This window comes from Lepeophtheirus salmonis, chromosome Z (genome assembly GCF_016086655.4).
Source record: "Lepeophtheirus salmonis chromosome Z, UVic_Lsal_1.4, whole genome shotgun sequence".
Classification (NCBI taxonomy): domain Eukaryota; kingdom Metazoa; phylum Arthropoda; class Copepoda; order Siphonostomatoida; family Caligidae; genus Lepeophtheirus; species Lepeophtheirus salmonis.
In genome coordinates this window covers 5,688,869-5,760,957 of record NC_092584.1, presented here as the reverse complement: position 1 = coordinate 5,760,957, position 72,089 = coordinate 5,688,869, and the positions used below count along the sequence as shown (strand labels likewise).

The 72,089-nt window shown below is 32.4% G+C and overlaps 1 protein-coding gene across 5 annotated transcripts; it reads left to right on the top strand.

The window, feature by feature from the left end:
• The first annotated feature begins 18,152 nt into the window (after positions 1-18,152).
• On the top strand, positions 18,153-66,958 carry LOC121130124 (uncharacterized). Of its 5 annotated transcripts, none has more exons than XM_040725847.2 (2): positions 18,153-18,585; positions 63,420-66,958. In XM_040725847.2, exon 2 carries the CDS (start codon positions 63,531-63,533, stop codon positions 65,811-65,813), a length of 2,283 nt encoding a protein of 760 aa, XP_040581781.1. In that variant the 5' UTR covers positions 18,153-18,585; positions 63,420-63,530; the 3' UTR covers positions 65,814-66,958. The 5 variants fall into 5 exon arrangements, with proteins under 5 accessions (XP_040581781.1, XP_040581784.1, XP_040581780.1 ...); XM_040725850.2 differs by lacking the exon at positions 18,153-18,585 and adding an exon at positions 63,068-63,275; XM_040725846.2 differs by lacking the exon at positions 18,153-18,585 and adding an exon at positions 63,088-63,298.
• The last annotated feature ends 5,131 nt before the right edge of the window (positions 66,959-72,089 follow it).

Sequence of the window (72,089 nt, the reverse complement as noted above, 5' to 3'; positions counted from 1 at the left end):
AACAGAAAGAAATAGATCGATCTGCCTGAAAGTCAGTGTGTGTGTTCTTCCAAAAGATTCTAAAACTAAACAGAACCTCGATATGCTCCAGTGGTGGACGGACTTTTCAAAAGGATGCTCGTATATATTATCTCTCTATTATCAATAGTAATAATTATATGACGCATGGGTTGAAAAGTCCTGGGCTTCACACATACATGATGTTATTGTTTTAAAAAAGGGAAATGTTTACACTTGTTTTTTTTGGGGGGGGGGAGATGAAATTAAGTGGTTAGATCATCGGAAACCCCCACTTTTTATTATTTAAAGGAATGCAAATTCCGTTTCCAACAGCAATTTAAATGTAATAAACAGTAGTTTTAAATACGTCAATATCCAAACTACAAATTTCATGCACTAACTATCTGGATGATAAAGAATTTAGGTTCTAGTAAAACACACACATGGGCTAAAAAGTCTCAAGTTTCATGCATACATGATGCTATTTTTTTAAATTATAAATTCACCTTATTTTCAGTGTGTACTAACTAGTGTTGGGTTTCGGTTTGGAAATCCTAGACCGGTCTGGGACCGTTATATTAGTTCGGTCCACCAAAAAGCTCAGTTATATCAAAATTCGGTCTAGATCGATCAAAAGGAAAAATGCAGACTAGTTTGGCCCCAAAAAAATCGGTCTAGATTTAATCTAGAACTTATCGTGTATTTTTGAGATTTTTTTGAAAAGAATAAACGACAGTTGATCCAGAAAAAAATGGTATCTGATAATATATGATACCAAAAAAATCGCTCCATAAATTGAGTCCGAATCAAAATTAATCAAAATCCTAAAATCTATTAAAAACATGATAGTACAGGTTATAAATCATATTTCCATAGTGTTTATAAATGTTAATTATTTTAATACAAATAATAGCATATTTTTCTTTAATTATTCTCCATTTTTAAATCACTATTCGATAAAAAAAAAAAAAATTACAATTATACCCATTTTTAGGGATTTTCAGTATTTTGAAGGATTATATTTTATTGGAAGGGCTTAATTTTTTTTTTTTTTGTAAAACAAATCATAAAATTAAAACTTTTTCAAAAATGCAAAAAAACTTCAAAAAATCAAAAATTAAATTTCACATAATAAAATGTTTGGAATTTTTTTTCAAAAATCTATAGTCGTTCACAGAAAATTAATTTTTTTCAGAAAAAATGTGCAAAATTAAATAAAATTTCAAATATTATTTAAGGCAAATTTCTTAATTTTTTTGGGGAGAGGGGACTACAGGCCCTTTACCCCCTATACACACCCCTGACATATCACTTTGAATTAATTGTGCTGGAAGGCTGTAGACCCTCCCCCAATTAAAGTATTTATCTTTTATTTCCACAAAATATAATATTTGAAATTTTTCCAAAAAAATTTATTTTCTGTGAATAGCTGTAGATTTACTAAATTTTTGTCAAAAAATTTGATATTTGAAATATTATATTTTTTTTGAATAGCTATAGATTTTGGAAATTTTTTTCCACAAAATTTAATATTTGTTTATAATTTTTGAATTCATTTTCCAAAATTTTTATTTTCTGTGTATAGCTGTGGATTTATGAATTTTTTTGTGAAAAAAAAACTTGATTTTTGAAATGTTATATTTTTCATTTAATAGCTATAGATTTTTGAATTTTTTGATCTATGCAAAAATTGTATTTAAGCCCAACACTAATTACTCTGTGCAATGCCGGCACTACTGCCGGTACTCTAATATGTTTATTTTATTGTTTTTTTGATTGGACACTAATCGTGGAACACTCTGTAGATATATGTATATGGTAAATCTATGGTTGTAGTTGGTTGTATATTAGACATGATTATCCCTCTTATTCCTTTGTTTACAATGGAAATCCAAATTTCAAAAAGTTTTTTTATGACACATCATGCCTGTTGAACTAAACCATTCAAAACAAAACATACAAAAAACACGAAGAAAAAAAATCATTTTATTAAGGTGTGTCAATGTTATGGTTAATAAATTGCCAAACGCAGACTACTGAGTGAGTTGATTCAGTCGAAATACATATATTTAACAAAATAATGATAGAAACAACAAACAAGGAGGGGGAAGGGGGAGGGGATATTGGCCTTTAAAGCCATGTAAAGAATGTTTTTCTTTCATGTACAATAATATCATAAGTATGTACTTAATATAAAAAAAGTAAGTCATCCTCCGTATTGACCAATGAGATTAATAATTGAACAAGTAACTAGTGTTGCGTCATTCCTTATTTATTCGGTCGAGTCCAGTCTTTGGAATTTTTCATAAAAATGTAGATGGTTTATTAAAAGAAATAAAGTATATGAAATATTTTTTAAGATTATTGCCAAAAAAGAGATTACTTTTTTTTCATTATGGTAGTATATAAAACGAACATATTATACTGTTAATTAGATATATAATTTATCGTATTATATAATGAAATCCTTAAAAAGAGAAAAACACCCCCATTGACGTCACGAAGGATTGATTTTACCTTCTATAATTGCCGACAAATGAGATTGTACTGGAAAGGACCTACCCAATACTAGTGTGTGTATGTGTTTGGCTATTTAAAACTGATTAAAAAAGAAGAAATAAATTTGAGTTACGTAATCAAGGACGGAACTTTATACGTCCTTAGGACTCAACTGGGCCCAGACTCAATTGGACTGCAGTCTTTTGTCTCAAATAAGAATTGACATTTGACACAGCTCTATAATTATGTTACAATAGAAATAGGAAATTGGCCGTTAAAGGCACACAAAGAAAGTTTTCCTTTCATGTACAATGAAATCATAATATTTGTACTTAATATTAGTGATGGGACAATTCCAAAATCAAATTTCCTGCTGCTGATTCCGATTCTTTCATATTTTAAATAATTGTTAAAAAAATACTATTTTCTATCAAAGGCGTCCACTGAACTGTACGGGACTGGTGGCTTAGTCCTCAATAAGAATCGGCACTACACTACTTACTAGTATTAAGACTTGATCATGCACCAGTCTCGCTTTATAAAGAGACATTTTTTTGGATTTACTCTCTTGAAAATTCGTATGACGACAGGATATCGTTTTAACAATTTGAAAACACATATGTGTCTACAACAATTTATATGTAAATCGGTCTAAACTGAACTTCTTTAAAGTACTAAATTGTTTTGGTATAACCAAAGTCATAATTGTCACAGATCGGTCCTAACAATTGTACTGATATGGTAGATAAGTAGTGATGAAAATCCTGTCTATAATATGGGCATGTTAAAAATAAATGAAATTGAAAATCAAACATGATAGCTATGAAAATTTGGGGAATGTTTAAAAAAGTGTGTAAAGGTACATCTCAACAGGCAACAAGAATAATTCTTAAAATTTAACGGTCTTTATTTTTTGTTTGATTTGAATAGTCGTTTGTTAATAATAAAAAAATCCATTTTAGAACAATGCTAGTTTTAGGCCACCATGACCTGGAAGGCCAAAAAATTGTTGCCAGAACGGCCTCTAGAGCCTTAAATAGCAAAGTAAAAAAAAATTAGCCAAATCCATTTTTTTTTTGGCCGGGATTCCTGGACATAGACAAGCATTTGCATTTAGTCGTTTTAGTATCTGAAGTAGTTTGTTTGGCTACAATTTGTTTTTTTTTTCTAAATAAAAAATAAGTACTATATTCTTATATATCAGTTGAGAAAAGAAAATTTAATGGAACTATTTACATTCAACAACATAAATTTAAAATTAAAACTTCTGACTCACTTTACAAATAGAGACTATCGTTAAAAAAATCAGGTCCAAATGCCTATAGAGGTCAAAAAAGACTCTTTGAAGATTGAAATTTTACAAACATAACTTTTTCATTAAAATATAAAAAAATAAATTTTAGTAGAAGAAGATGACCTTTTTGTGACCTTTGCCCTATAATATGACCTTCCTTGAAACTGTACTTTATAAACTTAAAATAGTATATAACTATTGTATTAAGCATAAGAAGGCTTTAAGGATCACGTCATTTGAAAGTTTATTTTATTACTTTGAAAATCATTTTAATAAATACGGATTCATGGGTGAAAAAGTAATTTTTGGGTGGATTGGCCAGAAATAAAAAATTATTTTTCTAGAGTGCTTAAAAGATGCTATTGAGTACAAATCAAGTATTGAGTCTCTGATACTAAGATCAAACCAAGTTCCAAGTGTTGGACTCAAGTCCATATCGAGTCTCGTGTACAAGATTTCACCTATGCTGTAGATCATTATCTAATTATTTCAATTTTAGAGTAAGAATTGCATGTATAAATAAAATGTGTTCATTTCCCATATGCTGTTTAAATAGACACGGCAAAAGTAAGAATTTATACCTATGTGGGCTAGAAAACCACAAATAAATCAAATAATAACAATGATTAGAACTTCGATAATATGTTTCTCAAACATACGAGTATATATTTACTAGTGTTGTGACTCGGTTCAAGATCGAATCTTTTTTTTTTTTTTGGGCCGGTCTTGAGAGATGCTTCCTAGAAAAAAATTGAACCGACATTTTCGTCCAGACCCTAATTTTATACCGTAGACACAAATTTAAACGTTCTCAAACATTGAACCGATTTTCTCCCCATTACTTTTTCATGAGTTGTACAATTATGATTTATGCAATATATACAAAGTCATACAACTTAATTGTAGGCAATTTAGAAACTCACCACTGACGTCATCAACAATTAATCCATGGAATCGTTCTAGACCAGAGTTGAATAATTTTTTTTTAGTGTTAGCAGAAAAGAACTTGTAGTAAAAAAGAATTTACCCAAAACAAGTGGAGGGGCGTCCGGAGGGTTATATTTTGAGGGGGAAGGGTCATGGTTTTTTGGACCTTTTAGGGAGAAAAAATCCAAAAATAAAAAGGTTTGGAAAAAATATTCAAAAAGCCAGTGACATTCACAGAAAATTAATTTTTTTTTGGAAAAAATTTGAAAAATTAAATTTTTGTGGAATTTTTTTTTCAAAAATCCACTGTTATTCAAAAAAAGTTTAATTTTTGGAACAAATAAATAAATTTTTGCCTCTAATTTTATCCTGAATCCCTTATTTATTCCTTATTTTTAGTGGGATATTGTTTATTTCATTTAACAAAAGCAAGTAGTACTCTCATTACTTCTGAAACTTTCTAAATTGCGCCATTTTGGATAATTTATCCCTGTTCTTGACCAAAGAAAAAATATAAAGAACTAGAACGTGGCAGAAAAATGAAAGGAGCCAGAAACAGAAAAGTAGATCAGTTCTTTACCGGAATTTCAGCTGCTTAACGCTCTATAAATGAAGGCTGTCAATTCATCCGAATTCCCCATATTGCTCTCCTAATTCTATATAGTATGTTCTTTGCTCTAGACCGAATTGTAATTGAGACCTATTATTATGTAAGACAAGATCCATAACATTTTCAAATAATTGACGGATTTTTTAAGTCACAATCGTTGGACCAGTTTTCTCCTTTATCTAGAATTATCAATTGTAAAAATATGGTTTATACAACACACTTAACTTCCTATGTCGTCATTGTAGGGCCATCTTCATCCTTTTGAACCTCATATTACGTCATCTACAATTTATGGATAGAATCGGTCTAGACTGAATTTTAACTGAGAGCAATCCTCACCGAATTTTACTTTCTATTTAAATTCGGTCCTTTTAATAAGTTCGTTTTGACCTTATTTAAAAGGCCAAATTAATTCAGTCCACTAAAAGTCAATAATGAATCGTAATACCCCAAAATCCATGACGGTATTTGAATTATTTGTTTACCAGAATTATGCACTTACAAGGATTTGTATGGGAGTTCTGGGGCGAGTGGTGGATGGGTGCGGGGCTTATTGGACTAGTTGATAACGTTTGATTTTCTAGATTGAATAAATAAATAAACTTTAATTTATTGGATCCCTTGGGGGAGGGGGCTGGTTCAGAGATAGAGATGCTCTGTCAACTAAAAATAGATGTACAGAGTATTTTTATTGGTGGAAGGAACAAATCTATCGGAAGGGGAAATGTCTTTATACCAGTTTATACCAAACATTTATTTGTGGAGTATAGGCCCTGTCTGTTGTGCCCCTATCCTCAAACCGGCATGTTTATTATATATTGAGTGGGAACGGTACTAATGAAAAAAAATGAAAATAACAAATTTTTTTTTACTTATCCACTAAAATTATGCTGTTTTGAGGGTTTTTGTTTGAGAGTTGGGAGTAGTTCAGAAGTTTGATGATATTGGTAGTACACTTGTGACGCAATTTTAAAACATACATGACGTCTTCAAACCTTCATGGATAGAATTGGTTTGGACAAAGGATGTCCAACCTTTTAATATTTTAATGGGCCGCAGAATCTCTTAATTTTTTTCATAAAAATGGCTTCATCAAACAAACCTATAAAATAGATATTTATTTCAAATTTAGGCCAAATAGAAAAAAAGGGCAAATCTAATTTTTCAAGGCCAAATTGGTGGATCTGCCCAGCTTGTTGATGAGTGCCCGGAGGATTATATTTTTGGAGCCTTGGAGGTTAAGATTTTTTTGAAATTAAAATTTTGCCTCTGCACCATAAAGTGAAAATGAGTAGAGGGCTATATTAAACATTAAGCAGGTCTCAATGCGGCCCTTAGGTCCACAGATTGGACATCCCTGGTATAAACCTTATTTTAAATGAGAGCAATTCAGACCCCGAATTTTTCTTAGAGGCCCATCTAGACATAATTTTTTGTGACTGGAGCAGACCGAACCTATTTAAAAGTCCACAAAAAATCATATCGGTCTTTGACCGGTCTTTTATTTTCGAACATAACCCCAGCACTAGTACAAACCTAGGTACATAATTTCTCAATTTTTAAACCATAAATATAAGAGGTAAGTATTATTATCAAGGAGGTGCTATGCATAGCTTGGCTTTTATTTCAATGACGAAGCAATATATTTAGAAACATTTTTTCATTATCAAACACATACTTTTACAAATTTTTGTTAACAGTTTTACTATCTTTTGTTTTCTTTTTTGATTACGCAGTAATCAAATGATCGTTTATGCATTGAGGAATCTTCGTGGGTGAGAAGTGTTCATTTACTAAAATTGAGCCAGAGCTTAATTCATGTGCAGTTCTTGAGAGGAATTTTTAAAGATCTTATTATCGATATCTTTGATCCATTACGGGTTTTTCAATGGGGGCAATAAAGACTGTTAAATGTATTGATCTTATTTAAAATACCGGGACAACCGTTATTATTTAACCATTTTAACAGACAAAGTATTGAAGTCCATGGAAGGAGGTCTTTATTGATAATTATTTATATAAATACAAAAATAAAAAATAAAAGGAAAGTTGGATTTGTCGAAAAAAATAATTTAATATTTTAGTTAAAAGTTAATTTCCTTTTAAAGATCTAAAAATCAAAAACACTCATGTGCTCACATACACTATTAGAATATAAAAAACAACTAAGAAATGTTTATAGAAACCTTTTCTGAAAGGTATAAGGCATGAAAAAGTGGAATGATAAGAACAAAAAAAAAAAACAATTATTCCAGAATAAGTATCATACACTCAGACATGCATTTTTCAAGTAATATTTTCTAAACTCTCCCATGATAAAATTTAATGTTTTGAAATGTCTGAGAGAAACTGATGGATAAAAGTTCACCAAATTTGTGGCAAAATCCCAATTTGTTCCGTGCAGATGTGGAATTCTGATGGAAAACATTGAATATCTTGCTATTCTATTTTATTATTAATTGAAACCCAAATGACATGTTTGGGCCAATGTATCCCCCTATCCTGCGGACGCTCCTGTGTCCAAATCCTTAAGATTTAGAATATTAAAAATGATGAACTACTCTTGTAAAAATGCTTTTGTCTTTGAGCGTGAGCTGCTTATTCTGAAACTGGGACTTTTCTAATCACAGATGTCATTTGATGTTAAAATTGCTAACGTGTAGAACACAACACTTGGTAACACATTCTCTGAGACAATCTAAGGTATTCACGTACATACTATACGCAAATTATAGGCACATCAAAATATCCTTTAAATACACACTTCAGCAAGTGTAACATTGTTTCAACAAATTCTACTACAAGCTGATATTATCATAAGACTTTTCTCACAATTGTAGCAGATTATTATCCATAATAATCTGAGAGTAGTTTTAAGTAATGTTATATGGGGTATTATGTATTCGGTTCAGTCTGGTTCTATTGGTCCTTGAAGTCGGTCTTGAAGACTCTCGGTACTTTGAACCCCTCCTTAAAATTTCTTCTAAAAATATATGTGGTTTATAAAGACAAATGAGATATAAGAGATGTTTATGACTATAAGTATTGCACATATCTTGCATAAAATAATTTGTAAATTTTTACATTAATCAATAAAATATACAATATATATATAAATAATTTATTTCATTTTATAAAATAATTAAAATGACTGTATTTTGTTCTATTATATAAGAGTATAATTAATCCATGACGTCATAAAATATTGATTATAACGGATTTTAGGACTGAAAAGTTGGACTGGACTGAACCCTGATCCACAGTTATAAATAAGAACCAACACAAGAAGACATGGAACTCTACTTGATCTCACAATCCAAGACTCGATACTTAACTTGAATTCGATAGCTAAGACTCAAAAGCTAATTTGTAATATAATGAATACCCTTAAAATTATTTAGCCTATAGGGGAGAATCTGGTGAATTCGAACGTTGATGACGACGGTCACTCGATTTATTTAAAAAATATCCAGGTTAAACTTGTTTTATCCGTTTCAATCTTGTCTATAGTACCGTCAATTATTTTGTGTGATAGGACCAGCAGGAATTAACAGCAGTCCTTGATCCTAAATCAGGTCGGATACAACCATATTTTTCAGACAATACATTCCAGCGATAAGGACTTGGACTCCAGACATACAACTCGACTTGATTTCGCAATCATTATACTCAAGACTTGACTTGGAGTAGACAGCTAAGCCTCAAATGTTAATGTATCAAAAGAGAGAAAGGGGATCATTCGAAGGATAGGTGACAACAAACACTCGATTTATTCAAAAAAATAATTTAATTAAACGAGTCTTTTAATTTTTCAACCTCTGAACTAAATTCCATAATAAATTGCAATTTAGACAGATAATTAAACCTGAAAATCGACAAATTAAAATATATAATATTGAGCGTAACAACAAACTTTGATTTCCGAGTTCGATTCGAAACTGTTATTGAGACTAAATGCGATTATATTGATTTTTTTTATACAACTTTAATTTGACATTGGTTTATATTAAAATCGGATGATAAGTTTAGATAAAAATATATTAGTTTGTTTTTTGAATTGTGCTGATTATTAAATAGAGGTTGTACCATGTTCAAGTTGAACAATCTATCCGACTTTGTTCGACATATATATTTTGCATAAATTGATTGTTAAAAACTTTGAATTATTTAATTTTAATAGTGAATTCAAACAATAATTTAATTGCGATAATTAATTGCTTGTTATCATTTCTACAAATTCCCCAAACAGAGGCCATGTTTTATGCCTCATGAGCCATAACATCTTTTGGTCCCTTAGAATACAACATTATGTAACACCCTTCGGTTTTACTATAATAATATCTTATATATACAAAAGGAAACATTTGAATCTTCCTCCTCCGTTTTTGTTGCCTAGCAACAGTTTTTGTTTTCTTCTAACTCTATCTACTATTAAAAATAAGAAGGGAAGGGAAGATTGTATTAGCCAGTTAATTCGTCTTGGATGAACACTTTTTTAAATAATTTTTTAGGTAGTAACATGAAGGAAGATTGTATTAGCCAGTTAATTCACCTTGGGTTGCTCCGATTCAAATAAACACTTATTGCTGCAATTCAAATGAATATTTATGAGCATTCTATTGAAGTATTGGATATAATGCAGGATATCCAATACTTTTTTAAGATTAATTTATTTTAAAGTTGTTATCTAGTTGGTGCATTTATTAAATGATTTTTACTTTAGGCAAGTAAGGAGAAGGTTAGTTTATTGACATGGAGTGGAACAGGGTTTCATTTACAAGGCTATTATAATAAACTTTTTATTTGTGATCTTAAAAAAAAACATCAGAAAAATTATTTATCATAAATTTGGTTTAGCTACATACTGAGAGGATTGTTACGTAGAAATCTGTATATTACTTACTTCTACTCATTATTCGGTATATTTGCAATTTGTTGGGCTGCTTTCAATGCATGCGTAAATCTGTGAGTATCGCCGTACACAAAACCAGTTTAGGCATGCTTTGAAAACAACCCAACCAATTGCAAAGATTCCAAATAATCAAACACGGGAGGATACCCAAAAAAATTATTATTGTGTTCTTGGGTTTTTTAATTATTGTTGTTCTGGAATAAATTAAGTACTTTTTCATTCGATTTATATAGAAAAACATAAGTTATGAATAACGTTATTTATTTGATTTTTTAAATTATTTGACCACCAGCATTTTCTGTCCAAATGCACCCCCATGTGTCTGTGGAACGGAAAGGCTCATACTAGTATGTTGTACAAAAATGTTTTATTGTATGATAGTACCCCATGTTGACCTTATAGACTCCCTAACTCTTGGGACGAAAAAAAAGACCGTTATTGATGCAGACGTATATCCTGTGTGTTAAAAAATGAGACTATACATGGACACTTTTTATGTTTTAGTTAAACATTTTATCTTGTCTTACGTGATTTTTTTCCCAAAGCAGTATTGATTTTTTTTTCCAAAAAAATGGGAAGATTCCTTCTAAATTGTTTAAGGCTTCATGAGCATAGAGTACCCATTAAATCTTTCTACAATCTTGAACTACGATCCGGGTAGAGCATTTCCCAGATTGAAATCCGTGCAACTTCACAGCTTTTATCACTTCGATCCCTTGTACCAACACATTGTGGTTGCTGTCCAGCCACGTAGTTTTCGTCATACAAATGAAGAATTGAGATCCATTGGGATTGAGTACCGTATTGACCATGGAGAGGATACCAGATACTGTGTGTGTTAGAGCGAAATTCTTATCTTGGAACTAGGAACCATAGATTGACTTCTCTCCAGTCTGGTTGTGCACCGTGAAATATCTCATTGTCTCATAAAGTTGGAGATCACTCGATAAAAGTACAGGGAACGGAAATTCTTCTCTATTGATTATGATTATTTATTTTTTTTGAAGAGAGAAAAATAAGGCTAAAGTAATTACCTTCGTATAAAAGACGAAAAGTAATACTAAGGATTTGTTAGAGAGTGTTAAGAGTAAGTGCCTCTTGGACTCAGAGTAGAATTGAAGATCGATAAGGGAGTCATTATTTCCGTTGTCATGGCTAGATGCAGAGTCGGGATTTATGTATATTTCTCTCATATCACAACTCCTTGTATCTGATCTAATGAAACGTCATGACAACAAATCTTCTCTTCTCCCGAAATATTCTTCTAATAGTAAGTAATTTTAATCACGGATAGTATTCGTGAAAATAATGCCTTGTAGAGGGCACTCTACAAACATCGATACATTTTTTTAGGAACCAGTAACAGGGATGAGATGTTACGTTGGACAAGACGAATTTTAATTCAAATATTTAGGACGGATATAGCCCTACGATACACTATGTATCAAACATGAACTTCACTTTAAACAAAATCAACTCTAACAATACTGATATATATATACATATATATAGACATTTAATATGTATGAGATTGCTAAAATTGAATGCAATCCTTAAGTGCAAATGTATTATTATTATTTTTTAAAGATAATCAATGAATCCATTAACAGAGATATATTGCAATTCTAAAATATAATAGTAATATTTACTTATACAATTCATTACATGAGGGAATACCATTGGGATTTAAATATCACTAATGCTATATGCATTAGGTGTAAATTTACACTAAATATGACGTGGTGCGTTAACAGTAGGGATGTAGTTCTTGAGATCAGGTTTGGTCTTGACGGCAATATTTGATGGTCTTCGTATCAGGGCCCGTCCATAAAGAATGGGGTTCTTCGGAATGCAAAAGATTAATCAGTTTTGGATATGGATCTACACGAAGCCAGTGTTCTGTTTAGTGGTGTGTGGGTCCTTATTTATTCGATCCAGTCCAGTCTTGGGACGGGTTCTATCAGTTCTTAGTACAGTAGATCATTGGAACCAGTCCTTCGAACCGTCAGTCCTTAAAATTGATAGTTTATTAAGGCAAATAAGATATTTAAACATGTATTAAGATTATTGCACACATCTTGCAAAATATATTATATTCGTCATTATAATAGGAAGATATTATATTCTATTATAAGGTATGACATTTATTCCATTATCTACTGGAATAGTTACAAAAGAAAAAAAATCCCTCAATGACGTTAGATGGAATCGATTTTATGTTCTTTAAAGACTGACAAATAGGACTGGACCGGACTGGATGGTATTGAACTGGATCACAATCCTCGATCCTAAATATGGATCGATACGACCCTTCACTTCCGTTTAATCTAAAACGATGTTTAGTGATGCAGATATTGCTTTAAGTGCTCTAAGAGCAAAATTCACGCCCCATGAACATTTCATTCAAAATATGGGATTTTTGAGTGACGACATATTCTCAAACTAGGAGGATTATTGTTTGAGAATATTGACAAACTGAAGAGTGAATGGTCTTTCTTTTAGCTGCTGCCATTATTGTATAACTCCTGAGAAGTGAATTCCTTTTCCACTAAATTCATTTATATTCAAACCTAATTGAACATTCGTGTGAGTTTATAACAGACAGGAGAGTAACCTTGGGGATTTATTGCGGAGTTATTATTGTAAGTCCTGGTTGGACTCAGAGTAGAATTGTGGATCGACATTGGAGTCATGCTTGCCAATGTTCCTGTTTACTTACTTCTTCCCCTCCAACCTTGTCACAGCGGATTGTAGATGATCTAATCAAACGCCATGGCAGATTAATTGCTCTACTTCAAAACATTCTTCAAATTACCAGTGTTACCATGTTGATTTTTTGTTTTCTTTTATTTAATACACCCAAAATACACACCATTTTCCTCACAAACTACAAACTACGTTGCTCCTTGGCGTTGATTCACAGTCATGTATGAAATGTGTTCCGCCGGTATGTAAAAATAAAAGAAACAGAAAGTTAAGGTGGTAATCCTGACAATTTTTAGAATGTTTGATAGGAGAACAGCTTAGCTGTCCTGACGTTTATAGCAGATCAGCTGTAAGCAGCCTTGAAAGGAAATAAATAAGTGTGAATCCCCCTCCATATTGCAAGGACATATAAGCTGAAATTACTCCATCGTCGAGTTCAACAAGGACATGTTAGGCTCAAAACTCATGAGCAAACACTTTTACACTTCATTTTACATGGGCCATCGTTACTAGTGATTCATTTTGTTTGAAACATCCCATTCTCAAGAATTTAATTTGCGCTCATCTGGGTTTTTATATAAAATTACTTTTTCCTTCAATCGTAACCATGACTTTTTGTGACCTTTAATTTCAAATAATAGCACCACCAAAGGGTTAATCCGAATAATTTATTAATACAAATAGAAGATAACTAATTAAAGAGTTCAAGTTAATTGGGTATTATCAAACTAAAGGTGTCACTCTAATTGTGTTTTATCATTTATTTTAATATCTTAGGCACAATATGTCGTTATTATTTTTGGCTATGTAATCAAAACTCATGTCCCATTCCGACTCATTTTGAGAAAAATTACAAATACACAATTTTATTTTCAGGTATATGGTATGTCAACATAAAAACAATCTTAAACAAAAATCCCATTTTATCTCAACTATTTCTGTACCTATATTTCATTGCCCTTGTATTCAAATTTGTGGGATGAGTGAATATACTCAAGACTTTTAGCTATGGTTTAAATTGTTTTTGTTTTTTAAAGAGAATTATTCTCCTCGATTTAGCTTCTTTCAAGTACAATGATTCATTTTCTCATTTATTTAAATTAAAGCGATGAACTTTACATATTTTAAGTGTAATTTATGGGACACACAAAGGATTGGTAAGAATAATTTGTTGATAGAATTTGAGGATGATTCGTCCAAGAATACAAACTTAATCCAAACTCAATTTTGAGATCAATCATTCTAGCTGCTTTTTTATTAACGGCCACATATATAATGAAATGCACATTTGTAGGTACGGTTCAAAATATTACAAACATAATACTTAAATATACTTAGATATGTATATAAGTACACTCAAGTATTGACATATGAACTTTTAAAAGGTTTAGTTTTATCGTTTAAGAGAGAGAGAGAGAACAAAATATTTAAAGAGTAAAAACATGTTATATCATTAATGGCGATACACTGATAGAATTGACATTCGTTATTTTTGGGGGAAGGGGCCAAGAACTTATCTTATTTCTGTGAGTGAGAGAGTTGTATGTTAGAAAAATGTGCTAATTATCATAACAATAAGAATAGTTAAGATATTTAAAGTTCAAATGATAAGAGGATTAAGACGTTCTATAAATTTAAAAAATCATTTCGTACAATTTTGATTAAGTTATTGGCATTTTCTTAATAGTTTATAGGGAAGAAGGAGGTGAATTCGAACAAATACTCAATTTGTTCAAAAACTACCTGGATTGAACTTGTTTTATCAGGTTAAATCTTGTCTTTAGTACTCTCAATTCTTTTACTTTGATGGGAACAAATTGGGATTAACATCAGTTTGGTCCTAAATAAGGCATACACATCACTGGCTTTAAGTAGAGGGACTTTAAATCGAGACAAGTGACTCGACTTGATATTTAGTATACATTTTGGATACATGCAAACTCGACATGATTTTACAATCAAAGCCTCGACACTTGACTTGGACTCGATAGCTAAGCCTCGAACGCTAATTTATATGAAAAATAATAACGTTAAAACTATGTACCCTATAGGGCAAAATCAGGTTGATTCTAACGACCTGATCACAACAAACACAAGATTTATTCAAAAATATCCAGATAAAAAACTTGTCTGATTCGTTTAAAACTTATCGTTAGTACAGTTAATTATTTTGTGTTTATGGTTTCGGTGTGAGAAGTATGTAGTATGATTCGCAAGGAGTATCGTTTTATCGCTTTCATGCTGTCAATTTTAGTCACTTATTAGAAGAGCTAGAATGACAAATTTGACTATTCATTTTTTAATAATCTGATACTTACCAGGTAGTGAGAAATGCATGTACCACAACGATAGATTAATTTGTCGAGGTATAGTGATTGTAATTCGTAACTTTCTGATGGTTCACGCGACAGCTGACTTTTTAAGCTTTCGAATGAGCTATTGCAATCGCCTCTATCATTTATGTAGACAAAAATTGAAGTAAAAATAAATTAGGTTGCTACTTTGTTTTGCGTCTACCACAGCACACCTGGAATTGTCAAGATTTTTGGGATCGAGAGGCACACCGTCTAAAGAGTAAGAAATCTCATGAGAGAGGGTCCACTCAGCCAATGTTGTACAAGCATGAATGGAAGAGAACATGGAGATTTAGCCCAAGAACTTCTGGCCTCACCAGAGCCCCGATCGTAATCCTTTAGATTACTCTATCTGGAGGCATGTCAAGCCTGCAGATCACACCACAGTAATGTCACCGACCTGAAGTCCTCTGTGGAGAAGGTGTGGAAGCTCATGAGAAGGGACTACATTGCCAAAGTGTGCTCCAGCTTCCGTGGTCACTTGAAGGGCGTCATTGAGAGAAGTGGAGGTCAAATTCATAAATGGTATCTGTCATTGTATGCTTAATAAATGTATTTAAGTAATTTATCACGTTTGACTTAATTGAGTCTCAGGAGGAGCAAAAGTTTGCTCAGTTTGATTAATGGTAGAACCATTTCGCACGACTCGGTATACTCATTTTGTAAATAATTTTTATTAGATAAATTTTGAATATTTTTTGAGTTGCAAATTAAAATTTAAATATTCGCGTTCTAGGGTGATTTCGTACAGAAGATATTTTGTAGTCTAAAATGTGACTACCCGAAAAAAATTCATAGTATTTTTTCTTACTATCCTCATATGAGTAACATATTAAAAATTCTTTAAGATCGATCAACGAGTTCTAGCCTCACTGCCCGATCTCTACTCTATTGTGGAAAAGGAACGTTTAGTTGAATTTATCTTCTTCTTTTTATGGGAGACATTCTAGACATTTTTTAATGACTTTGACAAATAACCTTCTATTTAAAATAGAAAATGCAAATTTGACAACAGTTTTTTTTTTCAAATTTTGACAACACACATTGATTTTTTGACAAATTTGGATTTGACAACCGGACTATAGCCGGGGGGAGGAGGGTTAGTGAGGGGCCTACTCTGGAGACCTCCTATATGACACTATCATTAAAGATCCCTGTCTTAAAAAGCCAACAACATTTACATTACTTATAATAGTCGCGTGACACATCGTGTTCTTTTCCTTAGACATGTCCACTTTTTACTTCCGGTCCAGAGCGATTTTCATTCGAAAAAAAAATATTATTCAAGGAAAAAGATCACAAATAAACAGTACCCTCGTTCCTTTTTTAGAACTGAAGACTGTAAGGAAGACTGCAAGAAGACTGTCCAGTTCATTTCACTGTAAGTCTATTCCAGTTCAGTCATGATAACTTTTAAAGTTCGGTCCTTGATAACGTCACTCAACTTTTTTTATAAATCAGATTTAGTTGTGACAGTCCGAGGAACCAACAGTCTTAAGGACAGGTCCCAAGAACTGATGGTGCCGGTCCTAAGGCTGTACTGGACAGACCGAATATGTAAAGACTGACACTAGCCTTGATCCAATTCCTTATTGTTAAGAGTCATGACAACATTCAGGAGATGCTTGCTTACATCTTCAATTATAATAAAAGATTTCAGCTGCACAACTTCCAACAATATTTCTTATGTACAGTCTTCTATTAAACCAGACATAATCGCCGTCGAGAATGGTTCAGTTTACTAAATCGACCTAACAATAATATATTATGGTGGGATCTTAGGGGCTTCCGCAGGGGGTGGGTTGTAGTCTCCTCTCGCTAAATTAAGGAATTTTGTTTTTTTTCAAATAAATTAATCGTTGGATTTTAATTTAATTTTACAAATTTTTTTACTAAAAACTTAATTTTCTGTGAATAGCTTTGGATTTTTGAAATTTTTCTCCAAAATAGTCATATTATTACACCTGAATCTACCACCCAATAAGTCACATAAGGTAGTGCCTATTGTTGCAAATTGGCAGGGATTCGTCAAATCATAACAATGTAAAAACCCCATCCTTGAACAAGGGGCTATAACCTCCACTGATCGGACCACTAATCATCTTCTTTTTTTTTTAATATTAAATTATATTCGACCTAACCTATACACAATCCGTGTTCTAGCTTAATAATTATTAATTACAGTTGAACAGATTGCACGTTTAATTCCCATGAGTCTACCAGAGCTAACCCTCCATTGTAATACTAATAATTACTCTGTAGAGTAGAAGAACGCACCTGTTGACTCTGAGCAACACTACCTACAATCGAGCTCTCATGATGGTGTGTAATTTGAACAGAGTGCATGAAGAAAAAAACCGCGGGGAATTTAAAAAAAATTAGCAAATGACGTCATGCGGGAGGAGAAGCAAAAGGAAATAAAAACGAATGAAAGAAGAAAAAGGCGTGAGTACTAAATAATATAATTTCATAAAATAAATTGGGAAGGCGGAGTAGGTAGGACGGTGATGATGATATTAACAAAATAATGATAAAATTGTTATACCAAATAATATGTATGTACATAAGTAAACAAATTCAAAAAAAGATTTAAAGTAACCTGCTTGTACTAGTGTAATAGTAGTAAGCGCGTCTGCATCGACATGAACGCGCGCGCTTGTATGTATGCAAAAGAGAAGAGGGGGTAAGGTGTGTGCGCGCGCCTGCTTTTTTTTATTATAAGAAACACGCATAGTCGTAGTAGTTGTAGAAGAGATAGAAGGATGTCCTCCCTGCCTAGCCAGCCTATTTCTTCGTTGCCGTCTTCTGGACATACTGTAGTAGTAGTAGTAGTTTCTAAGAAAAAAAAAAGAGAAGAAGTACATGAACATGATGGTGACTCTCTGTATATGTGTGTGTGTAATCATTAGTAGTAGTAGTAGTAGTTACTTACTATGTGGGTAGTAGTGCTTCAACAGATCATGGCCTGTGTACACGAATAGGTTCTGTGACTTTTTAACGATATATATATTAATATAAAATTAATGTCGAAATTATAAAAAGTTATTTAATATTTTGTTGAAGAAATTTTTATTTATTTGAGGGACTTCTTATTCTATAATCTACATAGAGACTCTTAAATCCCGTGCGTTCTGTTCACCGTTCTTCCTAACCTTCTTCCACCTATTCAGCAAGCAAGCAATGGAATCCCTCAACAGTCTTATTCCAATAATAAGGATAACATAAGTCGTCATCAGGGGTGAAGAAAACTTCGTTCTTTTCGGCATTTGATCTCATTTAGGATGTAAGATTATCACTCATCATTTTAATATATCTATTCTCTATGTTTCTCTCTCATGTACTTCCTTAGTACCTTACATTATATTTAAATAACCGTTTGAATGAGCGTTGCTTTAATGCTAGCTGCCTATGTCATAATAGGTGGGTTCTCTTAGTTTATATTTTTAATTTATGGTACAAGTCTCTTGTCCGTCCTCTTTATCTCCCACTCCTGGTCGAATGACCCCCCCAGGCATGAAAATAAATCAGCTCTTCAAACAGACAAAAAAACATGGATGATACACTTGTCATTTTTCAAAATGATTATTTCCTTTGTACACCATCAAAGTATTCGTTATTATGTCACTCATAATCAAATGGAGGGGTTTTTATAGGTAAAGACTAGTATATAATCCATTTTAAAATCTGCAAGTATTTACTTCAAAGTATTGGGCCCGAATACTTGCTAGGTTTATAGGTGGTTACGAAGGAATCCTTCATTTTGAGGGAAAGGGTTTCAAATCCAATCACTGCTGTATGGAATTCAAGTTTCCAACAAGTAGCAAAAAGTATAGACTTCAAGGAAAGAATCCTATTGACGTTAACAAGTTATGTTAGGAGGAACATTTCACTGCTGACAATACTATCATTAAGTATTATATATATATATATATATAAAGCAACTCCCCTCCTCTTCTTGGGATTTCCTTTCTTTTGAGGTGTCCCAAAAGAAAATAATAAAAAAAAAACCAGTAAAAAATTGTTTTAAATGATCCATTTCCTATTACACCTTATACGAGCATGCCTTCCATTCAATAATCTGAAAAAATCCACTACATGTATGATCAAATCTGCACTTGTGGTAAGTGTAAAAGACACATCGTGGATCTCAGAGTGATAGTGTAGCAAGTAATGCAGTTTCCATTAGTGTCCAACCTTAATCCAAGACCCAATTTCATTTTCTGTTCCGTCTAAAGTGATCCCCCCCCCCCGGATATTTCAGTACAAACCACGCTCTAAAGCCGTGGATCTAATTTAAAATAGTAGATGGAAATTTAAAACGTGGTTTTTTTCTGTTTAAGGTCTTATTTTACAACGAGACGGGTCTAGCAGTGAATAGGCTGGGTCTTACATACATCATGTTGCTCTTAGACCGACCGTTATATGATTTTCAGACCAAAAAAAAATACTAATATATATATTGTTTAAATATATATGACTTCACCAAACGTTTCATTCTCAATTTTCCTATAAATAAGACGTATTATGTCAAATGTGATGAATATTTTGTAGCATGTTCTCCGTCCTGAAAAAATGCAAGCTGTAATGTTTAAAAAAAAAAAAAGATTATAGAAAGAGAGTGGATATTTTTCTACACATTGATTTAATGATCGACAATTATTTTATAATAAATTATTCTAGTAAGCCCTTTGAGTGAATAGCACTTTGTACTAAAATGTAGTCACAATAAAATAATGAGAAATTGATGAATTTTATTTTAAAGAACATATCGGGGTCAATATAAGTCTCTTCAATCAAACCAAGGTTCTAAACTATAGATACAAGTTTTGGGTATCCTAATTCATCCCACAAATTTGAATAAATAGGTTATATTTGACTCACAAATGTCAGTGAAATATTTGCCTGTATGTACATATGTACTTATATATGAATAAATTGTTCAAAATTGTTTTTATGAGTACACATATCTCATTATGTACAGATAAAATTTTGACTTTGTATACTTTTAGTCCATTGCATGATACTCCTTTCATGGACGTACTATTCAAATATTTTTATAAAATATCCATGTTTATAGCAAGAGAAACGAACCCCCCTCCCCTTTGGACAGCAGCTTACAATGATCCATTATCATATGATATTTTATTTGTTTCTTGTCAAAATGGGATTTTGTTTATTGGGGGATAATAATTAATGTTTTTCTTCTTTTTCTGCAGTACTATAATAAGTAGAACAACAGTCTTTAAAAAATATATATGTTAGAGAGGTTTGATTTTTAACTTTTTTCGAATTTTGATTACAATTGGTGCGGAAAAGTTGTCATATGGTCTAAAAATTACCTACTGAAAATGACATTGTCCTACAAGTTCATTTTTAGGTCACACAGCTCGTATATCATAGTATGAAAAAAGGCAAAGACTCTTTTATTAGTGAATATAAATACTACGAATACCTTTTTTGTTATTTTGCATAGAATAGTTTTGATAGACATTTTTCTAATCTATAGAAAGTATTAAAATATTTTTTTTATATAAAATTGTTTTATTGAGCAAAAAAAGTTAGGAAAATTTGATGATCCGCGTATAGCGCGCATCCTTCTTTTTTGTACATTTTCTGAAAAGAAACGATTTTATGTTACTCTATCCTTTTGCTCCAAAGGGTAGCTTTAGAAAAAAAAACTTAATACTTATTTTTTATAGGTAAGAATAATGTCAATCATCATTAATTAATGTAAAATAAGGATCAATTCTATTTGAATCTTAATTGACGAAGTAAAGACCTTTTGTCTCCTTTCAAACTTTGAACGGGATGTGCAACCTAAAGATGACATGGTAGGAAAATGAAGTTTAGCATATTTTTTCCCCTTACAAAATACCAACTAAGCTGAACCGGCCTTAACTGAAATTGGAAAAAAGTTGAAAAACAAACCGCCCTAATATATGTATATATATATAGTAATTGCTAAATATTGTCTGATTGTTTTTTATATGTTAAAAGTGTGACGGAAACAAAAATGAACAAACGAACGAACTTTTTCTCCTTAATTTCTTACATGCAAAGTCTAAGAAAAAAAATAAAAATATCTATATACCTCCAAGCAGTAAAAAAAAACGGGAAAAAAGTAATACAGGGTGACCTGTGATGATTTATAACGCACCTATATTTTTTGTATGAAATACAAAAAGACAACGATCTTTTTTGTTATTTTTTTTGGGTGCAGTCGCTAAGTGTTGTAGATATTGGCGAATCTTTGTACGAAACAAAATCCCCAAAAGTATTATCGTCAATGGTTTTTGTATAATGATATATTATTTCTTGCTGATTTATTGTTAGGTCTAATCCAATATTTGGGTTTCGTTCTGGGAACCCTAGACGGGACCGTTAAGGCTTTTGTTGAAATGAACAACATAGCAAAATGTAACCCCCCAGTTGAAGAGATAGTTTAACAAAAAGATCTTGCTAAAATTATTAGCAACTCTGTGCGCACTCCTTTTTAACAGATAAACAAAATACTACAACTACAATATTTGACTCATAGGAACATAATAAGAGGTGTTCCGGGTAGTCCATTGAAATTTGAACACTTACTAATTCAATAATTAATGACGGTTGAGAAATTGAAATTAATTCATATTTTTAAATATTAGAGCACAAACAATTAGTTACAAAACAAAACAAACCTTAGCTCTTTAGCTTACATACAAGTCGAGAGAATGCCACTTGAATGGGATTGACAAATTTCTATTCGCCCACTCCAAGCAGTCTCCAGAACTACTGTTTACGCCTTCCCAAGTTCGAAACATTTGTGAGGAAGGAGGGTTCTGTCAAACAGGCCAAACTGGACCTGGAGAAGTTAAAAGAAAACCCCTGAAGTCCATGAGGGCCTATGCAAAAAATATCTGGGTTTCACACCATATTGTACAGAAAGCTATCAAAAAAGTGATTGGAAAGAGCCTAGTGAGGGTGAAGGGGCTACTTTTGACATCAGCAATGAAAGGAACCAATCTACTCCATCGTAAGAGTCTTTTGAGTTTCCCCCCTAAAGCCCGGATGCTAACCCCCTTGACTTCACCTTTTGGGTGCATGTCGAGGAGATGGCCTGCAGTATCCGTGATTCAAACACCGAGGCCCTCAAACCATTATCAGCCATCACTACGACACCATGGCAGATGAATACATTCTACCACGCCCCTGGAAGCCATCATTGCCGTTAAAGGCGGCTACATTAATGATTAAATAGAACTGAGACACACACATCTTTATTAATAGATAGCTTTAGCAATTTATATCTAGTTATATATTAGTGTTTTACGCAGATGGTGTTAGAAAGATACGATATCGTACTAAAACCACGATATTCGTGATTGTTTGACTCAGTATTGTTTGAGCGATAGTCAAAGATTGTAACAAGACAGGAGAAAATAGGCGCTATTTGATAGTTTTTCTTTGAATAAGAGGTGAAATGCCGGCCCGGCGGCTGAAAATGGGAATAGTGTTGTTCGTACCTGATACTGTAACCACTAATTATGCGGTATTTTAGTTTAGCCAGTTCTTTTCCTACAATATTGATGTCAATGATGCAGCACGCTCTGGAAGACACATTGTCAAAAATGTGGATAAGATAATGGAAATCATCGAGTCCCACCACGGTCATGTAAGCACTGTTTTGATTGCAAAGGAGATAAAAATTGCTGGGGGAAAAAAATAATTAAAAATCCATTAAAATTTTACTAAAGCTAATATGTTACGACTGTCAACTAGGATGAACTTATTCAAAGAGGCATCTTGTTTTTCTTTTTTTTGTTACTAACTATGTATTGAGTGAATTCTTATATATATATATATTCTTTTTTTTTTTTTTTAATTACTGTTAATTGTTCTCCAAATCATAAAAAAAATGGGTCTTGGTATTATTTTTGCTTAGGGGTCATTCACTTGATAATATACAAATACTTACATATAACTGCCAATTATGGCTACAGATAATATTGTACTTTTATATTAAAAAAAAAAAGTAGCAAAAAAAAAAAAAAAAAAACACGGATTTGATGGAAATAAAATGGACATGACTTAAATATTTTGTATACATCAACGTTTTCAGGCAGATTTCATAAATAATTTTTTAAAATAACTCATTAAATTTAAAAAAACATATATCAAATATTAAATTTCTTGAAAAATAATAAAATAAATATAAAATCTTAGATTTTTTTTTGCAAAAGCTACAGTTGTTCAGGAAAAGTTAATTTTTTTTATTGAAATTTTTACTAAAATCCTGGGAAGAATTGTTCCAAACAATTAAATAAGTGATTTTGGGCCTTAATTACTCAGTTTCATTTCGTATGAAAGGTTGTGTGATACAATAAAGGTAACGTTGTCCTAAGTGTAATTGAACGTGTGTCTCCTAAGGATTAATGAAATTATTTATTAATATTAATTGAATATAATTAACTATATCTGCCTATTTATAAACGACAACACATCGAGATTAAAAGCATTGAAATGTTTATTTATAAAATATATTATTGAAAACAAAAGAAAAATACAATTGTCAGTAGTTTTTATTATTATAACTTAAACAAAATCGAGCAATTCGTTTCTCAATTTCGAACTATCCGACTTTTCTTTTTCTATACATATTATTTGACTGATGAATATATTAAAAGTAAAAAAAAAAATGTCATTTAAATGTGGGAGATAAATTTTTTATATTCGTAATTTTCTACTACTCAATTAATTTGCAACCAATTTATAATACGTTCTGTATTTTGTTTAAACCTACTTGTGTTTCCATAATAGAGCGTTTTAACTTACGTCATTGTATCATAATTCAATCATCCTTTTGGGCTCAAAGTTGATATTCTTACTATATAAAATGAGCACATTTTCAATAAATCTTAATTAAATTCTGTCAAATGGCTTTATTAATAAAAAAATACTTGACACCTCAATTAAATACTCCATGATGTCAATGATAAAGAGTGATATTTGAATATAATCAAAGTAATATTGTGGAACGAGAGGCAAATTGTCGTAACTGACATATTTAATTTACAAAATTATGATTGGAAACTCCATTCTTTAATTATGAAGAATGGATTTGTCCAATTTTTACAATACAATGGATATGAGAAATTCATCTAAATAGTCTAATGCCTCTCTCTTTTTTTATTTTTAAGTATTCACCTTAAATTTTATAATTATACTATGACCTATGTATAGGTAATAAGGCTAGTATTTGTATTTTTGAGTTACGACAATTTTGCCCTCAACTCTCTCTCTCTATATGTACTGAAAATCCCTATAAAATGGTTGTATTTCTGTATTTAATTTTGATTATGGATCGATTAGGGACAAGAAAAGTATCACATTATTTGGATTGTAATAGTTAGTTTTTGTCTAAAATATCTACATAGATTGTCTAACGGTTTTATACCATATTTTTAACATGTATACGGGTTTTTAGTGTTATACAACTTCTTTGTATAGGTAGGTGTTTAGGTGCACAATGCTGACGTCATTCAAACACGCTCACACCATAAATGCTTATTAATCACACTTACATAAAGTCAGTTATTGTTGTTTCAACAATGTGTAAATACTACTCAATCCATCAAATTCTAACTTGAAAAATTGTCAATTAGAAGTCTTAAACAGCGGAAGTACGTACGCTCCTGATTAATGGATTCACTAATTTTTAATCTTTTTTTTCTTTTTTCTTTTGTTGTACTTCGGTAGTACTACCCCTTACACTATTCAAGAATAAAAAAATTAAAAACGTATTGAACCGTGATTTGTCCAGATTCGTGTGTGTTCATGAATAAACGACACTTTAACGGATTTTTGTCTTCTTTCAATTGCTCTTAATTTAGCATATGTGTATTGTAATTCATTCTTAATTGCCCTCATAATAGACTCCCCAAGCATTTGTTTTGTTTGATTATCATGGTTGGTTGAACGATTGTATGATGATGAGGGAAGAGGCGTGATTTATGTATCAAGGGGTTCATGTCTATTATTATTTTTTTTTATTGCAGATTGGACAAAAGAGTTCTTTCTCCTCAAGTGCTGTTTATAAGTCTTTTTTATTTATAATTGTCATGCGACGTTAGCAGCATTGTTGATGTCGTCGTCAGCCTTTTTCATACCTAAAACCCAGTTTTATAGAAATAAAAACCCATTTTTCATAAATATGAACGGAAATAGTGAAGAGTAACTTACTGTCAATCAAAAATCAATCAATCTTTTGCCTTGTTTTATTATATATCTGACCATAAAATGTATTAAAAATAGGTTATTACATCGCTTTATAATCTTATTTCCATATAGTAGATACAAATTTAATATTACAATTGAAAGAATAAGATATTTTTGTCTAATTATCCCTTTCTTCTATGTCCCCTAATCTATCCAAAAAGAACAAAAAAACCTGTACAAGTCGAGATGTTTTGGACATTTGTACATTTTATCGAGTAAGAATATCAACTATTATCGCCCAAGATAGCCTTGAATTATGATGTATATAAATAATTTTCTCTAACGCCACAGATGTTGTGCCAAGCCTAAAGTTACAACATGTTACTAATACATTTATTAAAGGAAACTTCATGTAATGTACCTGACAAACACTTAATTCTACACTGTATTTCGTTGTCAGTTGTCCATTCTTCTCCCCCTCTCTTCATTTATCGCTGTTTCGATCCGGTGAATTCGCTCTTGTCGTTAGGCTTTGAACAATTATCATAAAATAATAATTCCATAAACTGGAAAAATTGACAAATTACTATCAACTGATTTAGGACCATATGTTTCTTTATAGAGGAGAGATTATAAGATTAAATAAAAGTAACGATGGTTTTAAAAATGACTACACTCTTGAATGTTTAGGAATGGAACACTGGATACCTGGAATAAAGACGGGGTTTTCCTTATACAAAAGGGGTCATTTTTACTTTTATTATATACGATATCAGATTAAAATAGTTCCCGAATATTTTGTGTTTAACATTTTTTAAATGCTAAACTACAAATATCAGCAAATATTGGTTGTTTTATATTTTCTTTTAATTACACATTTTAATATTATCAATTATTTTTGACAAACTTTTTAAAAAGAAAACTTATTTTAAGTTATCACGGATATCGTTTGATATGTATTTTCCCAAAGAGTTACTAACTACAAATGTATCTAAATACAAATTAAGCATTAAGAACTGTAAGTGTAAGAAGTACATATATACAGAACTTCATGGTAGCTCAAATTAGCCACTGGCCAACAAGGCTAGTCATTTTCTTTTGTTACTAGCCATTTGAAAAATTTACTAGGCTAGAATACCACAAATATTGGATAATTTTTACACTAGTAAAGAGTTACTTTTGTTTTACAATAGGGTAAAAAATCTTGGGGACTGAGGGTTTGTATTTTATTAAGAATTTATTCATACCTAACTATTTAAAGACTTAAAAATACGAGCGTATTCATTGAAATATCCCTAGAAACTACCTATGAAATTGATATATATATATAGATGGAGGTATTTGATTCTCTTGGATTGGAAGGGAAACCCTTATAAAATATTGTTTTGTCCAATCAGAAACAAGGAACTTTACAGAATATGTAAAACAGATCTTTTTGTTCTGGAATTGACATTTACAGAGTATTACCTCCTTAAAACTTCAGCTTTGTTAAAAAAACACATTTCTGAAAGATACAGGAAGGGAAATATTGCGAAATTTGTCTTTAAAAAATATATTTTACTTAAAGAACATCCATAATTATCGTATTCAATATCTAAACGACGTTTGAGAAGTTGACACCAGGTATAACTCATGATTTGAACCCAAAATTGCCTATGCATATGTGGTATTTAAGGTACGGTATTAAGTAGACAAACGGGCTAGATACAAGGCCACCCTGTGCTATGCTGATTAGTTTTTTTGACAGAGATGGGCTAGCATGTCTCTCGAGCCCTGTGTGTATATATGAGAAGAAGGATTTATACTTATGGAGTGGCAAAAGGGGGGGGGGAAATAACGCCCATAGACTGCCATGCATCTACAATTCTATGGCTTAGCAATACAATTTTTTAGTTAGGGTTGTATCTATCCTAAATATGAAGCTTAAAATCGGTCCGATAGTATCCCTTTTATCAGTCCTATCAAAACTTATTCCATGCCTTCGCTACACAACCCATTATTTATACACAGACTACAATCAATCCCCTTGATTTTTGAACGCAGTGGTTCCCAACAAGGGATCTACGGTACATCGTCAAGGGCTCTGGAAGAGATTTTATATGTAATATATTAAACATGTGGTCGAGCATTCACAAGGTTTGGAATCACTCAGTTAACCAATTCAATTTGTTCAGTTAAAAGTACTTTTCAATGTTATACCTAAAGGAACAGGCATGATTATAGTTTGCTATTATTCTCAATTAAGGATTAATTAAATTATGTATTATCCCTTCTGTTGTTTACATATTTAAAGTAGATAAGATAAATTGAATTTGACGTCACTGACGTTATTGTATGTATGATAATAATGTTCTGGAGAAAATGTACAGGGGTGAGCAGAAATATCTGGACACTATTTTCAAGAAACTTTAAATAATAGTAGATGGCATTTTAAGACAAAATTTAGTACATATTAAATTTCAATTGAACATTTATCTGTTATATCATTCACTATGATCACCAACTGTATACGGCACAAAAAGGTTGAGCAGGTCTTTATTACTCTTTTTAAACTGATGTCCTTTATCTTAATGGTCAGAAGGCGACCCCTTTTCCTCTAGTAGGACTTAAAGCGAAGGTCATTCTTGATGGCCTTGGCTCTATTTGATCTCTTGCTACTTCATGGTGAAACTGAGCAGATTATGTATAAAAACATAAGTACTTTCATGTTCAAGTTAGATCTTAGCAAGATAAACAACCTAGAATTAAAAATAACAAACAATTATAAATATGTTCAGATAATTCTATCCATCCCTGTATACTACCTAAGACGTCGGACGCGTTTTTAGGATCTAGAATGAGACAGAACTTCCCTATATTGGGACTCATTCACCCCTATTTATATTCAGTTAAAATAGAGTTGCTTAGTTTCTTAGACAAGATGGCCGACTTTTAGATTAATGATGTTATGGTCGTTAGATTTAGAAAATGAGGAGGGATGAGTCATGTCACGAGGGATTTTTTTGTATAATAATGCGCAAATTAATAATTTTGTGTCTTGTCACATATTATGTCTAATGAACCTGTTTAAAAAAAAGAATAATTATATCTATTATTATATGGAAGTTACAAAATATTCTTCTCCATTGAAGTCATCAATTAATTTTCTTCTTTTTTTCTTCGATGTATGTCTTTCAAAATGACTTTATATGGCTTTATATCATATGACAAGAAAATAAATATGATTCATTTATAAAAAAATTTCTCGTTTTTCCCTCCCTTACCCCTTTTCTCTTTTGATCATTTTCCTACAAATATAGATTAGGGAGTCCCGTGTTTGCGTGTTTTTCTTGGTTTTTTTCATCGTACAAAAGTCTTTTCTGCAGGGTAAATATACAAAAAAAAAAATTTGACTTTGATTTGAGGTATTTAAGCTTCTTGCACTATCTGTATTCCTTAAATTAAAATGTCCTATACCACGGTACAAAGAAGTTTGAATCTGACTTTTCACATCGACAAACACGGTACAAATCATCACTACCACAAAAACATCGGTCCCAAAGAAGAATTCTGTTCATACGAATTTTGTGAATGAATTGGCTATGACGTTTTTTGTGTTTCCATGTTATGAACATTTGTACGTTGACATCATGTGAAGCTTAGTGTGCTTTATCGATGTAGAACCCATATAAATTTTATGGGCTGAAAGTCCGTCAAAAGACTGTGGATAAAAAAGTTGCCCTATGATTTCAAAACGATTTAATTTATGTGGGGGGCTCGGACCACAATTTTGTCTCAAATATCGTTGCAAATTCGTGGAGTAAAACCTCTTAGCAGTCCTTTTAAAAAAATACCTGACCTACTAAAAGAATCATCTGTTCTACAGTTTGAAACGTTGTGCTTAACGCATGAGCGTGAGTCCTATGCAGGAAATAGGTGCTGTGAATGTAAGTTTGTTACAATAAAGCATAAATCTATTATTATACGATAACACAACTGTGTCAACAAACTTAATTTTCCATGTACCTACTGATGTTTTACTTTTTATTTAAGACTGAGCACTGGAGTCCCCTCTAGTTACGTCTATGTTAGGTATAGTTAAGACCTAAAACCTATAAAGTTGGGTCCTTGATGCCATACTTCAAGTTAATTTTTTCTAGTTTTAATCAGTTGTAGTGCTGATAGTCCGAAGGATCGGGCCTAAGACTTGACTAGGCTGAATAAATAAAAACGAACCTGACAATAATTGAGACCATTTCTCCGTTGCAGTAGTATATATACACTATTAACCTGTCCGGCAGAACAATTTGCCTGTACAGGACTGTCGCACAAGTAAGCACTCTTAAGATCAAATTTACAAAAAAAAAAAAAACCTCTCATGTCAAGTTTACACAATAATCGATATCATTTAAACTTTAGCGAGCAATACAGGGATTAATTTCTTTGTATATTGTTCTATGATCACTGATCATTTATCAAGGAAAACAGTTTATTAATTGCTTTTGTATCAGAGCCTTATATATACACTGGACACATCTAGTGCAGAAATTGTATAAAATTCGTAGTTTTGTTACACCTTCAAATGATTTAAGACTTTTAAGAAGTAGAATGAGGTATATTGTGGTGTCGAATTTAAAGGCTACTTGAACAAAGATCATTGTTGTGATAAAAATGTTGCTAACCCTGCTAAAATCTCCAATTTCAAGCTTTGTTTTACGGATTTTTGCTGTTCATTCAAATAACTATTTAATATAATTCATGACTGAAATTGAATTGCTATAAGACTTATTTTATAACTTGAATACAGTTGTTTAGCCTAGCTCAGTTTCTGTCCGGTTCAGTCCTGGACACATCAGTCCTAAACTTGAATAGTTTTCTTCTGAATGAAGTCACTCATCTTTATTTTTTCTTTTTAAAATCAATGAATCAGTTCCAGTACTAAAAGTCCTAAAGATGGGCCCTAAGGACTATGAGAACCAGTTCTCAGACTGAATAAATAAGATGGAATAAATATGGACAGGTTCATAACTTATTAAAAAGATAAATACTAGTGATGAGACTCGGTCTTAGGTGATTTTTTTCTAGAACAAATACTGTATTTATAATAGGGACAACGGGATCAAAATTAATCCGAGCTATCTCTATTGAAACTTCGGGAGACGTCATTGTACTTGCAAATACATATGATGTCATGTTATAAACAATTTATCTTTAAAATCAGTATAGACTGATTTTTTTGGATATAACTAGACTAAATCTTTCCTTTGGACCGATCTAGACCAAATTTTTATATGAAACCGAACCAGACCGAGCTTATTGTTGGACCGAATTAGTTTGGCCGAACAAAAAATGAAAAGCATCTCAGACCGGTCTATGATTTCCAAACTCACCGACACCCAACACTAATAAGTACATAAGTGAATTCATATTCTTCTACTGCGCCTTTACTAGAGTTGTGTGGGTCTTAGTCTCTTCGGTTCAGACCTGCACTTAGATACAACTGAATAATAACTTATAGATATAGCAGAAGGGCTGAACTGGAACGCAGTTCTTGGTGGTCCAAGATACCCATACAACATAAGTGGCTACTATACTTTTTTTTTTTTTTCATCAAGTCTTTTTCTTTTTAAGTCATTCCTTCTCATAGGTAAAGCATGGGAAAAATAACTTGTAATAAGTGTTTATCACTTTGTCCGTACATATATATTAATCATTTAATATGGAGGAACAAAATCACGTAGTTCTACGTGTGTAATACATCTTTAAATAAACTTATGTTGTCTATTGAAACAAATAGATCGTTTTGTCAAAAGTAACATCATTATTTGACAAGTTATTAAATTATTTTTTCATGGGAAAAAATTCTTTATTTTTTTTGTATCCAACTCCCTGGCAATAAATATAACCCTAAATATATATGCAAAAAGGGCTATTTCTCTGTTAACGATAAAGAAAGAGATAAATAGGATGCCCAAAGCCTATTGATAAGCGACTCGAAAAATTAATAATATGTGTAAAAAACAACTGTTTTCTCCTCTCTCAAAAATTTAGAATATATTATAACTGGGAAATAATTAAATGTTTTATATATATTTCTATATACAAAAGGTAATAATTAAAAACATGTGGTGGAAAGCATAAAAATAATCTTATACAAAAATAAAAATGAATTTTTTTACTTGATATATGTTGTCAAACTGCCCAATATTTTATGGGACATATTTGAGTCAATTATAGGCTTATTATTCAAATTTGTGGGATTAGTGTAGATACCCAAGAATTTTAGTTATAGTTTAAAACCTTTATTGTATTTATGAGACGTACATTGACCCCGATATGACTCCTTTCAAATACATAAAATCTATCAATTTGTCATTTTTTTATTCTGATGGATTAATTTTGGCTATGTTGAGTACGATTTGTGGTATACTACAAGGGGTTACAAGAATAGTCTTTGTTACTATAAATGAACGATAAGTAATTCGTGTAAGAATAAAAATATAATCCAAAATCAATGCCAATATTTTATAGACAAATTTGAAAATTTGAACTATATTTAAAAACAAGGATGCCAAATTGCGGCCCACTTAATGTTTTAGTGCGGCTTCCTGTGCTCATTCCCACTTCAAGTAGTATTTCTTAGAAAAAAAATGTCACAATGGCATCAAAACGCTAGAATATATCACTTTCTTATTCGTTTATTGTGCCGATCAATTTCGAATAATTTAAGTCCAATTTGCGTCATACTGAAAGGTTAATTAGAATAATTTTGTGATAGACTTGGACAATAATTACCTCTACCAACAAAGATGACATAAGGGTATGTTTTTTTGTGATCAGTACTGCAGCAAAAGGTACTGATCAATTTTGATCAATCTATATACGAAGATTATATAGGATACCAGTAAGATACATTTAAATTTTAAGAGGTCAAAGTTCAATATATATATGTCAGAGTTTAGGGGTTTAACAGGAAATGAAAACATCTACAATTTCAATTTTTTGAAGAAAATCGATTATCATAACTCAATTTGATTTTAGGCGGAGGTTACGCGCTCTACAAAGTGCCCTTTATAGTTTTTTATATGTTACAGATCAACTTTGACTAATTAAAGTGTAATTTGCTGTACACCGAATGGGGTAATAAGATTTTTTTTTGATAGAAATTGATACTAATTCGTAAATGTAAGGAAAGCTTGCATTTTTGTGAATGATAATATCTATTCTGTTAAAAAGATTTGATATTGTATGTATGGATATCATCATGTATGTACATCGATTTATATTGTAATTTCATCAAATTTGGATTATTACACATAGGTATATGATCGTGTAATCTAATATTTGAATTTTCATTTTTTTGTTCATTTTTACTATAACAATTTCAATGTGAGAAAATATGAGGCGTTGTATCTATACATCAATGAATCTTTCGAAATTTTACATATATACCTAATAATACATTTTAATTAATGTCTTAAGGAAAGGGCTCTCAATCTTGTTACAATTTGTTTTACCTGTGATAGTATACATAGGGTTGTCAATCCTTTATTCACTAGAGAAAAAACTCTTTAGTGTTCCTTCAAATTGCAGCCTCTACAGAATGTTTGAAGGCCTTGCCCACTGATGATGTACTCAGCTCAACAGTATTTTTGTGGGGGATTGCACAGGTCTTGACCTCAATGCACTCCAAATTCCATTAGTCAAGTGGGCTGATATCTGGCTAAGAAGGAAGCCACAATGTTCAGGTCCAAATAGTTGCTAAATCCTTGCTACACAAGTCTTTTAGGCTTGATCTATCTTGAGGCCTTTATAATTGCCGTTAGGAGCTGGCGTTTTGAGCAGTTCTTGATACCCATGTCTTTCACTGCATTCCTGATCGTCCCTTCACTAACATTTTGCTTTTTTTGCGAGCTTGCACATCAAGGTTAAAGGATTTGCCTCAATACTGTACCCCAAGGCACTCATGAACTCCTCTGATAGCCTCATGTTTTGGTTCCAACTTCTTGGCTTCCGTTTATAGTTGTCATTAGCTTCAAACGCCTCCTTCCATGATCTTCAAAACAGTGAACCTGTTCCCTTCCACAATCCTGACTACCTCACAAACAGGAACTTTTACGTGGAGCTAATCAAGAAGCCTATGGTTCTTTGACGATATCAATATATTATTAACTTTGTTTACAAAAATTTGTATTACTTAAAAAGGAAGGTCTCAAAACTGTTCTTTCAAACAATGTGTATTTCATTGCCCCCACGTTAATTTTTTTTGGAATTTATTTAAGTCTTAATATATGATGCATTTTTCTATGAATGTACATATATAAAAAATGTGTATTATAGCTTTTTCTCAATTCTGTTTATTGTGACACATTCAATAATTAAGATTGCAAATTAAATTACTGATTCTATGTATATATATATGAATGCAATAATTACTGGATGTTTTTTTTGTGTGTGTGTGTGGCTCATATGGAGGGGGACATGTGTTTTCTTAAATGGTACATGAATAAAAGGTTAAAAATATCACTAATTAACTAAACACTTTGTAGAAGTCGGATAACTCGGAATTTGGGGAGTACATTTTGTTCGAGATATGAAAACTAGTTTTATAATTTCATTGCTTTTTTATATATGCGATGCTTCAACCTAAAAACAATTTCAAACACAAATCCAGAAATGGAGAAAATCCAAATATATTTCTTAACTTCATTTATGGCAGTAGGTCAAAATGTCGAATGGACAAAACGTTCACCGGAAAAAATTACATTTCAAAATATGAAACACATTTTCTACGACATTTCACTCCAGATAAACCAGAGATACCCAACATAAACAAACGTAATGGCCTCCCCCCCTCCATTTATACCTCAAAAGTTCGGATGTTTTCAGGATTTGCCGAGTCCAAAAAGGGATGAAACCCCCCGCCCCTATCAGATAAGTTACCTTCAAAGGTAATTCCCAACACTTCAATTTATATCCAGAAAGTTGGGGCTGCTTTGTGTCCGGAGGGCAACATCAAAACAATACTAACATTTGGAGTGTAAATGAAGGGCTCTTAATGGTTGCTTAAATAATGGCAGTAGGCATCATCCCATTTTTGGGCCAGGCCGTATTAAAAAAAAAAAAAAAACTTTTTTTTTTGGGGGAGGGGACTGTGAGGTGGCCTTACTGGTATTTTATATAGTATTATGGTGGTCTTGGGGGTAGGTTTCAGGTGGGAAATGTCTGAATGGGCAACACCATTTGGAGGAGCCCTTTATTTTATATTCTACGGTCGACGAATTTGTTTACGCACCTTATTTATTCATACAGCACAATATTTTGAATTTTATAAACTTAATTCATTCTATAGAGATATCATACATAACATTTATAAATACACATTTTAGTGTATAATTAAATATCTAAAAAAAAAAAAGTGATCCCCCCTAAGAAAATTATGATATTTGAGACATATAATGATTAATAAAATTACTCGACTAAAATATAGCTATACTTTTTAGAAATCATTCAAAAAGATTACTACAAATCCCCAGGGCTTTTAAATGGAAAAGGAAGTAAATTGGGAAATTAATTAAGGAATTAAAAACAATTGGAAAAATTATTTCCAACTACAATATACTAAATATGTGAAATTGATTCATTTTGAAACTTTCTAAAATGGCGAAGTAATTGACGCAAGAACTTTAAACTTCTATCTGAACAATAAGAATGATATCTTATTAGATCTACAGCATGAAGTTAAACCAATGTTAGAAATCTTGATAAAAAGGGATAAACATCTTGCTGTAGCCGCAAACAATATAGCTCGAAGATGTTCTACTTTGTTAGGCTCTGCAATAGTTAATTATTCTTCTATCAAGCTTTGAGAGCTTGAAATAACATGTTCAAATACTCGCTTTTTAGCATTACGACTTTTCGAAGGGGGGAGTCTTAATAACAAATCTGGGATGACAAATTTCTCTGTAGTCTTGGGAAAGTTCAGTGTGATGAACTTTCTTACTATTTTGAGAGACAAACAGCTGTCAAAAGCATGAATTTGTAGGATGAAACATTTTACTCCAGTCTTTTCAGAGGGAGTGTTAAAATAAAGGCAGTCGGATTAAATTAAAAATTGGGGCGGTAATTTTTTCACTATCCTTTATTTTGGAGGTTTAGACCATAATTATGTTTTTTTCATTCACAAGGTAAATCTAGTCACTCCAGAAAATAATCACATATTGTTTCTGATTGAAACTGATAATTTATTAACAAGTGTCACGGTACAGGTGGCAAAGGATTTAATGCTGCTTTTTTTAAAGTGGAAATAAACATTTCTATAACTTCACAGAGAGTCAGTGTGAATATCGTGAATGTTATTAATTTTTCCCGATTAAGCCTCAAATTCTAGCTCTAAGTTATTTTGAAAGAAAACCTTTTTGTCGCAATTCCGACACAAACTGTAATTTAAGAGAACATAATTAGTTATTTTATGTTTAATATATATCATACGAGCTTAGTCAAAGTTGTTGTAGGGAAAAGTTCTGGACCTTATTACTCAGGAGTTTCATAAATACTCCATTTTCTATCCCAAGAGTGTTGATAAGAATTATGTGGACCCTTCAATTACTGATAGGGTTTCTAAATATAGCAAGGAAAGATGAGGAGTTGTTCTCTTGGATGTTTTCGAACTGTCTTAAATAAGTATCGCTTTTCATGTCTTAAGAAGTGTAAACTCTTCTTTTAATAAGTAAGGAGGGTCAATAGTTTTTTATTGTCCTTTTGAGGAGCAGTGATACTAGAATTTGACTTTGAGTGCAAATAATGTCAAATTGTACAAAAAATATTTCGGATGAACAGGAGTTATTATCCGGTAATGTTCAATTTGAGTAAAGTTGAGTTCTTTTCGGGCTCAAACAATACTCGAATCTAAATCTAATCATAATTAAATAATAATGAAATTAACGAGATTGCCTTATAGATAAAAAAAAAAAAAAAAAAAGTGTGAGTATTGAAGAGCTGCTTTAATCGTCTTCATAAAAAAAAAAACTTTATTTCTATATAAAGATAAATATTCAAGATAAGCTATTCAAACATGTGTTTCTAAGAAATCGACAAACGGATTTTATTAACAGCTATGGAGTATTTACACTGATGTCATGGACTGCATCTTGATTTAACAAATGCCCAATAACTCCTGATAAAACTACATCAAATGGCTTTTATGGAAATAAAAAGACTTGACACTTGCATTGAATGCTACTTGATGCGAATGATAAAAAGTGATATTTGAAATAAATCAAATTGATAATTACTGATATAAATATATACGTACATACATAGGCAAAAATTACCCGGAGGTCTATCCTCAATTCTACCCCTGAGTCCAACAAGGACATACGATTATACCTCCACAATAAATCCTCAGTGTTGTTCTCTCTGATTGAACAAGAATGCTCAATTATGTTTTAAATATCATTGAATATAGTAGAAAAGGATGTTCAATACTAATAACAACAGCTGGAAAAAAACAACAACTCATTCTTCAAATTGCCAATTTTAAAAAAAACACACAGAACGGGCCTGCTAAAAAATACAAACGATTTACATCACCATATATAAAATTCAAAGACAATTTCCTACGTTCCGTGGAGTAATTATATTTCTAAGAGAGATAGGATTGGTATAAGTGCGCGAGGAGAAGGCGAGAGCGACACAATTTGTTCATATGTGTCTTCTTAACATCAGGTAAGTGTTTCTTATATGACTTGACATTTTATAAGGGGGGAGGGGAAAAATGAATTACTGCTATCAACTTCTACATTTAAATATGATTAGAACAAAGGAAATATTATAATTACACTTCAATTCATATATATTTTTATTTTAATATTGATTTTTAAATCAATTTAACAAAGGATAGGAGAGAATTCGCCTACCCCTAACGACTGATTTTGCACAAAAAATAAATTAAAAAAGAGCCTTTTTTTTTTGATTACTATTCCTAGTTATAGTTTTTCCTTAGACGGAACCCATCTTTCGTAATAATTAATGTCATACTCATACTGAATCCGTGTAACTCCATCTAGCCAATTAAAGGAATTATATAGCCTAACTCTTGGGCTATTGTTTCTCCTCTCCTTTATTCTCTATTTGATTGATGTGCTGTTTCCTTATAATAATAGATGTTAGTGATGACCTTAATTCTTTTGAACAATCAATGCTCCAATTTCTACCTGTTTAAAGCATATTATTATTGAGTTAATTCCTTCATGGGTACCTTCAATTTCATATTTTTCCTGAAAGAACATTCTTATTTTTTAAAAAGGAGAACCATTGCAGCAATATTTTATTAATATTATTTATTATGGATCTTCCTTCAGGGCAAGGAAAAATGTCTGTATGGTAGTGATTAAGATCTATTTATTATTTTTTTAATGTCGTCAATAATAAACGAGTACTTAAAGTGTTTTTTAAGACCAAAATATTATCATGATTCTTTTATTTTCATAAAGGTTTTGATCAAAAAGAAAGTGGAAAAAATAAGGATTTTTACGCCTATCTATCTAGATGTTGCATACTTCTTTAGGTGACTAATGACTAATTTTGACCCTTTATGTAGCTAGCTGTATATAAAATTGCTCAGATTTTGTAGCCCTTGATTAGTGACCGTGGATTTTCTGTACCCAAAAACTTATCAAACTCCTTTAAATATCGTTTAAATTACATTTAATTGTCATCACTTTTGGGTACATTGTATAAGTTGGATCGGACGTCATATGTCGATCTCAAAGTTAGAGTCAGTACCTTAAAAATAGGGAAATAACTTCACAAAATGATGAATAAATTATAGGAGTAGAAGGAGAGAGGTTTTTTGCGAGGCATTCGGACAATTAGCACATTGGGTGATCATGAAATTAAATGAAACGTCTCATTATGCGGAGGAACTTGTGAGTTTGTATCTTATGAAGTGGGACTCGGATTCGTAGACGGAGGGATGAGGCCGAAGGAGATTACATCTCAGAAAGTAAAGCACTATTTGTCTTTTCTTTTTGCATCTACCTTGGTCCATTACAGTTTAATTACATGATGAACGTAGTAGGTATCATGGAGACTTCTAGGGTTTCAAATCTGACTCAGCCGTAAGTAGGGGTGTGTTTTTGCAAGAGATGCTACGAACTAAACATAATCTTTCGCCAGTAGTGTCATCTCTCAGACTTTGCGCGGACTTTTCAAACGGCCCTCTTAGTATACAATTTTTCCTCTAAATTTGTGTATATGTCTGATTTGAGGTCGCAACAGTTCACATTCTTCATGTTTGTTTAAGTTATTTATTGTTTTCTTTAGGTCTTCATGGAATATTTTATCATATTGTTATGATGTTTTCTTAAATAAATATATGTATATCATTTACATTGTTTGACTGTTGTTGTCTACGGATATGACATATAGGCAAGTGCTCTTGTCCCAGAAAGCACAATTGTATACCAACCTTTCTTGGACAATCCTAGCCACGTAGACAAAGAATTCCTTCTCTCGAACAAATCCAGATCCCTTGAGATCTCTCTGGCCTAGGGGATGACTTTGTCCAAGAAAATCTTCTGATATTCCTTTGCACTGAGCCGGTACCGCGTTGGGAGCTAGACACGGGCTATGCATTTGCAATTTTTTGTTTTTGACGAATATTCTTGGGCGCTCTTAAAAATTATTAATAGCATTTATAATATTGATATTAATGATAATTAATATCAATGAATGTGACCACCCTACGCAGCAATAATGACTTCCATGTGCTTTTGATGTAGGTTTCTGACATAGTACAGGACCTTTACAGCTTCAACATTTTGGTGTGAAATTCTGCAGGCCTGGAACTCTACTTGCTACCAGATACTATAATCCAGAGGATTCAGATTTGAGGATTGGGGAGGGTCAGAGTTCTTTTCCAGTTCTTTTCTTATCTCGACCATTCCACTCAATCATGGCAGTGTGGGTGGGGTGCCCATTCTGTTGAAAGACAAATCTAGATCCGCTGTAGATCTCTCTTGTCTAGAGGAAGAGCTTGCCCTGCAAAATCAGTAGGTAGTCCTTTGGATCTTGTCGGTACCCTGTTTGGAACAAGACAGGTGGCATGAACTTAAAGATTATGTTGGACGACTATTCCTGGGGGCTTCTCCGAGATCCTTAACCGTATCTAGGTGATCCTTGACACAATAGACAGTTGCTTTTGAACCATATTTGTCTGTAATGTCTGCAATAACTTTAGTTTTTGCGTCGTGATAATCAACTCTCATATTTTGAATTTAACGTAAACACAAAGAAAATACTCGGGGCTCTCCGCAGTGTGGATAAATAATTAAATTGTTGTAGTATACGCCGAGTTATTAAGTTTTTAAGAATGTCTCAAAATATTAGCACCATCTTGTGAAATAGTTATTCTCCCTAAGTGTACTTCGACTTCCTCGAAAAAGGTTAATCTCTTTGTGTCTCTACACAATTCCCCTATGAACAAAATTGCATATTTCTTGATAGATATAATTTCACCTAGCGGAAATTCCATGATTTATTTTCCTAATTTTCTAAATTTTAAGCCATTGAAAATATATTTATAAAATAAATAAAATGGATATGATTCGACTAAGGAGTAATCTTATTGGACCGTCTCCAATTTAGTTGCTCATATGATATCATCATGACCATAGATTTGAATTCTTTAAAATGTCATTTTTTTTTTTTTGCAAAGTACATATTATGTACGTATACTTAATACAAACTTTTCAGCTATTATTTAAGGGTATGTGTGTCTACCTATTAGTGTTGGGTTTGGGTCAGAAAAATCTGGCTCGAGACCGTAAGAATTTTGATTGAATCAAACTTATTTCGTTATGGACTGCTCACATAAAAGAATTCGCTACAAATCAGTATCGTTTTAAATTCAGTATAAACCGATTTTATAGTTAATGACGTCATGTGTTTTTCCAAATGGTGAACAAATGTGGTAGTGTGACGTCATATACTTATAACCCCTATAATTATTGGGAAGGGGAAGAAAATCCGCCCATAGCATGGCTTAGTTCACTAACACATGAAATCAGAGTGTATTTTATTATCAGCTGTCGATGTGGCTGCTTCTTTTTTCTTTATTAGTGTGTCCTAAACGTTGATTAGTTCAATAAGAATTAGCTATTGTTCAGCAACTGCTAACGTTTCACAAGGATGATTGAATAAATAATTATTAGGACTGATTAACGACTCCAAAAAAGCGTTATTTGATTCCACTTATTCTTCTGATTTTAGTCGTGCAAATATTTCCTATATTTTTTGGAGAGCAACGGAGTAATCAAAACTTTTTGGAAGAAACTTCTACTTCATTTTCTCTGTTTCTTTAATTGTATAGTTAGATTTTTTGACAACCATTAGATTAATGAAATTTTGTCAAACAATAGTTGAAACATTGGGAGACATTAAGTATGCAACAAAAAGTATGTGAGAAAGAATAAAATACTTAAAAAAAAGCACTGAATTTTATATCTAATAATTTACCTATTACGTATAAATTCCTGTATAACCTGCGGAGAACGAAATGAGCGCCCCCTTCAAATTTTTTCAACAAACCCAGTAATGATCAAAAGATGAGATGAATTGACCAAATAATTATTACCAACTAATTTTAGGCATTCTTTGGAGGAGAAAGGTTGTGACATACATTAAAGGCTACGACGTGATAAATTGAGATTAAATAAAAATTGGTACATTATCTGATACCGCGGTGTCTACCCAAATATCCCTCGTAATCCCTCTAGAAAAGTAGCATTAGACCGAATCGAAAAAATAATTCGATCACGGATCGAATCTCAACATTAGTCCCGATACTTACAAAATTAGTGTTGTATTCGAATTATAACTATCAAGTTCAAATGATTGAAGACGAGTCGTTTGAAGAGATCGACAAAGAAAAATATTTGTTCATTGAATTGATAAAATCTAATTTGAACAATTAAATTGGTTTTAAGCTCCTAATTTTAGCAAATATTTATTTACAAGTTGGCAAAATATGTATTTTAAAAAGTTGATTTCATATAAACAAAGCACAAATTTAATTAATATGTATAATTATTAACATCTCTGTCGCATCACAACCATTTATTGTTTTCCTTCTTTTCATTATAATTTCCCTTACAGTAGACAAAATTAGTGGCTGGGGATTTTAAATCCGAAAGAAGTTAAGACCTCAATGTCTTAGCAACCCTGAGATCTATACGTATGAACGTGTGCCCATCAGATTCAACTGATAAAACTGTGTAAGTTAAAATACTAAATCCTTAAGATTCCTCCTTAAACGAACTTCGTGCAGCCATTATTGTGTATTTCCGTGCACGGCAGAAATATGTAACACTGTAGATAATGATGTTTGAGAACTTAAATGTGTGTTTCCAGAGTCAGTGACATGCAAAGATTCTAAATGAACCGGTAATTGTAACCGGATTTATTTCGGAAAAACCCAATATTTATAAGACCTTATTGCTTTGAGTGAAAGAAATATGTGCTCCTAACTTGCTGGATCTGAACCCTTTGGACTACTATGTGTGGGGCGGCGTCTTGGAGGAAGTCCAATAAACGGACACAGCATTGTTGACTAGTGTCCGCGGCCCAGTTCAGTACGGTAACCGTCCAGTGAAGTCTCACATGTCGGTCTTTAGAGAATATAAAATCGATCTCTCGTGACGTCAATGAGAGGTTTTTTCTCTCATTATTCCGTTATATTATAAAATAAATTATGAAACTGAGTAAAAATATGCTATCTTCCTATTATTTAGCATAACTTGCAAAAAAATATAATTTTTGCAAGATATGTGCAATAATCTTAATATATATATTTCTTAACTCTTTATTTGGCTTAATAAACCATCGATATCTTTATGAAAAATAACAAGGACGGGTCCCAATGATCGACAGTAGTGAAGACCAATAGGAGTTGTCCTAAGAATGGACCGGACTGGGCGAATAATTAAGGACCAATACAACACTACTCGTGACTCCTTGCTGCGGGCTTCCGTTCTTGAAGCAATGCCCAACATGGGAAAAGAGTTCTTCATCCATGCCGATGTCAGGTTCAGGGCCATGGCTGGAGACTGTGGTCGAAGCTGGAGGTGTTGTGTTTGAATTATTTACTTCACTCTTATAGACCCCGTCATTTAAGAGTAAAAGATTACTGAATAAATTTTGAGGAAATAATTGATATATACATAATCCTTAAATTTCCCGGATTTAAAATCCCCACCCTATTTTCTCGAATATTTAGACTCTAGAGGATAATTCGAGTTGAAAGAAATTGGTATTTCATTTGTAATTGTTGTCATTATGAAGTTAATATTTTTTTAAAGTTTGAGTTGCGCTTGAATCCAACACTAATATATATATATATATATTATATGTATTGCTGTTTAAGGAGTGCACAATCTTTGTATATATATATATATATTATTCAGAAATACCTGTTCTAACTATTATTAGTTCGTATATACTAATATATAATATAAGAGTGAGCACATACACTTAAATGCAGACGTTCAAGAAACCAGTTCAAAAATGAGGTTGGATATGAATACGGTATTAGAAGTATGATTTCGTATAGGCTGTAGTCAGCCTTCGATCATGCCTTGGAGCTTTTTTTTTTTTTTTTTTTTGTGAAAGTAGAGAAAATATTAGATTGGCTCATGTATGTATGCATATTTCCAGTTTATATGTTTTTCTCCCCTCAGAAATACATTTTCTTCTGGGGACGATCAAAAAACCAACTTTGGTAAAGGGTCATGCATCTCATTTAATTTTTGAGAGTCTATTACCCCATTTTAGTTTAGAAAAAAAAAAGAAGGTACTTTTTGGTCAAAGTTCGACATTTTTAGGCTTCTTGTACCGTGCCCAATATGGGGTGTAGTACTCCATTAATGCTTGCCCTCATGGGCAATCAAAACAGTGCTTAAATCCATCCTTGACGAGTGCTCAAACAACACTGAGGCAAATTATAACTAAACGGTCCCAAAGTTGTATAGTACAAAATCGTTCTTTTTGACGCCATCTGGGGTAAACCCATTGAGCTAATACAACATAAGATACGGGTACACTGTTATTAGTTTACCCAGGCGTTATACTCTATCTTTCCATCTTGAAATTGGAGACAGTAACAGTGGAAGGTTGTAGTTCAATTATCGCAATCCCTAAATACTAAGGAAATCACTTTGCGGAGCACAAGATATATTATTGCCATTGGATTAAAAGGAGAGGGACCTCGACTTTTTCGAGATATTTGGACAATTAACGCTTTGAAGGATCGTGAAAGTAGATAAAAGGTCTCATTATGTGGAGAAGGTTATGAGTTTCTCTCTTACGGAGGAGGAAAAGAAGGGCTCGGGTTCGATCTATAGACTGAGGAAACAGGCCAGAGAAGATCACATCGTAGAAATAGTCGTAGTTCTTTACATAATGTGATGTGATCTCCTCCGATCTCATCCTCAGTCCACGGATCGACTCGAAGTCCATCTCCTCCTACTTCAATAATATAGTTCTCACCTCGCTTCATCTATCGAAGTTATTTCTTTATTATTAAAAGGTTTCAAAAATTGAATTTCAACATTCCGCTCTTCCTGTCTTTAATTTTTGAGATAGAGAGAGAAAATATGACGTGCGGGCACACTCATGTAGTGTACCCTAAAATATTAGTTACTAAGGTCACCCATTGACTAAATAATGTATTTATTTTTTCTACACCTATTATAGGATGAATGAGTTTGTAGATCCTCGATTTGAGGAGTTTGTACGTTTTGTTTGTCAAAAGATTAATGGATATAATTGCAATTATATAATTAGCGAATCATTGAACAAAAAACAAAACAAAAAAACGTGGATTATTGAGACTCTGGGCCTTCATGACCCCTGTTATAAAGTGGTGTGGATCCTAGCAGCCGTGGAGAAGTCATTAGCGAGGAGATTAATCGATTTGGTGGGGATACTCTTTGATCTTTTTCTCTCCAGGTTAGACAGGAACTCGAGATCCCTCTTTAAATTAAGCTTCAACTTCCTACTTTCTTGAAGAGGTCTTCTCCATTATTCTTCATCTTTGCCACATTGAAAACCAGGCTCCTGGAGCATTTTACCATGTCCATAATCCTCGCTACCTCAACTTCAACATTTATGAGATCTGTAATGCGCTTCCTTTTGATGTTTTTGTTGCTCAGTCATGATGACGAGATGACTAAAAGTTTATAGTAGTTACTTTATGCACAGAGGATGGCTGATCCAAAATGTCAAAAAGTGATCACTTCACAGTCCACACTTTTCCACCCAAACCCTGAATTAGGAAATTGTATAACTTACCATGCATTATTTCATTACAACTTAGGTCATCTATTAACAAATACTATCCTTTCGTTTTGATCTATTAAAAATTACATGGCCATTATGTATTTATGAGTAGTATAACTATGGGCATTTGAACTTTATAATGTGCCACAGAATACTTAAATGTTTTAGTCATTTGTATAGAAATGGTAAAAATTATACCTTTCCTCCCAGGACCTACTGTAAATCCTTCATTTAAAGGTATTCTTCGCAATTTTAGGTTACAACTTGTACAAAATATATAAATGTACATTTGTACAAAATACTTAAGGAAAAAAACAAAACATATATATATTCTTTTTTTTTTCTGTAAAAAGACAAAACAAAACCCTCGTTAATTATAATTAGTATGTCATGATTGGCGGACCTCCAATTTGTTTTATCTTTTTAGCAGTGGGCGTACAGTTTCGAAGCCCTTGCTCCATTAAATGGTCATTTATTGACTATACACAAGTGGGGTATGTACCTACCTCATTTTTAAGATACTACTTGAGGGGCGGGGGTGAGTAAACAGAGGGGCAACAACAATATTGAGAAAGACAACAAAAATTGTCTTGTCATATTTTTATAATATGTATATAAAATTATTATTATTTTCTGGGAGAAGGATGATGATATTGTAGAATTTTATGATTATGTTATGTTATGATATTATATTTTTTTCTTCTAAAAGAAAATATTGGTTTTTTTATTATTATTAAGAAGTACAAAAGTTGGTTCTAAGGATTCTTATTAATGTTGTTACTCCCTGCTTGAGATGTCTCAGGTCAAATATTATAGGTAGTATTTATGAAAAGAAAAATATCTATTCATTTGATTGTCAAAATAAATAAAAGATGATGGATTAAGAGTTAAGGGAAACTCTTTAAAGAAAACCGTAAATAATAATATTTATTTATTTTTCATAAGAAAAGCGAAAAAACACTATTTATCCTCCACAGGGATTCTTTTGAGTTGATCCTCATACATATTTCATAGAGAGAGAGAATATACATTAAAAACATGGGCTAATTGCAAAAAAGTAAGAAATAACCTCTTTAAACTATGTAGGTATATTGAAAGACTTTTTTTTTTTTTTGCTTGCTTGCTTTGTCTGCTGCTACCTGTTGGTCTTTGTTACTTTCTCTTTCAAAACAATAATTTACTAACTAAATTCTTATTATAAGACACTCTTTATGTATGGTAATGATCGCATCATTGCCATAGATTAATACAATGGTCATAAGTGGGTCATGTACATTAAAATGATACTAATTCAGATAAAGGTTTTAAAAGTTAATATAAAACCAACAACCTAGAAACAGTTTATATGAAAAAACCCATTACAGGGTGCGGACATCAAATATTCGCCTGACAGACGCGCACGTAACTAAAAGACGATATTGTATATCACCCTTGGCAATATACCAATTGAAATACCTGGAAATCATCCTTTCGTTAGCATCAAGCAAGGCACGCTGAGAGCAACATACGAGAGTATGAGTACAATTGAATTCAATGAGCAGGAAAAGAGGTTTCACCGTCATCATGGCTTTGGTACACACCAGTCGGACAACAATCAATATATATATATAATCCTACGGAGGTCAAGGTCAAAGTAGCACAAAGTGTTAAAAATCTATAATCGACCATAACTTACGAACATATTAGGATACATGACTCCAAATGATGTCCTTATGTAGGTTTACTAAAGACGCTTAATATTCCAAAAGAAGAAAAACAATCAATCTAGAAACAAGGACCATAGACGGAGATTTGTCTTCTAGTAAGGCCCATTCTTGTTATATTTTGTATTTAATCGAAAATCTAGGGATTTAAATATCAAAATACGGCTAGATATTTTGTAAAATGCTTTGGCCATCGTGACAATATAACTAGACACACCCTATTTCAATTAATACTAATGATTTAAGTTAATATAAATACCATGTGCATGGAGAATAAGAACCCCCCTGTTTTGTTAAGTCACTTGATAATTTTTTATCAATTTCATTTCCTCCTAAAAAAATGATGACAATTTTTTTATAAATATAATATATATTAAAAATACTACTTAAACAAAAATCATTATTGATATTTAAAATAATTTAATAGGAGGATAATTCCCCTTTGTCATTTTAATGATGATATTAAATGCATTTTTTATTTGTATGGAATTACAACATGAAATGTATTACGTGCCGGGTGGGACTGTTAATATGAACCATGAATACTTTAATGAGATTTATTTCTGTAGGCATTAGACATGCTCAAAAAGATGAGCTGTATTCAAGGTTGCGTCTGGTTTAGATTCAGGAGCTCTATCGGTTTCGGTCTACGTCTTTTCATTTCAACTAGTTGCTGTCTCAGATATGTTTCATAAAGGCTCAGTTTGCTAACATTTAGTTAAAATAAGGGGTGTCGCTAGCAAATTCGGGCCTAAAGTCGGTAAATTAGGTACAAACAAGGCTCCGGTAACCTTATACACGTAGTGCCCCAAGTTCCCTCCAAAAACTAAGGTAAATTATGGCTAGGGGATAGCGCAGGAAGATGATTGACTTACTTGGTTTACTACCAGATGATTTTGGGTCTTTCTTCAGTTTTGTATTGAGGAAAGATTGCGTGATAATATCAAGGTAATGAAGTGTTTCATTTACATAAAACTATAAATATTAAAACGCTATAATGATACCAAAAAATAAAAGAAACGAAAATAAGCAGAATAGCCTGTACTGCTAGACTAATCAAGTTGGTTGCAATGATAGTTTGTGTCATCTAATCTTCGATGTAGTCCCTTCTGGCGTCCACAATTGCCTCAAGACGTATTTAGCCGTGTTTTCTGACATATCGGCCAATTGTTTGTTCGCCTTAATGCCAATGATGTTCTCGCACCTAAGAGTACAACCCTTGGACTCTACACTTGACCAAAAGACTTTGCGTGAATACAGGAGCCATACTTCTTCTTTTCAGAAATAGATGTTGTTGCTCAGCGCTCTTTGGGCAGTGGGGGCCTGAGCGCCGTCTTGTTGCAGGACCACAATATCCTCCGGGAAGTTAGTTGAAGTCACAGGACGATGTGGTCCCATCCTATCTTATTTCCTGCTTCAAGAAGCGTCCAGATCGTTAGCTGAGTGTATCGCTCAGAGCCCATTTTCTTCATAACTAAAAAAAACATTAGTAAATAAATTTTTAGAGTCTTGTGAAATGTTCAATGGCCCTAATTTGATTATAGTCCATCTCTGAAAAACTCAGCAGAAACTCTTCATTTGCTAATAACCTAGTGCTCCGATTTACAAGTTGCACTCGGTACGTACATATATATGTATATAAAATGTTTTCCTTGAGGCTATGCGTTTATTTTTATATACATTTATATATCTTCTAAATAAGCAATACATTAATTTTGCATACCTAAGAATATCCTGGAATTACTCAAATAGTTATTGACTTCTTTTTTTTTTTTTTTTTCGTCATTAAAATAATTTAAAATCCGAGTTTTTTCTTCTCTCCCTCGTCTTGTCTATCAAATACATATATTTATGCTCAAGAATGAGGAAGGATGATTTTTGGCCATTTGTATCATGTCCAACACATTTTGCTACCAAAAAATGAGATGAATAATTTCTAGTACTTGTAGTGATCCGGATTAATCAGCCAAAAAGTCGGATATCCCTAAATAATTTCTGAATGTTATTACGAGAAAACTGGAATGGAAATCAGAAATTTCTCTTGAGATGTATTCAAAACTACAATATCACCATCTGCGGCCACACACATGCCTCAAGACGAGGCTGGAAGCTTCTGTGGAATCAATGGCATGTGGCCTGTTCACGGAGAATGGAAGTTTTTTAATCTATGAGAATATCGTGGCGAGTCCTAACGGGCTTCCTCTCAATGGCGTTGCAAATATAATAACCCGGTTAATTTAAATCTGGTGATGATGGTGATCATTTCTCCTCAGAGCAGAATCTCCCAAAGTTGTCCTAACACCATTTTGGGGATTTTTGTTGCTATAGCATGGAGATTCATCCAAGCCTCAGAATATGACGATGAATAGGCATCACCTTGAGTTCTAACTCTTTTGTTATTGAGTTTATTGAAGATATTAGATTGTATTTCACCTATTTCCTAAGGACCATTAATTTGATCCATCTTGTCTTGTCAATGTACCATCTGGATATTTCCCGGGCTCCAAATCTGATTGGATTCTTTGAGTTGACTGCTCAGAAATGTGATAATCCTTCACAAAAGAGAGAAAGTTTTTAAAGGACTCATTTCCGTTATTTTAGTGTTGTGATACATAAATAGAACGATTCTATATTTTGATTATAAATACATTCCACCTCTTAAAATAAATTGAAGATTTTGTGAAAACAAAAGTTAATTGTTTTTGGTAGTTAATTATGAAGATGGCTGCGAGGAAGTAAGGACCTTCTTTTTAATATAGTTTCCTTAAGTACATAAATAATCATTTTCCGAGAGGGAAATTAATTAAAATTATTGCCAAAAATAAAAACAAGATTGAAAGTTTTTAATTTGCTTCACACTTGGAAACCCAAAAAGGTATCCTAGTCTTTAAGTTAAACACATATTTTAAAATAAAATTTCATCATCTATTGTGGGAAAATTTGCAATAAATCTTTAGTACTGATAATGCGGTCTTCGGATTTTTTGGCCTAGGTTCTCCCTTAATAACTCATTGCTTAGAATGATGTTTGGTTTCAGGAGTGTAGGGATGTATCCATGTTTCATCCATAGTAACGAAAGTTAAACGACATGAATTAAGGATTTATGTTAAAATAGCTTTGATGGAAAATTATTTTACAAAAATTATATGGGGTTTTGATATCTTAAAGGAGTGGATAATTTTATTAGAATCTAATAAAAGAAATTATGATAAAGAATGCAGTTGATTTGAATCTGGAAATAAAATATGAAAACATTTTGATATAATATATGTAGTATAAAAAAATAGTAAATCCAAACACAATCATCCAATCTCATAAATCTGTTGTTTTTGTTTTGTTTCTATTATTAAAAACTTTGTGCATCAATTAAATCAATCCTCTTACAAATATTTATAAGTATTATATAGACAAACAAGTTTCATCTCATAAATAAACTCATTTAAAAAAATTATATATATATATATATTGAAAAGATCCTGAATGGATAAATCATTTTGATTTCAAACTATAAAATAATGAAATTTTTATAATAACGGGTGCTCAGATCAAATCTGCACATTTTTCAAAGTCTTGAAATTATGAGTGTTCCTTGGCATATTGGTTATTGTCTTCTTGATGGATGCAATCAAAGAGTCCTGGGTAGCATGATATTTTATATTGTTTTTAGATTCAACGACGTAGCCTGAGACAATAAAATCCATGGAATTAAGATCCGGATTGTTAGGGAGTCGTATTTCACTGAGAAATGGAGCAGTTTGCAGTCTGTATCTATTGATTTCAGGTCGTTCAGCACACAGGCTCTCACGCTCACTTTCCTGGTCCCCAGGTCTTCAGCAATTGAGCTAATGCTTCTGGGAGGGTCATTATTGGCCATGGTCAGAACTTATTGGATGAATTTGCTTGTCTTGACTACCCTGGTTCACTTTTTTCATCTCAAATGACGGATCTGGGATCTTCAGTCTCCAGAAGAGCCTTGGAAATCTTTGGAACAGTCTGGATTTGTATGCTAGTCACATTCTAGACCTCCGGATGTGAAATCTCTATGCTGTTTTTGGCAAACAAAAATAATTGTTACAGTGCAACACTGTTCCTCCTTGGAAAATCAATCTTCTTTACATCTAGAGCAGATCTCGTCATGATGCCCAAAACTTTATTATCGTGTATTTCTATCAAAAAAAAAAAAAAAAAAATCTTATTAACCCTTAGGATGTGTCGCAAATTGTAGTTAAAGCAGTCAAATTTTATTTTTTTTACAATAAGATCATGAGAAATATAATTTTCGAAATTGTATTTTATAAAATATATACTTTGGATATAAGAAATATCCGGATATAGTCAACTTTTCATCTTAAAAAACAAAACAAAAAAACAGTTCCTTGAATGTATTTTACCTATACTGTCAACTAAAATTAAATAAAGGCTATTAAATGTAGCTAAAATTCTTGGCTATTTTAACTTATCCCACAAATACATTTTAATAAATATCGGGATTTTCTTAATTTCTTGATTTTTGTTCCAGACTATTTTTATATTGACGCCCTCCCCGCATATACAAACTATATTAATTTATTTATACAAAAATTGAAGGATCGAGATGATTTAACATCTTTGTCAAGGACTTTCTTATTAGCTCCAATTAAAGTCATTTTTGCTTGAAAATAATGATGATTTAACTCCTATTTTACAGAAAATACGTAGATAATATGGTATTATTAAGAAACATCCCATATTCAAATGGGTTTGGTCCAAGTTATAGATAGGCACGTACCTATGGCTTTACATTTCGTTTCTTTATTTTATTTTATTTTAGACAGAAAGAAAAATGGACGTGAAATACGTAATGAGACAGGACATTTATCTTATGAAAATGTGTAATATTTTTAGTTTCTATTGTTTACACGACAATCCTATCAAAAAAAATATGAAGGAGTTTCATCTACCCTTGAATAATACATAAACATTTCCCAAATGTATGTTTGTATGTTTAAGCTGTGTTAATATGAAACCGGAATTTTACCATTAGATGACAGTATCAGTCAATGAAGTTGTCGTAAGACAACTTCATTACGCCATTTCCTTTCTTTGACTTCTGGCAAAAAAAAGTATTAAAAAAAATACAATATCCACCGTAGGAGTTTCCTACAACAGTACAGTTGTATTAGCGTTAAAGCTGTCAAATTTTGTGCTTAGAAACTACCATTTCCGCCGGAGAGTATTGATTATTTTAAAGCATTTGAAGAAAACTTCATACCAATTTTGACGTGAGAAACGGAGGGGAGACAAGGTTCTGAGTTGAGGTGGAATCAGAAAGGTATTTTGAGCCTATTACGAACCTGGAACTAGAACCTGGGGAAACCGTACACTCAGTGAATGCTACCGTGAACAAATGATCAATTTGAATAGAGTTTTGAGTGAAACACGACTGGAATATAAAAAAAGGCAGCATTAAGTAATTTTGCATTATGATATTGCAACATCGCACAGAGGAAGTGACTGATACCTTTAGTTGGGAAATACTTTGGGAAGCGGATAGACTAGTCTCCGTTTTCATCAATGGGATACTTGTTTGCTCAGCAGTGTTTTACTTCTTACAAAGATCTGCAAAAATGAATAATTGCTAGTTTAGCTCAAAAGAGCAAAAAAAAATATAATAATTGCACGGTATCTACAAATAGTCAAACAGGTGAAGAATATGTTAGCCAGCGATGGGCAATACTTTAAATAAAGTATTATTTATCATTTTCATGCAAAAAACGTGTATTTTCTTTTTTTTTTAAATCCTGTTTCATATTTACAAACCTGGTTTGGGTACAATGGTGTTTTTCTTATTGGGTATAGATACATTTGTATTCTTAGGGTAATTATTATCGTCAATTTCTATCCACGAATGACTCTTTTGAACCCTTTGCGTGTGTTGCAAATGGCACTTTTTTCTCTCTTTCAAATTTGATCTTCATAATACAAGGTTGAAAAATTGATAAATTTTATTTGAAAGAGACCATATCGGTTCGAATATAAGTAATTTAAATCAAATAAAAGCACAAAAATATAGTTGAAATACTTAAATATTTAAACTCAATCCAAAATTTAAAATAATAAGCCTATATTTGACTCAAACATGTCTGGGAAAAAATAATAATAATAATAATTGGGGGTTTCCCTATTCGTGATTTATGTTCAAGATTGTTTTTATGTTGACGTATCAAATACTCAACTACTACTCAAATAATATTTTATTATTGTATATGTGTGGAACTAGGCAAGAACAAAAGATGGAGAGAAAAAATGCACATATTCTCGCAAAATATTTTTATTCAGGTTACATGGATATAAATTTATATATTATGTCCTCAGTAATATAGAAAAAAAATTAGGTTATACTACTATTTACATAGGAAAAAAATTAATAAATATTCAATAATTTCTTTAAAATTTTCTATTATATACAAGACATTATATCCCTCAACACAAAAAGAAGAAAATATGATTTGTATTTGGGTTAAAAAAAACATCATTATTTAGCCAAAATACCGTTACTTTTTTAGGGGGTGTCCCGGAGGAACTGTATCCCTCCCACCCACAAATATTTAAATTAAAAAAAATTAATTCATTAAATTAATTTCCTAAGAAATTAATTTTCTTTGTATAGCTATGAATTTTTTTCTTAAAAATTTAATATTTGAAATTTTTGGTGGACAACTGTTGGTTTTTCCTAAAAATTAATTTTCTTTGTATAGGAAATTTTTTTGAAATTTGGAAATTTTTTTCAAAAAAATTTAATATTGGGATTTTCAAAAAAATTTAATTTAATATTGGGATTTCCCCCACAAAAATTAAATTTTTCATGAATGGTTTGAAAAAAATTAAAAATTAATGCTTTAAATGTTTTTTCACATAATTTAACCAATGATTTTTTTCCCCCTCAAAAAGTAATATTTAGAATTTAATTTTTTAATATTTTATCCCAAAAGTTTAATTTTTCAAATTTTTTGTTAACAGCTAGGGGTTTTTAAAGAAAAAAAAACATCAATAACCAAGCCCTCTCCCAAAATATAATCCAGTGGAAGCCCCTGTAATATGCAATGGACAAAAAAAGGGAATTTATAATTCAGCTTATGTCTCCCTAATCAATGTTTTGAACTTTGACTGATTGCACTAGCTCTGGTTGAGCTGTTAAGAAGGTATAGCGGTTCCGATTCTTGAAATGCTAGAACTGGAACCGACAAAGTCGAACCGACACTGTAATATATTGCTTATCGGTATTTGTTCATCTACTTATTTTGGTTCGTTGTAGTTTTTGGTATATTAATGACCCTTTAATATTCCATCTACATGATTATATGTAAATGAAAGCCGTCGTTACCTTTATTTTATCACGCAACCTTTCATTAAAAACCCATAAGTCAATTGCTAGTCTGCTTTTAAGTACTACGAGACTTTTATTGGCATACTATTTCTTCACAATTTTTAAAATGAATTCAGAATTATACACATATATATTAAACTTCCCTCATTGTGAAAAGCATTGCCGTGAGCAACTTTAGTTCTCGGGCCTTATTAGAAGTCTCTCCTCTTTTGTACATTTTTGTTCAAGATTGTTGTATGTTGACATACTACAAATACTGTGGTCTCACTGTACAATATTGATGTATCTATAAATTCATACTGTGGAAAATCCCCTGTTTTCCATGAATTCCTAATTAACGGATTTGTTTCAAAAGCCAAATTAATTGGATTCTATGGGCACCACGCCATTGTTTTCAACACGTATTTATTTATATTTTCGATAATTAACTCTCCCAAAAAATCTATTTATTTTTTTACAAAATACATACGTCTCATAATAAGTTTTTGTTTTTTAAATATGTTGTTTAAACTAGGATAAAAGCTGGTTTTAAAAAAAAAATACAAATTCTTTTGTTATTAAAACTTTTGCAGATTTTCTTTATTGAAATCATAAAATCCATTAATTTTATTACTTCTATTTTTTTCCTCATGTATAGCTTAAATGCCAATATGACTGCTGTCCATACAGGATCTCGATATGTAGTTTTATTTTCAAGTTTGGTCAATCAAGAGATTTACTCTTTAAGCCCTTCGTTTAGTTTGTAAATCGTATACCTAAATAGAAGAAGTAACAAATCATTAGTGTTGCTGTAGAATCGGATCTTTGAGGACATCCAAGCCTTATATCTAAATAGTAGAAGTAACCAACCATTAGTGTTGCTTTAGCATCAGATCTTTGAGGTCATCCAAGCCTTAGCCACAACTTATTCCCTGAATTTATGGCCTCAGAGTAATTATTTTTATGTTAATTGTATATCTTCTTCAGAAATTCAAGCATTAGGTTGCACCGCTGCAAAAGATTATTGCAAGCTCGCCGATATTAGTGAACACTACAATGTGTAAATATATATATACTTGACCGGTCATGATGATCAAGGTATAAAAGACATGACCAATCACGTGTGCATTTCATCATTTATCGATGACCGGCCATTATTGGGATATCAGAAGTTACATTCTTTAACTTGCTGAATGAGAATATAATTCGCAGTTCTGAATTGGGGGTTCGACCCAAAAATCCCCACATATTAGGATCCGTACCGAAAAAATGATAAGAAACTGTATTTAAAAAAAAGAAGCAGTATCAAGTCGTGAGTCAATGTCAAGTTTCCATGACAAACGGCGAGTCATAAAAGACCACCTCTAGTCTCTTGGCTGGTTATTTCACCGTGAACATTTTCGCCGTTGGTAATTTTGCCGCGTGAATTTTCCCTTCTAAGTAAAAAAATAATAAAAAAATGGACACTGGCCATTTCCACCATATTGGAATAAATACCTTGTTGATTGATGGAATCAAAAATTGACCGATGCCAAACACTTCTGCCCGGCCGCCAAATTACAAACAACGTCTTATGAGCGCATGGGCTCACGCCTGCACGCTATAATTCATGCCTATATCATTGTCAGATACGGGAGTTGTCTTTGTTTTTATTTCCTTCATCTCATAGCTACGACTAGCTATGAGATGAAATGTCTTTCTCCAATACATTTTTCAAATTGTCAGTGATACTATGTATGTTATTTTACTGTTTGTGTCTTTGAACAAACCGGTGGATATGATTATTTTCATCAGTGGTCATATATAATTCTGTTTGGAATGGTGTTCTCAGACACATCTTTGTATAATCCTAGGAGATTTCCGTTTCTTTAGCTGTCTTCTTTGTAGGAGTATTGTTTTTACATACTTATGGGTCGGTGATAATACCCCTTATTTTTCTATCTTCACTTTCGGAAAGAGTTTATTCAACTTTATTGTTGAACAAAGGGATTTATACAAAACTGCAAGTTTAAATCCTTCTTCGAAGTGATGTGTTGTCATAGTTCTTCATAATTGTCAATTGATTAATTTACGAGGACTTAAAATCATTTTAATTTTTACGAGCTAGCAACAACCATTATGTAATCTCGTAATTAATTTTCAAAAGTATATGTACAGGTGTGGCTCTCCATACGTAAGGGATACATAGGTACTGGCGCATTTAAAACTGTACTATACAAAATGTATATTGGTCCCAGTTCTTCCAGGCACCCCCATTAATGTAGCCCATTGTCCTCAAATTCATAAATTGTTACATATACAGACTTTCAATCCGGAACAAGTTTATACCTTATTATTTTGGCAATACTGAGATCTAAATTTATAAAAATGTGCTCTCCAGATTCCATTGACAACATCTTTGAGATGCACTCCAAATACAAACACTGTATGCCTCCATGCTAGGCGTACGCCCAGGGATACTAATGAGCTTACGAAGGTGCCCAAATCAACTGTCCACAAATTTGACAAGGCTTGCAAGAGACTCATGATCGTTCTCAGAGCAAAAAACGAACTCCAGAACTGACATGTTTTGGGGAGAGGTAATGTGGTCTCCTAGCTATTCGGATCGGAAATCCTTGCCATGCGCACGCAATACTTTCATCATTGGTTATCTTCCATATCATTAAAGCAAAGTTTCTCAGTTTGTCATCACCTAATTACACCGGGTACTAGACTCATATTTAATAAATGTTTATCCTGTTTCATTAATATGACGTAAATGGTCTTATTTATTCCTATAAAAACATTTGTTTAATGGTTGGAGAGTCACATACCAGCAAATCAATCATATCAGTAAACGTGAAAAATATCTCCCTTTTGTATAATGACTAAGTGAATGAAATTCCTTTATGTAATCTGTCATATCTCTTTCTCTCTCATTCTCATATATGCAACTGCCTACTGTGATTGTGTATACAGGCCTACTCCTAGCTCATTTTGCTCTCTTTTGTTCAATATATATATATATATATATACATAATACCAGGCGTTGTTGTGTGTAGAAGTCCACTTGTTGCTATGTACGTCGTCCGTGTATACAATTATGTACTCCTTTTATGTTGTTGCAAACCTGTTGCAATCAGTTTTTGTTCGTTTTTTTTGTTTTGTTTCTCATAGGAGTTGAAAATTGCAAATGATTCATTTGTAAAAAAAATGTGTTTTTGACAAATCAATTCATGGTTCCATGATCCACGATTATATGAAGAAAAAAAAACTTAACATTTTTGAACAAAAATGATGAAATAAGAAAATCCCAATTTAATAACATATATAACAACCCAATCCGGTTCTTCCGATTTCCGTATTTTTCTTATATATATATGATGACAAATTGCATTCAAACATATTCAGATGTTTATGGACCACGTGTTATTTTTTAGTCTAGACCAAATTTCCTTTAAGAACCAAATTAGTTTCTTTCACAAAAAATCATAACAGTATCTAACCGTAGACGTAAACACAACACTAATATATATTATTCTATTCTGGGTATATGATTGAAAATTGAGACTACTTATCATCTATACATACTCCATGATAGACAAACTGGTTTGTTTTTTTGCACTCTTTTCTGTAAGTGTAATTTCTTGGCTGCTGTTGAAGAGTGTGTAACATTTAAACGACATTGCTACGATGATATGTTCATATCTATACGTCAATTAGACGGGGGAGAAAAAACTGGTATGCTAGTATATGCTTACTGCAATGAGTATTAATCTATCATGAACTCATTTCTTGTGACACAAATTTTGAGAAATGAGTCGGCAAATTAAAGTATTATGTATAATATATTTACATTTAACCGTATGGAGAAAAAAAAAAGGTTCGCGGCCTTTATGCCTTTGATCTTAACGATTATCGTGAAGAATTGCCTGCATATACATTTAATATATTTATGTTTCCATGTTAATTTTTCAGGAAAAAGGAGTACCTTTTTAATAATCATTGTTCAGATGGTACATTTATAAGTGGGTATTATATTCTGCAGGCGGTACTCGTATGACTCATGAGTCGAACAATTTGGTGATATTTGACACAAAAATCCCAATTCCAAATTGCCTCTCTAGTAGGGAAAAAATTCGCTACTTCATGGCTTTAGATTAACTTTTTCCCCCTCCCTAACTGATCCTAAAAAGAACAGGTTATAGTCTTAGTCTTGGTCATACTGAAGAAAGTATTGAATTTTCTCTTTTTTGACGTCTATTTTGGAACGCTGTAATTCACAATTGCCACAACAAACAAAACGCAAATTGTAAATGAACTTTTTTTAAGTTCACGCTTAACCTTTTTATGATGCAATGTGTATGTATTCATCTCTCGGCGTGTGTTTATTATTGTCTGTCTACATTCTGGATTATTGAGTTTACAAAGCTGCCCTGATCAACTGTTTACGATGTTTCGAAGGCTTTCAATGATTCTAATGGGTCGGGAGACCCTGCAAGGTAGACTCAGGATATTTCTGAGAGCAAAAAAACCACACTCCAGACTTCCTGACATGTTTTGAAGAAAGAAAATATGACCTACCAGCTACTCGGATCTGAACCCCTTGGATTATTATGTGAGGAAATCTTAGAGAAAGAGTCCAAAAAACGTGCACATCACAGTACAATTGACTCTTACTGGGCTTCCATTCTCGAGGCAGTGCATGACATTGACAAGGAGTTCCTCACCAAGGCTTATGCCAGGTTGGAGGTTGTGATTAAAGCTGGAGGTGGTTGGATTGAGTGACTCCGTCCGTAAGAGCAAAAGATTACTGAATTAATTTTGAGGAATAAATTGAAATATACATTATCCTTAAATATTCTGGATTTAGAATTTCCACCTTCTAAACTTTGAGTCAGTCAGTACTACAAGCTCAGAATTCATCCATTTTGCATCTAAATCGTGGATGGATTACTTTTTTAAAAAACTTTAAAATGAAAACAGGGACTGATCCAATCCGGACTTAACGGGCATTGTATTGCTTAAAACAACATTGACACGATTGTATTTTTCCTTTTGAGTATTGAAAAAAATATTACTTTTCCATGTTAGCATCGTGACTTGTTTGACCGATTTGAAATAAAAATACAGAAGAAAAAAAAAATCGTCTTAAGACTTTGAATGAAGTCATTAATTATGATTGAATTAATACATACATATACATACGTAAGGTACAAACTTATGTATGCATAGTTGTTGAAGAAAACAACACCCACTTAAATCATGGATTAAATAAAAAAAAATGCTGATGAAGTATTATTAAAATTTTATTCGTTTCTAAGTAGATTCGGTATTTCTACATTCCAATGTTTTCATAACTAAGGTAAAATGAGAGGAGTTACCAAGTGAAGATCATTGATAACGTACATGCAATTCTCTATGCAAATTCAAGACGAAGGGGCAACTCATTCTTATACCTATTGTTCTTAAAACAACATAAGATTGTGAAACGCCACAGGAGTAAAAAGAATGACCCTCAACGCATATTTAAACTGCATCCTGAACCGCTAGAACTGAGACTGCAATATATTGCTTAATGGTCTCGGTTCTCGTGTTTATTTTCGTTTGTTATATTTATCTGGAAAACTAGTTTTAGGGACCAGAACGTGTGTTATTTCTTGAGCCAATCCCTCCACTAGCCTCCCCTTACGGCTCCCACTTTGAAACCCATAGTCTTAAGCAACCTTAGCTTCCAGGGGCCCTGTTGGAAATTTGGGGCACTATGTGTATAAAGTAGCTGGGGCCCTGTTTGTATCTAACGTCCTTTCCTGTAGCCGAAGTTTCTGACGACGTCCATGTTTTGAGTGTATGTTACCAAACTGAGCCTGTATAAAAAGTATCCGAGACGGAAACTGTTCTCCTTAAAGAACCAGGAAGATCCCTTAATATTAGTTATTATCATTATAGTTGTTTAAATGATGACCCTAAACGCGTGCGATATATTTTTAAAGTTGGTAATCTATAGTGTTTTTTTATATTTTCCAACGCTTTTCACGATGTGACCCTTCTATCACAAAAATACTCAATGTATTTTGTTGTCAGCTGTCGATTATCTCGTCTCACTTCCTAGCTCGAGGCTATTTAACTACGTGGCACTGCGTGCTTAAGAATGAGGGAGAATAACACTGATGATTGGTTGTAGATTTATAGGTATGGAATGGTTTCGTTTTGGACTCAGGAGTAGAATTGAGGATGGAAATTGGAGTGATTCCTATGTTTGTTCTATTTTATTTCCTTCTCTCTTCCCTCCCCCTTGTAGCTAATATTATGAAACGTCATCACAGCTGAGCATTTTTCAAATTGTAGAGGCTACCATCTTGATTTTTGGTTGATTTTTTTTATAACATTTTCAACTCTTATCTACTCATATCTACAGCAAGTGTGTTTGTATGGCCATCCTATAAATAGATCATACAATATGTACTGATTGTATGTAATTAAACAAAGTTAAAAATAGCTTACTCAGGAAGAAGAAAAAGACGGTGTATTAATGAGCAAATGGGCCATTCAAAATAATTAATTATTTAATTAATCCACAGAGTCGTGAACATGCCTATTTTTCGACGATTAATAATAACAGTACTACTTATTATTATTAAAACATTTTCTGCCTCTTTTAATTGTCATCAATTAGTAAGAAAGTTTTATGTAACCCCTGTTTATTAATGATTGGTGCAGTGCCACATTAAATGAAATTTAAGGATCATTCAAGGTAATGAATAATAATTTATATAATTGAACTCACAACTAAGCAAAAGGTTGCAGCCATTAAAGAATACTGGATCGAACGGACTCAGATGTGGGTGCTAGAAATTGTGTCGAAAGTTGAGTCATTTTATAATCAATTATATCCTGTTGAAGTTTAAAATTCAAAGTGGTCATATTTTAATGGATCATTCCGTACCTGATATGCTGGACTGAAGTGGATGGAACTCTAGCTCTACAGCACATCACTAATTTCTCCTTTAGTATCAAATGGATTTTGGATTTTTTTAGTGATATCATTTAAAGAACTTTTACCCACATTGATTAATTAATTGATATAATTACATCTAATTTTTTTCCCCGTGATAGTATTAATACCTTTCATTTATTTCCTATTATAAATGATACTTTAAAAACAAAATGTTCAAACTCTGCGCTCACCACCTACAATCACCCAAGTTTTCATTAAAATATTACCTCCTACCCTTTTTTTTTTAAAGGGATTGTAGGCTCTGTTTTTAAAAATATTAATTATTTAATTTATCATGTAGATAAATGTGCTTTGGGAGTTTGTGTGTGGCTTTAAGTAATAGTATTTCTCACTTAAATATCAACAAATGGAGATTCCAAGTAGATCCATTTCATTCATCATTGTGGTGGTCCAATTCTTCCGCCGTGTAATGGCCTAGAGTCGTCGTCGTGGTCGTCAGTTCACCCTGTGGGAGATTGAATTCATATTTATCATCATTATTTCTTGTTGTGACATATTCTAAATACTTTTTATCTCTTCATTATTTAAAAAAAAAAAGAAGGAAATAATGTCAACTTCTTAGGAAATGGATTATACTTGTGGAAAATATAACCTACCGGTATGTAAAAAGGAAAAAATTGGAAATTAATGTAATAATCCTGACTCCTGTACTAGTGAACATCCCTTCCCACTTACTTCAATTATATTCTAAGCTTACAAGTAACCTTGAGGATTTGTTACAGACTTATAATTATGAGTCTTTGTTGGACTAAGTGTAGAATTGAGATATACATCGGGGAAATTCTTTGTTAATTTATTTTATTTCCTTCTCCCTTGTCACAGCTGATTGTTTCTGATCTAATGAAACGTCATGAGAGCTTAGCTATTCTCCCTCTAAATATTCTTCAAATTGTCAGGGTTACTCTGTTTATATTCAAGGGCGTCCGCAGGATGATTATTATTAAAATTTAAAAAAATCAAATATTAAATTTTATAATAAAAATTCCTTAATTTAGGGTGGGGGGCTACAGTCCTTCTAGTCCTCCCCCTGCGGACGCTTCTGATATTCGATTTTATTTTTTAATATGCCCAAAATGCATACGATTTCCATCACTACTTACAACATCTCAGTATGAACGCTTGGCCGCCGCAAGTCAGATATCCCTCTGGTAATTTTTCTGGGACCTCTTTCTTAAAGCTCTTAAATAAAGATGATCTATATGCTGACATGCCCCCTCCTTTACTGCCGTTACTTCATGATATCATACGCTTTATATTGTAAAGCAAAGGCCCCTCTTCAAAATTATCCTGACAGTTTGTTTTGAGAAATTAAAAAAACACTTAATATTGTTAACTTCAAAAAAGAATACTCTCATTTCAGGTGATATTTTCTACAATTCTTCTGAAGAACTCAAGTGTTTAGATATAAATAATTATATACTACTGACATTGTTGACAGAATCATTTGTCCAACAGTTGCGGAATTTGGCTAACTACCAAGGGATTTAAGCCTCTGTTTTCCTTCTCTTTGTAGAAGAGGAAAGGTTGAGAGATATGTAAAATAGTTATCGTAAGGAGTAAACAAAATAGAACTCATAATTTGAATATCCCGCGGGATAATTTGGGAGCATGTCTTTAATTTTTTGAGGCTCATAGTGAGGATTTTGGTTTTCTAATAGAGGGGGTTTGTCTCTTAAAATAAATTTTTGTAGACTTGGAGAGAAGAAGTTTGTTGAGGGTTTGTGAAATATATACTTCTAGAAAAATCATGATGTTTCTCCGTTTATGAGAGGAACGCGGAGGCCTTTATCAAACGAGTCTCACTCTCTCTCTATCTACTAAGTATATAGTCTTCTTCATATGATATCAATCTTAAGGAAGAGGCTACTCTTATATTACTACGGTATATCTGTGAGGTTTATCCTTCTCCTCACCTAATGACGTCAGGGTGCGAATATATAACGCTTTGTAAAGGAAATCTTATTTAGTATTTTTTGCTGTATAGTAAAGATACGCAGTAAATGTTATATTAAATACATAATTTGAGAAAAAATAATATATATTAATACTTATATGTAATATGCCGTTCCTATTTACTCTGAAAGCGATGTGTAAGAGAGTGTGTACTCTATCTATGCCTCTAGGCCTTAGGCTTTCTAAATATTAATATTTTTATTTCTCTGTCTCAATTCCCCCCGTTCTCTCTTTCTCCTTGTCTTTAAATCTATTTACTTATAACATGTCAGTCAGTACGCTTTTATTCGAGTCGAGTTAAGAGTCGTCTAAAGCAAGCAAGCAAAGAAACAAGCAGTCGCATTACATTTTCGCTTCCTTCTCTACATTTATAACTTCTTCTTCTGTTGTTGTTGTTGTTGTTGTAATTCTTTGCTAAAAATATAATAATATTTCAAGCAGTCATTGTTGATTCATCAAAGGTGAAGGGACCCCCGTAATGAAAGTGTGTTATTGAGCTGTATATTCCTCTACCATTAAGTTAATATTTTATCTGTGTGTGTTAACTATATAATTAAGAATAACTTATTCTGTGTATTAATTGCCTATTAATTTGTATCTTGCAGTTATTTGAGAATGATTGTCAAAAATCCTTGGAATCAATTAGTACTTCTAGCACATCCAATCCTACAATTACAACGTCAGTGAAGAACTCTAATTCTAATTACATCTCTTCAATGATTGTGTCTGTAACAACTGCGAAAATGACTGGATTAGACTTAGGACCTCCTCCTTCGTCTACAAATTCTAACTCCGGCTCTACAACCTCCTCCTCTTCTTCTAATAATAATAATAGTTCAAGACAAGAAGACTTGTTGACAACCCCAAAAGTTGAGCCGAATGCACTTGGAGGTGGGCTGCTCTCCCCTCGTTGTAACAATAATAGTCGTCATGGTGAGGATATGTTGACAACACCGGTTTTAACTACCCCTAAAACCGCAGAGTATTGGTCAACACTCGGGAAAGACATTCCCTTCTCACCCACTTCCCTAGTCTCAGTTCCACCGCCACCTCCTCGAGAGCTACCCATGGACTCAGACATTGGACTTCGCTCACCTTGTGACGGTCTTCTTCACAAAAGAAGAATGTTTAAAAATAAAATCAATTCGGGGAATAGTGTTAATTCAGACTCTAATTCCTGTGATACCCCTGGCTCAGATAATAGTCCGAGAGATTTAAGTGTTTCGTCTGGAGTCAAAGAGGAATTGATGGATAAGGATGAGGACTCGAGTAATGGAGCATCATCCAATGGGGGCGGGGGAGTTGGGAGTGTTCCAACTCATCTTCGTCGTCAGATCTCAAAACCCGAAGGGTTAAATAAAAATGTTGCAAGGTTTCAGCATTCGCCCCTTGCTGTTCCTAGTCCAAATTGGAATGTTGTTGAGCGATACATTGGTGTGGAGATCTTAAAAACTCCAAAACTTTTAGATAATAGCTTCTTTGATTTCCTTGTTCCTCCAACCACTCCAAAAAATGGTAAGATATCTGGGAATAGGGACATTTCACCTGGTTCTGAAGCGGATCGATACTCTGGGCGGGATCAAAGGCTATCACCCCGTCTCTCTCCACGTTTTCCTATTCCGGAAGCGCCAACTGATCTTAGTAAGAATAACAGCAATGATCGTATTCCCCCATTGGCTAGAATTGGGGATGATGATCTCTATGAGGCTGAGGATCTATCCATGTCAAAAACTTCCTCTTCCTCACAGCAACATGAAAATAGTAGTAACGTGAATAATAACAACAATTCAATCCCTGTCAAAGAAAAAAGCCCAACACCCTCACCTCCTTCTATTCAAACTAATGATCCCTTGAAGCAAGAGTATTCTCCATCTCCTCCCGATGCATCAAATGTGATGGACTCCTCCGCCGCGGCTCCTCCACCTCAAAAAACAATCAAAACTGAGATGGATAGTAGCGAGCAGCATCAGCAGCCCCCTATCTATGACTACCGTCAGAGTATGAGTGGTCATCCCGCTGCTCATCCAGCCTCATTTCCTCATCCTCTCTATTTCCCACCTCAGTTTCATTCAGCTCTCTACCATCGTCAAATCTATTCAGAGCTACAACAGGGAAATCACCAAATTCTGAATCGTGGTTCTCCAGTGCAACAAATGGTGGATAGCTATGACTATCAGAGCCAACAGACCCATCAACAGCAGGCCAACCAGCAGCAGCAACAACAAGTCCATCACCATCAACATCCGAACAACTCTTCTTCTGCTCTCCATTGGTCACAACAACACATGAACAATCCGCACCATTGGACCATCCCTACAAGCAATGAGGACTCCGCCATGGACGAAGACAATTCATCATCCAGTCCTCCGTACCATTCAAACAACAACAAAGGTCCAACAATCTCTGTCAAACCTCCGTCTGCTCTCATGCATAATTCATCATCTACAGATCTTGTCAAGTCATCATCAGTCGTTCCCTCTTTCTCTCCCTCATCATCTTCTTCTTCTTCAGATACTAAAAAGACTTCTCTCAAGAAGAGATCATCCAAGGATCACTCTGCCTCATCCCATCATCCCTCAAAATCATCATCATCATCCCTTTCAAACCGCCCTGAAAAGACGGCCCCAAGATCCAAAGACGGTGTGAAGCGTACCTACGTCTGTCCTCACTGTCAACGCTCCTACGATTGGAACTACAATCTGAATAGACATTTGAAATATGAATGCGGAAAAGAAAATGCATTTCAATGCGCAAAATGTAGTCGAAAGTTTCCGCACAAACAGAATTGTGTCTATCATTTAAAGAGGAAACACAAAATTGTGTGCGATAGCATTGATCAGTATGTCTCTAAAGGATTTGTCATATTTCAAGGAGCCAATAATCCCTCCTCCTCCTCCTCTTCTCCACCCTCTACATCTCCCAACTCCTCCTCTCTTTCAGGCCCACCCCATCATCTCTCCGGTGGGCATTTATCTCGAGAGACTATTGCCACGTCTTAGTAGCTTAATATTATAAAAATATATATTTGATTTAATCTTTACATCTATATAATTATTATCTCTGTCCTTCCTTCAATATTTGATATACACATTTAATAATCATTATATCTTATCAAAAGTGAATTAATTATATATCAACAACCTGTGTCATCTCTCTATGTATGTCTTGTTTTCTTGGGATCTTATTTTCTGTATAGTATTCCTATAAATATCTCCTTCCACCAACTTTATCACTCCTTTCAGCAAAACAAAAATTATATAAACTTTCTATTTTTGTAATTAATTAATTATTATTGGTGCTTGAGCAAAAAAATAAATATATGAGTGAATATAATACTTGTTCTATGAGAGAAAAAAAATGCTGTAAAGCTACTTAAACTTACAAGGATATGAAAAAATCATTTTTTTAAAAAAATATATATTAAAAAATTCATATAAATCTGGTGATAAAAAATACTTATAGCTTAATATATATCTACGTTGAATAACTATATGGTTTTTTTTTTTTTTAATTTAATGGAAGTGTGTGCGTGCGAAGAAAAGTCTTTAGTTATTAACTTTTTTTTTGTCTCTTGTCAATTGCAAGATCCCCTTTGGCCCTTGATCCACAAACTTCTTTATAAAAAATACATTTTTTTTTTGTTGATTTTCCATGTATTTTCATTTGCTGTTTTTTCCCGTATATTCATATATTTCTTTCAAAAAGAATTGTATAGAGTAATTTTTTTGTATCTCCATTCGTTATAAAAAATTGCGCAAGTTTGTTATGGCTGTGAAGTCCCTAAATCCCACCCATTCGCTCCCCACCCCCCCATTTATATGTAATAATTTAATATAAAGGATCACCCTGATTGTATCCTCGAATCCATGTCTTATATACATCATCAATATATTCGCTGTATTTTTTCTTTCTTTGTTTTCTTTGATAAATGTGATTAACTGTTTCTTCTTATTTCAATACATGTGTTGTTTCAATTTAAAATTATTAGATTTTGATGTCATGTCCTATTTTTTTTTATTTTTTTTTTTGAAGAAAAAACAACTAATGATTACCTTGATGATTAAATGACAAATATATATTTTTTCGAATTAAAAAAAGATATTTAAAAAAACCAGTAAATAAAACGAAGCGTTTATTATTATAATTTGATTAAATTGATCTTCATTTCATTTCTTATGTTCAACGGATAGTTAGAAACATGTTCAGCTCATTAGTAAAATATCGTATGAACAAAAAGAAAATCATTACAAGATCAAATCCCGAGTCTAACATGAATTTATTGTCCCAGTTTCGAATCTTGCCATCGTATAGACGTAAATTATAATCCGTCAAATCAATCCTGATAAATACTACGAATGTAAGATGAAAAAAACGCTTTGATACTTTGCAAAGTGGTCCATATACTAAATCACACATGTTGTGAATATGTGAAGAAAAGTCCCTTAATATGTTGTTGGTTTTTTGAAGTACTCTCCTAGACGAGTCCAACTTGGAATTCAAAATGGGTTCCCTATTTCGACAGAATGTATCTTTTTCTGTGATCCCTTCTGTAATGCCTGTAGCAAGTCTTGTGAATATTTTACATACTTTTTTGAAGAAAAAAAAAGACAACCATTTTGGTCGGCTTGTGACAAAGTAAATGCAAAAAAAGATGTGAAAATCGAGGAATACACTTCGATCTTTTGAGCGTCAAAGGTCTTATTGGGAATAATGTGTTGAACCAATTCATAGTGAAAAATTGAGAGGAATAGTTTCGTTCTCTCTAGACAGATATGCTGATTTTTCTGCAATAATATCAAGGATTCCTGGGATATTGACATTGTGAAATACAAACTGTCAGATTCTGATAACTTTTTTTTAAATAATTATTCGGAAGTATTCATCGAGTGAGACCAATGAATTGATTAATATATTTTTTACTAAGTAATTGTTTTAATATTATTTTGTGCTCGTCTTGTTGAAATGTTTGATTGTCTTAGTTGCCAGTCTTGTCTAGGAGGTCTAATTTTAAGGCGTTATGCTTATTCATATTAATGTAACGAAATTCCTCCGAGGAATTCATATTATATTGTTTTAGATATTGTATGATATGAATAAGGATCAAGTCCCGAGTCAAACAGTAATTTCAAGCCCGAATCTGCCAAGTCACACACTTGGATAGATATATGAATGCGTAAATTGTGATCGGTCGTATCAATCTTGATGAATACTACCACTACAAGATGAAAAAATACGTTTATACTCTGCAAAGTGGTCACATACTTAAGTACGTTCAGTTTTTTAAGCAAAATATGTTGTGAATATGTGAAAAAACGTGCCTTAATATGCTGTGGGTTTTTTTCTGTACTGTCCAAGGCTGCCAGTGATTCCTATAACTATTTCAACCCAAGATTTATAAAAAAAATAAAGGCTGCAAGAATATAAATATGATTTCAAATATATTTTCTTATCCTTATTCAATAAATTTATGTAGATATTTGCAAATGGGAGGGTGCAAATAAACAGTATAGCCTCCAGTGAGCATAAAGATATATTTTTGTATGTGTCGATGAAATTAAAGGGGAGTAGGTGGCTTGTGAGTGCAACGGAAAATTGAACGGACGGAATTTTTTTTAATATTAAACGGTAAAAATCAGATTTTAGCGTTCCGTTCTAATAGTACAAAAATTCAAGAAATCAAATTTAACATTTACTATTTTAAGTTCTGAATATATGATTAAAAGAGCAAATACGAACGCTAGGGGGACCTATTTTGTGGGACTGGCACAAGGGGCTAAGTGGGTGCTTTTTGAAGGCTCTTACCGGATATAAAAGTTTCTAGTACTCTACTTTAACTTGAATATATGAACTTGAACAATTCAATAATTCTTAATAATGGGGCTCAGTTTTTTTTTTTTTTTTTGGTAAGGAGATTGGTTATTATAATTTTTTAGAAAAAAAAATCCTAAAAGTAAATTTTTCTCAAAATAAAATGGAAAAATATTATTTATCGAATAAAATTTCAAATATTAAATTTTTTTGGGGGAAAAAAAATCAAAAACCCTATACAGTTATTCAAAAAAAATATATTTTTTGTAAACAAAAATCCATAGCTATTCTAACAAAAATTTCCAAAATTAAAAATTTCTAATATTAAATGCTTGGAGAAAAGTTTCTAAAATACAAGGCTTTCCAAAAAAAATCAGATATTAAATTTTAAAAAAGTAATTGAAAGACTAAATATTTTGAAAAAAGTTTCAAACATCCAAACCTATTCTCAAAAAATTTCAAATATTAAATGTTTCGGAGAAAAATTTCAAAAAACTAAAACTATATAAACAGAAAATTAAAATTTTTAGAAAAAAAAAAAATCAAATATTAAATGTTTCGGAGAAAAATTTCAAAAGTCCATAGCTATTCGCGGAAGTTTAAAAGTATTGGAATTTTTTTTTGTGAAATGAATTTAAACTTCAAATATTCAATTTTCTATTAAAAAGAAAAAAATCCTTAATTATGTGGAGGGGCAGTAGCTTGCTTATCCTTGCTGTTATTGGCATACCCTTTGTAACACACACTGCAGAAATAGTTAAATGGGTTTCTTTCTACAATCTCGTAACGAATTGAAAATTCTGCTGGCACCCGTATGGGTTAAAACATACACTTTTAAAAGGGTTTCAAACGTATTTGTAATATAGATCACTAAATTATATACGCGTGAATTAAATAAATTTATAAAATAACATAGAAATGGTTCTTCATTCGCTTATTATATACAAAAAACCCATTATTCAGGGGTTTCCGTAGGGGTGGAGTGGAGGGGGTGTAGCCCCTCCTCCGAAATTAAGCATTTTTTGCTCTTTTTTTTCTTCTATATTTCATCCAATATCCAGCTACAATGTAAAATTGAACAAACAAATAAAACAATTCAAATATCAAAACAAAAAACAACAAGACAAGTATCACTGACAAAAATTGAGGTGTTGATAATTCCTCAATTAATATGATTAAAAAATACAATTGGTTCCTTATAACCAATTAGCAATTTTTACTCTTACTAGAAAAAAGTTTAAAACTAAAAAAAAAATTTAATTTCTCTTCCAAAAAGATTAATTTTCACAGAATAACTTTGGATTTTTGAAATTTTTTTACCAACAATGGATTTAAAATAAAAAATTCAAAAAAATTTATTTTTTGGATTCCTTTCAGAAAATTCCAAAAACATTCTGAGATTATATACATTTTCTTAACTTAAAATTAAGATTATATTTAAAACCCATGATATGAGGGAAACCCCAACCACTGGCACACCTTGCTCAGTCAGATCCTTTGTTAACTTTCATTGTCACACACAGCCTTTCATAACAAAAAAAAACAAAAAGAAAACATAAATGTCCAAAATCAGTAGCCAATTCTTCTAAACTATGGATTTATTATTCAATAATTTTTAGGGATTGCGCTCAGTTTAGCAAGAACTAATTCTTAATCAACCAGTCAACGTTCAGAATACAGCTTATGAAAAGAGAAGGAGGCACATCGACAACTGACAACAAAATACATTGTTTATTTTTGTGTTAGCGAGCTTGCATATTCAATTTTGAATTCATAAACATAAAGACAAGGAAGGATTGTTCCCTTCCCTTACAGAATTCATCATGTGAAATGGTGAATTCAATAGATTTATAGTGATAAAATGGTGTGGAAACTTGAGACTTACACACTTGGCAAGGCTAAAAAAGAAATTTTACCTTTATATTTGACAAAAATCTTTATTAATCTTTTTTTGAAACATTGCCAATGTCAAATTGATTTATGCTCTTGGACAGCCATTGGCCTCACAGATAGCAAAAAGCCTTTTTGCGAATAGAGATGCAAGTATTGTGAATGATGTTCGAATCCATCGCAGTCCACTCCTCGTTGACGGAGGCCTTCATGGCATCAAATTTCCTATGACTTATGCTAAAGGTCCTCTTCTCGATGTACAACAAGAAAAAAAGGCCAAGGGGATTGACATTCAGGGTATACGGTGGCCACATTGACAAAAATTTGTCTGGATCCAGGGAAGTAGGTTGGCCTTCAAAACGTAGATGATTATAGCTGAAATGGGATGTAACCATCCGGTAAACACGATCTGGGGCGTTGCCAGAGCCCTCCTTCCTCTCTATGGTCTCGCTGTGGTCTTTCGAGACATTTCCGTCAGCCTGGCCACATCTGTTAGAGCGTGACTTACACAAAGAAGAGTCGATACCCTAAGCCTTGAATCTTGCTGCGATGACATTTTTGGTCTGATTTAAAAAAATCAAAAAACAGTGTGTGCTTGAGATACATGGGTACCTATACAAATAGAGACAAGTCTAATTTGTTCATATATAACCTCTCAAATCTATATAATACACGTGTATAAGTTTCAAGTTTCAACCCGGTAAAATAAATTTAAAGACTTTTTAAAAATCTGGATAAAGTTGAGTTTGGGCAAATTTGTTCACAATTCGCAAGGATTTAGTGTAATAATAACTAGATGTGGGAAAATATATTTATACTGCAAGTCAAATCGAGTCTCAATTCCTTACATATAAGTGAAAGTCCTTGGATTTTCCAGCTGTAAAATAATCTTTCTCAAATTGACTTTTTTTTTTAATTAAAGAGTACTAAATATCCTGGGGAAAAATGAAAGTAGGCCTTCAAATTCCAATTTATAGGGTCTATCAAGAGCACTTGTCAAAACGATTGTGAGAAAATTATGTAAAAAATGGTCCGCAATACAATAAAGTTAAAATTTTTGAGTGAAAGTCAAGCCTCAAGTATTAACTTTCGAGTCTCAGTCGAGGGGCGTTTTTTTTTTTTGGGGGATTGGTTTTGGAAAAAATTCCAACAATTAAATTTTTCGGAAAAAAAATTCAAATACTAAATTTTTCGGAAAAAAATTTCAAATATTTAATTTTTCAAAAAAATATTCAAATATTAAATATTTAAGAAAAAATTTAAAAAATTAAATTAAATTTCAAATATTACATCTTTGAGTGAAAAGCAAATAATAATTTTTTTTTGAAAATGAATAATGAATAAGTTTAAATTAAACTTTTTACCCAGACGTGTTGGAGCTTTCATTCAGTAATTTATATAATACCCCGACCTGGAAAGAATGTAAATAAATATTAATATTTACGTAAGATATCCAATGAAATTTAAAAAAAGATTTTATTTATATTTTGATCGTTTATATTAAAATTCTAAAGTAAAACGACATTCTATAAATACATAATATGTAAATTTCTATTGTTAAATCTCCTTGTATACAA